Source organism: Zootoca vivipara, chromosome Z1 (genome assembly GCF_965207765.1).
Source record: "Zootoca vivipara chromosome Z1, rZooViv2.hap1.1, whole genome shotgun sequence".
In the NCBI taxonomy this organism is placed as follows: domain Eukaryota; kingdom Metazoa; phylum Chordata; class Lepidosauria; order Squamata; family Lacertidae; genus Zootoca; species Zootoca vivipara.
Window position 1 is genome coordinate 44,997,856 of NC_142583.1, and position 72,089 is coordinate 45,069,944.

The 72,089-nt window shown below is 40.7% G+C and overlaps 1 long non-coding RNA gene across 1 annotated transcript; it reads left to right on the plus strand.

The window, feature by feature from the left end:
* The first annotated feature begins 21,261 nt into the window (after window positions 1–21,261).
* On the plus strand, window positions 21,262–55,098 carry LOC148687360 (uncharacterized). Its single transcript, XR_015947909.1, has 3 exons — window positions 21,262–21,352; window positions 54,364–54,503; window positions 54,586–55,098. It is a non-coding gene; the product is annotated as an uncharacterized LOC148687360 (long non-coding RNA).
* Window positions 55,099–72,089: the final 16,991 nt, after the last annotated feature.

A 72,089-nucleotide genomic window follows, 5' to 3' on the forward strand; every position in this document is an offset into this window, starting at 1 on the left:
TGTAATGATGGGTGCTGGTCTGTACAGGAAAGTGAGGGGCAGGTAGGGGTTGTCAACCTGGGAATGTAGCCCGACCAGGAGAAGGAAAACTCTGATCCTAAGACTCCACTGCCTTCTGGGACATCTTCCAGAGAAGAAAAGGCCAAGGAGTGAACCCTACACCAATCCAGAGTAGAGTCCCTAAGATGGTTGGATGGTGCCTTATAACCTCTTCCTGGCAATTCCTGCAGCCAAGCTGGTGCAAAATACATTGCTCTGCTTTCCTTTGGACCATATCAGCAAGGCCAAGAGGGGGTCTTGTCATGTGGGCAGCCCAGGCTTGGGCCCTGGGGAAGTCACATTGGTGCGGCTAATACAGTGGTTTGCCTTCATGCCCAGAGGCGCATTCAGTTGTCTCTCGAGACAGACAGATGGCAAAAACAACATGTGCACTGGACACACATGTGGATTCAGACATATATCTCACAATATTATTTTCCTTTAAGATACATGGGTGCCTGCTCACAATTATAACTGATCACAAGCTTCTTGAATTCATATTCTAAAAAAACCCTCCACAACCCCATCATTTCAACTCCCAATTCACATTGAATAACATATGCCCAAATTGTGGGCTGATTGGTACAGCCATCTATCAACTAGGTAGACCATCTATCTGGCCGCTTTCCCAAGCTCCCCATATCTATAACAGTCACCAATCATATAGTTACAAACAAAGCAGAGGGGCTTGTCAACTTCCTTGTTTTGCATGCCATTTACAGAAAATAGAGACTGCTATATGAGCTGCCATATGTCCTCAGATAATCTCCAAGAGAGTCTGCAGTGGAATATTCTAGAACATCTGTCCTCCAAAGCCCAACCAGTCATGTGGTCTTTGGCTAACATAAAGATGGAACTTACTGTAGCTTATGGCACTTAATTCTTTTGGGCACTGAATGTGTCTAAGACACCTGCAGAAAATTAAAGCCGTTGCTCCTCTCGTATGCAAAATTCTCATGAGGTAATTACTCTCAGTGTCAAACATAATAAGGTTCCCATTAGGCAGAATACATTGGGGGAAGATTGAATAGAGATTCTGTCAGGAGTTCTTCTACAGATTAATAGAACTGCCTCAAGCGGTAATTGGAGGCTTTTTGTTTTGTTTTGTTTTGTTTCCTTTTCAGGCAGCGCTCCTTGGTAAGGTCTTTTGGGGTTTATGATTATGCTGTTGCAGTTCTCCACAAGAGACAGGCACAAGCCTCTTCCTTGTCACTCTCTTTTGCCAGCTGCTTTGTCTATGCAGATTTGGCTGCAGTCTCTAACAGCTTCCCCTTTTGTTCCTGGGCTGACCGACTCTCTTTCTTTCAATGTGTGCTCCTCATGCCAAGGGTTGGCACGGAAGTCTGCTTCCCTCTGTGTATTGCTAAGATGAAAGTGACAAAGCAGGACTGAGAATCAGTTAAGCATCCCACTTTGTTAAAGTGCTCTTGTCCCCTTCAAGGTACTTCCTCAGTGGTGATGGAGCTGAAAGTTAAACATCTCCCTCCCTTTTCCTTTTTAGTTTGGTCTGACATCTGAGCCACAAATATCTAGTTTCCTTTTTAAAAAAAAATCCTTCGGCATGTTGTTTATGTCTCTCTGTTACTGAAGTAGCACAAAATGTCTTTTGTGTCCATTTTTGTGCTGGCCTTCAACTCTTGAATGATGATAAGACTCCACAGTAGAAAACATCATTTTATTTCCTTTCTTCATGCTGATAACTGCCCAAGCTATTTTCTTTCTTATATATTTATTCTGTCTGCTTTCTTTCTTTTATGTCCTACCTTTCTTTCATCATTGAGCCCAACAAGATGTCCATGTGATTCCCTGGTGAACTCCCATCCAGCTGCTGCCCCAACCCAGATGTGGGTGACAGGGTGCAAAGATCCACCCCCGCCCCTCCAGGTTGCCCATAATTGTTGACCTTTGTTGGGGGGGGGGAGTCCCAAAGTTGTAGACCTTTTCTAGGGTGGGCTGGCAAGGCGCACACAGCAGAGCTGGCCTGGCCTGCCGCCTCAGCGGCAACAGAAGGTGCCTGGGGGGTGGTTTGGCAAGCAGAGCCCAGTGCAACAACAGTTGAGCTCGAGGCTCATTTGAGCAGCGTGCGCTGGGAGGGCCTCTCGATGGCCCTCCAATCCCAGGTGCATAGGAGGGTGGAGCCGGCCAGCTGCCTCAGCGCCTTGCTTGCCTGCAGCAAAAGAGCTGCGGTGCTGCGACGGGCTCTGCTTCATTCAGCAGTGGCTGCCGGCTCTTCCCAATCCTCAGACTCCAAATCTCAGCCCTCGACTCTGGGCCTGGGACCCCTGAGAGCCTGGCACCCAGGTGCCCCACCTCTAGCACCTATTGGTAAGACGGCCCTGGTGCTCAGCTTCAGCACCAGGCCTCATATGACCTCAGACCATACCTGCACCTCCTAATGAATGGCAATGGGTGTGCTGGTGGTTGACATGCAGGTTCTCTTTTCCACTCACCTTATGGCTCATACCCTCTCATCAGTGGTTTATGTGAAATGCTGATGCAAACTGATAGAGTCAAGTGCTACATCAACACAAGAATCTAGGGTGTTTCCAGATAGGGTTATTATATCACAAACAAACTGTTCAGATCTAGGTATTCTCTCTATCTCTCTTTGACAGATTAGTTCCCACATATTCCCATGATTACTCTTCTGCTACTTGCCATCCACATCAGTGGGTGGAGCTTGACAGAACATATATGGAGAGGTGTTTTTGCTGCTGCTGCTGTTGTTCCATTCCCTCAATCACTCCTTGCTCACCCTTCACTATCTTTTTCTGTTCAGGGCATGCAGTCGGATATTTCTTTATCTTTGTGTATTTGTGTACCTTTACTGAAAGAGCAAATGTCACTAGCTATACAATTAGCATGTTTCCGTTCCTCCCGCCTCAAGTGCTGAATATTTGCACAAGAGTGATATTTATCTGGACTAGATAAAGCTTGGACTTGAATGATAAACTGATATTGTGCAAGACCTCCACATTATTTTTATTATTTTAAGAACGATGTATGTTCTTTGCTAAGAGATACCCCCTACACATATGTAACATGTAGAGATCTTGAAAGAACAGTTCCTTCAGCATGCAGCACTCACCTCTAAAGGTGGGACACTACACATGACAAATCACACACACACACAAAGGTGCTGAGCTTCTACACCAGCAGTGACTGCAAATGCATAATGGGTTATTTTCACTCACTGGATTTTCTGCAGCATCAATTTCACAATAAACTCAATTATACTGAATAATTGCACTGTGCAAAATATGGCTGCCTCCAATTACTTATGGAAGAAGTCATTCTTCTCCTCATACAATGTCCCTGTAAGACTATCAAGGAAATTGCACCAAAAAATGGCTGCATCATAGGTACATAGGAAGTATTGTTTAATCAGCTGTTAAATGCTAAAGAAAGAATAAGGCAGGTCATAGACAACCTTGTAAGTACAATGGGGATCTATGTGCACATCGATTCACATATTATGTGGCTTAATCCACAGAACTATATTCTCATCTGAAAATGGGTCTCAGGGGGACAAAATGGGTTGGTTCAATCCAAATCATGGAGTAAGCAGGAATACTCCATAAGTGAGACATGGCAGACCATTTTTAAACTGAGGTACAGTTTCCAAAGAAGCAAAGAGTGATATGGTACTGGGGAGTGGGGCAGGAGCAGAGATTATGTTGGATCTGCTCTTCAGAGGGAAAAAGAATCCCACTGAATTTGCACAATATTTTAGGGCGGGGAGAGGGAACCGTGGCCCTCCAGGTGGTGTTAGGATTCCAACACTCATCAGCCCTCATCAGAAAGATCAGTGGTCAGGGATGATGGAAGTAGTAGGTCCACAACACATGAAAGGCTACAGGTTCCCCAGCCCGACTTCAGCTTCATCTAGAGTAGATCTTTGGCTCCTGGTTGCTGGTTCTAAGAAATCATGATGGTAGCCATAGGATTTTCGCATGGCATTCCTAGGTGGCAATAAGCCAAAGCATTTTGGAAATGTGAAGATAGCAGTTTAGGGTTTTACAAGCATGCAAACTGTGGTTAGCTGGCAACAGGCTTTATAATAAAAAAGACATTCAGAATGAATTGTGCTTTCTTCCTTCAGACTTCAGTTATAATTACTTAGTTGTAATTGAAAGTTCAGCATTCAAAGGGGTTTTGAACTCTCACTGCTAGGTTTTAAGTTAACTTGTAATAAAGATCTGAGCAGAATTTTTTAGAACCTGAAAGTATTTCTTCACTGTGCATATTTGTGTTTCCTCAAATATGTGCTTCATTTTTTTATAGTGCATATTGTTTACTGCTTGCATGGGGTGATTCAGTGCTGAGATTTTTACCAATTTTTAGAAAGGTTTTCTTTCAGTTCTGCTTAGGCTGCAGTCCTATGTACACACGTACCTATGAATAAGCCACATTAAACTCAGTAGGGTTATCTTGTGACTTCTGGATCTCTTCTGAGTTAGGTGAGCTGAGTCAGTGGGTCTATTTTAGGAAATAACTTTTTATTTAACCATTCATATTTTATTCTCTTGCTAGTCAATTGTGTTTTTAAAAAAGTATTCCACTGCACTTCCCAGACATTTAAAGTTTTCCAAATGAAGTTGATTTTGTCTTTTAAAAAATCATTTCAAGAGGACCTTCCTAATTTCTATCTGATTCTAAACTGAATGTAATAATTTTCTTATTGGAGGTCAATCTCTTGGAGATGGAAATTTGTGATAGAAATCTACCACATATTGCTAATAGCAAATACTTAATGATATCATGGCTCCAGTTTTCCTAATTAAGGAGGACAGCCATACTTAGCTATTAAAGAAAAGATTTGGGGCCATAATTCTGGCATTCCCGTGAGGACAAAAAAGGCACTGTTTCAAAACCTGTGCATTATGTTTGATCATGCTACAGGATGGGAGGGAAAGGCTAGTGCAGCTACTTGATATACAATATATAACCCTGGCTAAAATACTGCCAAAGAAGAATGCTGTAGTGTGTGGTGGCCACAATTCAGGAAGAGTCAAATGATGCAGCTGTGATGTGAATTAGAAATTTGTTTCATGAATCATTTGCAAAAATAACCCCAAAACTTGTGTTTGTCTGGTCCAAGTGGAAGTGTACTGATTCTACTCACTTGTAATTTTGTAAATATTTGTACTATTTGCATAAATCGGATCCTCTTCATAGAGGGTACGTGTTGCGCTCAGACCACTGAGCATCCCTACTACCCGGTGTGGGTGGGGCTAAGCCCTGCTCCACTCTGGTTGGTCATTTTGTGATTGCTTGGACCCTAAAGCCAATGGCTTGGCTTGGGGGTGTGTGTGCCGCGAAATCCCATTTAAACCCCACACATAGTTTGCTCGACCTCTGTGCTTTCACGCAGCGGATCACCCTCCCACCCCCCCCTTTAGTCGGTGAATTTGGCCTTGTTATGGACTTTGTTAGTAGCCTGTTTTGCAACGGGGGCTTGGTAGGAATTTTTCCATCTGGCAAATTGGCAGGGCCATTCGGTTTTTGCCTACCACATAGCAATTGTCACAACTTTGTAAGGTTTTGGTGGTTAGGCATTGGATCAGCGTGGTGTGGGGAGGGGAGGTGCGGCCATCACCTGCCCTTCCAAGGTCATTGGTATTCCGTTAAAGGAATCTAGGGGTTGGACTGGTTCTTGTCTGAAACCCCGTAGTAGCGGCTAGAAAAAGAAACCATTGTATCACTAGTGCAGGGCCAGACCAACCATTGAGCAGCATGAGTTAACTTCCTTGGGCAGCTGGGGACAGGAAGTGGTGTTGAATTGTTGGAGGATAAAGCTGTACGCACCTGCTAAGTTAGGTGGGTGCCCTCAGGTACAATGGAAGACATAGTCCTATTGTTAGTATTGAAGTAAGGCTGTATATGCACTATACCTTTAATCACATATGAAGCACATACTTTTCATCAAAGAATTATGGCCTCACAGAGTTACATTTCACAGCAATCCTTAACTAACTACGGTGACCAGAATTCTTTGGGGGAAATAATGTGCTTTAAGGTGTTGGTGTGTTACTAATTGTGTATTGAAAGGATTTTCAGATATCTTCCAATAGCAGACTGACACTCTCTATTTCCATGCTACAACTGATGAAATATTCTCCAGGTCCTCTCTTTATGCTTATCTCCACGACTCCCTGCTAGCATAACCAAAGTGGTTAAAAGATGCATTTGTCTCATCACACCAGCAGATGTTTGACTCTATGCAAGCCCTGATCTGCTGGTGAGTGCTTTTTGCCATGTTGTGTGTGCAAAGGGCAGTTCCTGGGAAGCGCACTCCTTCCATCCAGACCCCCAACTTCTATGTAGGGAGGCCTACACCTTTAGATATATCTGCAGCTCTAATCCTATGCCTTCTTTCCTAGGAATATATTCCCCTAAACTCAATGAGATTTGCTTTTGAATTAACATACATAAGATTATGCTGTACATTACTATGCAGGTTACCCCCCCCCCCAACACCCCGCTGGCAAAAGAAGCTGCTTTATTGCATTACATGCATTGCCTTGAGCAAAATATGCATAGTTTTTTTAAAAAAAAACATTTTTATTGCTTATGATATTTCTTTTTCTTTGCGTATGTATGTGCATGCTTGATTTGCAGTGCAATTTTTAGTGCAGAACATCTGGAAAATGGTGGCAGACCCATGTGCTTTAATTTAACTGATTTTGGAAAATAACTGGAAATTCATGCACCTTTCTCAAAACACTGGGTCTCTTAAAAACCCAGGTGTTGTTCGACACGATAGCTTGGACATGGGGGTGGGGTGGGGAAATGAGTTTCTTGGACTCCCCCTTGTTTGTCTTCACTTGAAGGGAAACGAACGTTTGATGAACTCCATGAAATAATACGTCTGTTTCTGGTTGGACGGAGATAATTCTTGAAACTCAGCCAGACCAAAATGTTTATATTTTGCTCTTTATTTACTCATATAAAACAGAGGGGATTAGTGAGTTAATCTATAAATAATTTATGACTGCACAGACTTGGGGCAATAATGGTGGCATATGCCAAACATCACCAAATATGTCACTTAGAGTGGCTACATTGGTGAGGAGAAAGGATGTGGTACTCAATCCAAGTTATAATAACATTGTGAAAGCTGGTGCCTTGAACGGGGATTTTCACCATCACAGTTCCTTGAGGGTTAGCAATCCCCCCCCCCCAATAATCACTTTTGTCTGAACTTTAGATAATGCTAAGTATTCTGTTAACAGGGGAGGTGCAGGGCCAATATAGTCAAGATTCTATGCATGCTTTATAGCTATTTTATTTGTTGGCTTTCTCATTCAGAAATGAAATAGAGATAATGGCATGGACTGGGCAGAGGAGGAATGGTGGAGACCGCCCCCCCAGCCTAACCCTTCCAGAGAGGAAGAAGACAGTTCAGAATTACAACAGGGGGTTTGAGGGAGGTCACAGTTCAGAGGCAGATGAGGGGGAAAGCTGGGAAATAATGGGACAGAAGGGGGAGAACGAAAAAAACACCAGGGGAGTGACAGCTGATGGACTCAGTGTCTTTAGAAAGCATTCCAGACCCTCCCTCTCCCAGAACACGGTAGGCCTTGAAAGTAGGAGAGCAAAGAGCTCAAAGGCAGAGGGCACTTTTCAGCACCTGTGGTGATGATTCATGAGGGAGTGGAAGAGATGGAGGGGGTGGAGATTCACTCGAGGCAACATCATTATTCCGAGAGGCTGCATATATTGAATAAAAGCATATGGCAAGGACTTTTCCTTGTCTTGTCTGCGCCTGGAAACCTCCCGTGGGAGTTGGTTCCTCTGCCTCCTGACAGATAACTGCATCATCCAGAACATATTCTAGATGATGTACCTAAGACTGAACCAATATGCACTCAAACCTTGGGAGAAAGGCGTGCGATGATCCTGTAAAATTACTTGACCTGTGCACATTAAGTAGATTTGGAACGTATAAGGCTTCTGAGCAACAATTTTTACATCCTTCCTGAAACTTGTGGTGGAAGAATGGGCAAGTACCTAGACATAACACATCTTCTGAATCATCTCCTGCCTTCTCCTTTCAAGAACACACTTGCCTTTTCCAGACTCCATGGTTTCTCCTTGCCCCAGAGCTCTGACTAGGGAGGGGAGAGAAGAGGAGGGATGGGAAACAGAATGTATAATAGTCAGAAGCAGTGCTTTGGAATATGAGGAATCTTATTTATGAGGAGACAGATTCATGGAGGATGAAACAGTTTGTTGATGTCTAATAGTCATGATGGCTCTATGCAACCTCCAGTTCAGGGACAGCATGTCCCTGAACAACAGTGGGTGAGAACCTGCTATAAGGGAAAAGGATGCTGGACTAGATTGGCCTTGGTCTGATCCACCAATGCTCTTCTTGTGCTCTTTGGAGTATCATTTAAATCTTTCCATATGGCTGGAAAGAAGACAGCAATGATTCAGAATGCTTTAAATGACTGAAGCTTTGATATTGTACTGTCAACTCTACAAATGGCAAAAGGCAAGAGGTCCGATGCTTTTGGAATATTTGCAATGTAAAAGAAGCTCTGGGACCATTCCTTCCCATATTCTAATTAAATTAAAATGGGGGAAGTCCTCTGCTGTCTGAAGTTGAGTAGACTTCATTAGCAAATATATTTATTTTTAGCTATAGATGTCATATGGGAGAAATTCCAGATTGGCAGTTTAAACCCCTATAGTAGGCTCCCATAGGGCTTGGGTTATGTTCTAGGGACTGCAGGTGTCTGTCCTGATTGACAGAAACTGGGGCTTCAGAGTACATGATGCTTCTTGACCACAGCATAGGTGAAAGCATATGAACTGGTTAAGCCTTATTGATATTTAATATATAGCAAAGTTTTGATGGTTTTGGATTACATAGGTTATATTATAAATTTAGGACTCTCTTTTCTTGAAACGAGTAACTCAATTTGTTTTTCTTTTACTTCTCTATAAATGTCTGTTTAAAAAAAGCAGAAGCTACCCTGAGGCAGGGAAGAATTAATATTATTCTAGCTGTGTATGGTGAGACATGAAAAGTTGGAATACTATTAATGTTATTTTCTGCTATGAAATGTTGCACGGATAATCCTCGCATGTTTAAATGGAAAAAAGACATTCAAAGATATAGTGGAGTATTAAAGGTAGAAGCTGTGGAACTTCTTTGAGCTGGGTCCTCCTTTGAGCTAATCCTGGACTAGCAATGGGATGGTGCAGCTCTTCCACAGCCAACAGCTAGTATCCTGAGGCTCCCTAGTTCAATCAAGTAGGAGATGATGTGTGCAGAACTAGGTATACAAACAATGGAATATTGGGTGTGGGCTAGCACTGTAAAATACTGGTTGTGTTGCCATTTTCATTGCCAACCTTCGAATCTGCTCTCCGACTTACTTAAAGACTCTTGTAAATCCAGATGGTTCCAACTCTTACATAGCAAAATCAGATCTATTTGTATTGACTTAGAACTCTTGTGAGCAATATATTTATCGCAATATTCAAACCAGATTAAGGGACATTGAAAAACAAAACATTGAGTCAGCTTTAAATAAAATTTGCTCCCCCAAGTTCTATGGTTTAAATACAATAGGTAACAGGGTCACATATCTCACAATTAATAATTCCAGTCCTTTATGTTAGCCCAATTGAACGTTTTCCCCTCAGCTTTTGTCAAGGGCAGATATTTAAACATCCCCAGAAATGATAGACATTGCGGATGTTCTTTGAATGTGCTGGACACTGTAGAACAATGAAAATATCAAATTCTATTTGTCTGACATTAACCCGGAAGTAACTGCAAGGGTGGCTGAGTTTTTGCTAATAGTATCTCTTAGAGTGGTGAATGGCACTATTTAGTGGGAAATCCCAATGAAAATCCTTATTATTATATATTATTATATATCTTACATGGCTGTTTATTTGTATACAGTATATTTTTAAATTTTATATATGGATGTTTTATGATGGCCCATACTTGTAATATTTAATAAAGGTTTGGCAAAGTAGAAGCAACAGCTAGTATGCTTTGTTGATCCAGGTCCTTTGAGCAATATCCACCAATGCATATGTGGTCCTCGCTGTAGATCACACTGCATATCAGCTGAAGCTGGGGAGCTTCCATAGACTTGTTCTTTTAAGGCTGCACATGAATTCTACAACATGTTTAACAGCCTGCAGTATTTCTCCAAGGATGTCCCTTTACAGCTTGCCTCAAAAGCTCCAAGGCTGGGAAGCTTATCCCCTTGAAAGTGCCTGTAATGTGTGGCTTTGGGGCATATTCTGCCTACATTTTGACATAAAGCTGTACCTTGTTGAAAGGGAAACTATGTGTGAAGTCAAACTGACAAATATTTAGCTCGGTCCTAATGGATATGTTTGTACTTAATTTTTTTGCTTCAGTTCCATCATTTCTTCTACCTCAGCATCTAAAAATAGACTCTGCCTTAGTCTTTTAGTGTCAGTGACTTGCTAAGTTATTGGCTTCCTTGTTCTATCAAGAGGGGGGTCTATAGCTGCAGGATTTATACTCCCAGTGGACCAATTAAGAAGTCATATACGCTATGCATTGTACTGCACAAAGGTATGTGCTCTTCCTTCTGTTAAGAAGGCCTATATTGTTTTCCTTCTATCTTTTGGAAAATAGGAATTTATTTTAGCTTAATTTTTCCCTGGTCATAACATTCCATAGCTGCCAAGTTATCCCTTTTTTTAAGGGAAATTCCCTTATGCTGAATAGGCTTCCACGTGAGAAAATGGAAAACTTGGCAGCTATATCATTCCCCTCTCTTATCCCCCCACCTTTTAGAATAAAGGTTCTTTCTTTGAATGAATTGCATTAAAATGGACTAATTTTTAATTTTAATGTATCTGTATACGTTGACATCCACAGATAAATTCATTTCTCTTTTTAACCAGACAATATTTACTGACGTTTTATTGATGCTTCAGTGAGTTTTTAATGACTGTCCATTAACTTATTAATTAATTTGTTAATTAATTATTTGTGGATGCTCTTATGATTTGTATGTTGTATACTGTACTGTCTTGATGTACTTTCATGAATGTTTGGATTATAAATACTTGCGTAATTAAATAAAGAAATGGCTGTGCTGATCATTTTCTCCCAAATTTGGAAGATTGTATAGATACAACAGCAGGTTCTGAGAAGAGAAAGGTTTTTTGAGATGGCATAGACAGGTGAAGTGACTTGCTTTTTGTCTTGCTACATGGGGGCCTATGAAGCTGCATTGTATTTGTAATTGTTGGATTCTGCCTGTCTGACATTGATCATAAGGTGACTGCGGGAGTAGCTGAGTTTTTGGCAGCAGTGTCTCAAGGAGTAGTTTAATAGGAAGAAATCTCAGATTATATATATATATATATATATATATATATATATATATATATATATACACATACAATTAGTATATGCAGTTTACTGTTGCCTCTTTGTATGCATTTTAAATACTTTTGTATGTGATTCTTTTTCTTTCGATTCTGTTTGTAAAATGCCTAATAAAGGTTTGATAGTATTTGTAATTCTCTTTGACAATTAGAGACTATGAAAATCTGATTACCCAATTCTTGCACATATAGTAAGCCCACAATTTATGCAGGGTTTACATTTTGGGGATCGCGTCTAAAGGCAGAATTGTGTATAGTCAAAACCCATTGGAATCAATGACAGGCAGGATTGCCAAAGTCATTTTCTCTGGAACCTTGCCCCTTTTCTCTATCTATCTATCTATCTATCTATCTATCTATCTATCTATCTATCTATACACACACACACACACACACACACACACACACACACACAATTTTTATTTTGGTAAAAGGCATGTCTGTGACAGATCATTCACCAACTTAGTCTTCAGAATAGAAATATGCAAGCATGAGCCCCCTTAAGTTATCACTTTATCAAAATGGTTTAATACAATTCTTGTTAAGGAAGATGATTTAAGATTTCTAAGAAACACTCTGGATTTGGTGTTTGTGAAAAAGGAAAATATTTGCTCAGTGAGCAGGTCAAAGCCGCCAATCTGGTTATGTATAAATCTCAACTTTATAGTATTATAGTAAATGCCTCTCTAATCTTGGAGGGAGTGGAAATTCAGCAGGACACACAAGTTTTTTGACCCTTGAATATTATGCTACAATAATTTTCTTTTAACCTGAAGCAATATGTATGTAAAGTACTGTATGTCCAGGAAGGTAATCTAGCTGTTAGCAAGTATCCAAAGCTAAAATATGCCTGTGGGAATTCTCTCCATCACCTGTATCTTACTCCCATCCATGAGTTTTGTTCAGGAATTGATCAAAAGCAATGCCATGCTTGCATCTCTACTGAAGCATTCTTATAAGATCTTTCTAGGTCACATTATACTTTGACAAGTGCCTGGTGCAGACACTGAGACAGAACAGTGTACATTTTGGCTTCCTCTACTGAAATTGTTTCAGCATCAGATTACAGCATTGCAAATGAACAGCATTTTTTGCTGTGGTCTTGTGGTCTAATATTAATACATTTTCAAAATGGAAACCCGATGGATTAGATCATTTTCCCTTGGTTTGCATCCCAAGGGACATCCAACCTATGTTACTTGTTTTAATTAAATTACCACATTTTCCATATGATTAAATGCCAGAATAATGAAGACTTATGGGGCTGAATTTTAATTCATAGTACATGAATATGAGCAAATTTGGGGAAGGGGAATAACATATGATTTTACTTCATGTGAATGTCTTTAGTAGCAAATTTTATCTTCCCTTTTAAGAGCGACTGAAAGTTGCAGAATGGTTGAGCAAGAAAGTGGATATGAAATGGGTGAAAATAAATATGTTAGAAGGAAATGTATAAATCAATGGCAGAAATATGGAATATTGTAGTATTTAGATGGTTTTACTCAGATGTGTATAAATTTTGAGGGGATGTGCAGTCTGGATGTTTGAGGGGAAAGTCACATTCTGTTCTTACACAGCCAGACATTTCTTGGAACAGTTACATCTTTTGATTTCTTTGAAGCGACATGGGATCTACACGTGTACACTATATATAAGAGGAGGTAATAAATTTAAAACAACCAAACTCTCTGAGATGTTAAAAAGAGAATTATTGCTCCAGGCACATTTTTAGATAAATTGATTCCACTGCTCAAAAGGACTGATAAGCTATCTCACTATATGTCTATCTGCAGTCTGGATCTTTATAACAATAATGCCCAGCCATTAATTAAGAAAATTGACTCAAAGTTAAAATCATTTAGCTGAAACTTATCCCTTTCAAGTAAAATAAACATCATTAAAAATGTCTATCCTACCAAAACTGAATTTTCTATTTTTTTTAATTGCCAAATTTACTTTCTGAGGAATTCTTGAAAGAGTATTAACAAAAGCTTAACAATTTTAAATAGGTTGGTAATAAAAATAACCTAGAGTAAACTTATAAATGTCCTAATGGAATATGTAGAGTTCCCAATTTACTTCTATATTAGCATACAGTATAGACCCTGCTACCTGCATCCCTTCCAAGGCAAATAGTCTTGGCTGGTGCTCATTGGGATTGGTAGAGCAGAAGGCACAGAGACCTGGGTTCTTTTAGGAGAAACAGCAGGATATATATTTCATTCAATCATTCATAAATAAATAGTAGATGGAACCAGAGCCAATGAGAGGCAGAATCAGCCTCTGACATTTTGTAAGCCAGAAGGCAGGCACGGGCAGTCTAAGGTTCCCTTTTTGCCCTAGTGGACCAGTCACCAGTGGATCAGGGAGAGAAATGGGGAAAAAGCATCATTCATAAGGGCAGTTAGAATGGTCTTCGGCACTACAATCACAGAGTGGAATAGCACCAATATGACAAGTGTAGAAAAGCATTCACAAACTCCTCCAGACACCCACAGTAGAAAGTAGTCACACCTATATCTAGACCTGGAATGTGTGTTCTCTAGCTGAGGGCTGCTGGAAATAGTTGCTGGATCTGGGGCTTGAGCAGGAAGGCTGGATATGTAATAGAGGGGCCACATGTAGAATTTTTATAGAGGACAGTTTTCTATTTGAAGGACTGTCCAGTACAAGATTCGTTTAAAGATAACCAGAACAAGTAAGAGCAGAGGCTTTAAAGTTGTCCATCAACACTTCACATCTGGACAGCAGACTAAGCAAGCACATAGGTCAACTGGGCACAAACCTCCTCCCTATGGTGAAATGTCTTGTATTTCTATTAAAATTGTAGTATTTCCCCCTCTCTATTGGCATATATAGAAACACATTAGCTTATGCAAATCTGTGCCCTTTTTTGATCCCCCTCCCCCCACTTTTGGGGATGAAGTGTAAATGGCCAACAAGGGAAGCTGGGGCCTGGGACTGAAGAAAAAGGAAATGCTCTGTTGACTTAGCAAGGGCAGTAGGCTACACTCCTAGCATTTTTACACTAGGCCTGCCTAAAATCCAGAGGTGTTATGCTGTCTGCTGAGTGCAGATGTTACCTTTCACAAGAAGACTCTGATATCTGAACATACTCCAAGGCAGCCCATCTGCCTAGGTCCCAACCTCAGGCCCTCAGCTTTGCAGTCCATGACAAATGTTGGGCAATGAATAAAATACTGGAACTGTAAATAAATGCCAAGCAAGTGGTAAGAATCCTGCAGAAAACCTACAGGATGCCTACATTCCCCTTCCTTGTTCAATTAGCTGATTGAGAGAGGCGGGGGAGAGCCAAAAGCAAATTTCTAGTTTGCTTTGTGCATAGCTAGCCAATTATTTTTCTGCTTGGACTACTGTTGAAGTTAAACCAGAACAAATGTAGTCATTGCTTTCTCTCTGTGTATTTATTTTTATTTTTTATTTGGTCAATAACCAAATAAAAAAGTTGGCAAGCATTTAGAAGCTGATAGCATGAACAAGCACATACATAAGCCAGTCATTTCCAGCTGTGTTTTTTGTTTTTGCTGAAACTAGGTCCCCTTGAAATGTTAGTCATGCTTTGATTTCTGAGCTCAGCAGCAATGGCAGAATATTCACTGCAACCCCCTGTTATAACTCCCTTGAAAGGATGCTTGATATTAAAGCCATTAAAAGACATATACCAATGTGAACAACACAAGGGTTCCACCAGTTTCCTAATATGTTAGAAAAAAATCTGCTCCAATTCCCTTAGGCAAGTCGTTGACGCACTAAAAGGGGCCATTAGGAGATTATTAAATTTACCTTTCTGAGAAGCCACAAATTAGGATATCATCCTTATTAAGAAAAGCATAGTTGAAAGCTTTTGATATATATACTGCTCAAGTCAAAGGGTTTGCTCCAGACTAACTAGTTTCAGATTTAAGCATAATATCCATTTTGAGTGCATTTTAAAAACTCAGGATTAATAAAGTATATCTGGATACAATATTGTTTGTGCTAAATATGATAAAACTATGATAGCTTTACAGTTTTAAAGTAATAATACTTATAGTTGTTCTTATCCAGGGAATAGTTGCTCCTACTATTTTTATTTTGATTGTTGTCAGAGCCATTCTGCAAGTTCCTGTTACACTGATAAAGTATTTTCTCTTGATCTTATTGTGCTGCTGCTAATTATTATTATTATTATTTGGCAAGGTAGACTGCCAACTAGAAACCTTAGTGAAACCGCTTTCTTTCTTTTTTGTACCACTTCTTAAGGTTTCTGTGAGCTATTTTTAGTTATTATACAACCCACCTTGGTTGAGAACCATTAAAAGTTTCCATACTAAGTTTCGAAGCCACCGGAGACCTAAACTAAAATAATATTATCTGTTGAGAGCAATATTAGAAGGCATGTTCGGCAGTCTGGGTGTTAGCACTCAATGGTCTACTTTCAAGTGGTTTGTCCAGTCCTTGCAAAGCAGAAAACCTAATAAAATGTTGAACCTGGTTGAAAACCATATTTTATTTTAGAGTGCTTCTATGTTGCTTGGTCTTTGTGACACTAGGACATAATTTCTCCCAAACAATGAATAAATCTTGACAAAGACCAGATGCAGACGGTCCATAGTTGAACATAAGAATCTGTGAAAGTTAGGTTAACCTCCTTAACCATAGAACATATGGATGTTACATTAAGCTCACTTGATTTTTGTGCAGGCTAAGCAATTTATAGAAAATTTAAGAGCAGAAATAAAGGGTTGACCTTCATTGCAGAACCTTTCCCCTTTTCTCACCTTGGTGATAGGAGAACAACAGTATGCGCTCACTCGCAGGGCTACGGTTTTATATTCAGAATATTTTTGTTTCGCCTCAGATTTCCTCCTTTGTTTTATGCTCAGCAGTTGTGGAAGAACACTCTGTATGACCTCTGTGTGCCTTCATGTGTCTTAATAGTTACCACCACACACAGGGTATTTGCCATAGGCAGTGGTCTACCCTGGGATGATATTAGCCCTCTTCAGTTGTTTGCCTTATTGGATGATGAAGGTTAACAAGGTGCAGAGGGACAGGGCAGGGGCGTAGGAAGGGGGGACGGAGGGGGCAGGCCGACCTAGGTCCCTCTCTGGGAGGGGTGACAAGATGGCCCCTGCCTTCCCCAAGCTGTAGAGTAGTCGAGGGCGCACACAGTCCGTATGGGCTGCTTGTCGCATGGTGACCGTACGGGCTGCCACACATGCGCAGTCCGTACGAGATGCCGCTTGCGCGGCAGCCTGTACGGTCACTGTGCAACTGGCAGCCCGTATGAACACCGAGCACGAGTGGCAGCCCATATGGACACTGTGCAAGCAGCAGCCCATACGGAGTGCGCATGTGCAGCATTCCGTACGGAGTGCACACACACACGGGATGCCGCATATGCGCAGTCCGTACAGGCTGCACCGTCCCGGGTGCCAGAGAGGGTTGCTCCACCACTGGGACAGGGATGCACACACAGAAGTGTGCGGAATGTAGAGATCATTCCCCTAGCAGCTCATGGTATTCAAGAGATGCAGTGTAAAAATATCTTCCCAAACTGAAGCAGGCTTGTTAAAAATATAAAATCACGCTGCACTTTCATGCAACCCATTTTTTAAAAACCTAAACTGCTTGCAGTGCCTGGACACATGTATCCTCAGCAGTGACCAGAGCACACCCTCCAATATTTTTTCACCCAAATCTTTCCTCATGTCATCCTCAGATCATGTAATTCTCCATCAAGTGGTAATGCAGCATCATTTTCCAGGGGGCACGGAAAAGAAGAAATTGCCTGCTCAGTTTTCTTCTTGAGGACAGTCTCATGGCTTTACAATACAAAATACTATTCTCGGTGACATTATCTTTATGTACTTCTTGCACTAGGGGCTGTGTGTGTGTGTGTGTGTGTGTGTGTGTGTGTGTGTGTGTGTGTGTGTAATCCTCAATCTACCCAAGGTTGCAATCACATTCTGGCCTTCCATTATGGCAATTTGTGAGCAAAAAAGTTTCTCTTGAAGGGCAAGTATCACATGTAGTTTTGACCTAAAATGGCCTCCTTTTGAAACCAATCAGATTGAAAAGTAGTTTAAATTTAACTGGATAGTGCCCTAAGTTATCGTAAAGGAGATACCTTTCAGAAATGGTTTTTATTATAGGGATGCAGTTAAACACTTTAAAATATGAGCTTTCAAATATTATTTACTCATGCTAGCATCTGCTGACAACCAGCAATTCTGATGACCAGCAACTCTCTTGAGGGTCTTTTTTTTGGAGGCAAAAAACATGCTAAATGCTTCCATTACCCCTAGCCCTAAAGCAACATCCTGTAACCAGATGAAGCATTAGAAACTGGCTTCCCAGAAGCACTCTACCTAGGCCTAAGCAAAAGGCATGGTTTTAATCTCAGCTGTTTTCCTAGCAAGCATCTGTTTTGAGCTGCTCATAAGTCAGCAAAATGTCATGTTGCAAAAAGCGTAAAGTGTCTTAAAACAATTAGGAAAGAAGGAGTAAAAAATAAATCAAGAAAGTAACAAAGAGAAGGCTGTCTGCTAGAATGTTAGGAATGTGTTAGTGGGAACAGTGGAGAAGAACTGATTATGGCTGATGCCTACCAACACCCAAACTGACCCTAATGAGAAGAAACTAGCATGTGGTCTATTGTTACATTGGCTGTGTTTACATACTGTATCTGTTTCACAGGTGACACATTTTTGTTTTTGCTAAGCAGCTAGCACAGGCATCCCCAAACTTCGGCCCTCCAGATGTTTTGGACTACAATTCCCATCTTCCCCAACCACTGGTCCTGTTAGCTAGGGATCATGGGAGTTGTAGGCCAAAACATCTGGAGGGCCGCAGTTTGGGGATGCCTGAGCTAGCATGAATCATTTTTGGAGTAGGTTAGAAGGTAAGGGAGGAGGTTCTCTTATAACCTGCAGGGACCAGAAAGAATCAATGAGCTGTTACGTAAAGCAGCATCCCCCAAACCTGGTGCTCTCCAGATGTTTTGGACTACAGTTCCCATCAGACCCAATCAGCATGGCCAATGGTCAAGTATGAGATGAGTTAACAGTCCAGAACATCTGGAGGGCACCGGATTGGGGAAGGCTGATATAATGCATATTTGAAAGCTCATTGTAACGGTTATAACACAAGGTTTTGCGATAACTAGAAAGGGTTGACTTAAGTTGAGTAAAATGGGTAAAGGGTAAAGGTGGACTCCTCTTCACAGTTTCCTTTAAAGATACTATCCTGCAAAAATGTGTGTATGGAGTGCCCTGTCCAGGCGTCATGGATATACTGCACATGTGCAGGAGTTTCCAGGTCCTACCCTCCCAAGTTTGTGTCTCTCTCTGCTGTCCTAACATTTTTTAGTAAGTATTTACAAGTAGGGGGTGGAGAGAATCCCACCCAGGTTACCAGGTTAGGAAGGCTTCAGAATGAGTCACAGGCCACAGTGAAGTATTACCATGCTTCCTGAGACACAAATGTTGGGGACAAAATGTCTTGTGGTATCTTAAAGACAAACAAATATCTTAAGATGAATGGCTGCTTGGGGGAATTAGTGGAACTGCTTCCTTTTGGAACATCTGGCTTAATTCTTACCAAGGGAAAAGGCAGCTACTGATCTAGCAGAACTGATGCAGAAAACTAGTGCCCTGATCAAATTAACATGGATAAATTAAGTTAAAGAATTGCATGTAACAAAGCTTGTGTGCCTTAGAGCCCTTGATCTAGATCAGGTATGAGGAGCCTCATGTTCGGGCCCTGAATGTGGCCCTCCAGGTCTCTCTACCTGGCACTCAGGACTCTGCCCAGTCCAGACCACACTCTTCCAGGCCACATCCTTCACTGGTCCTGCTCTGCAGGGGCATAGCAAGGGGGGGCGATGGGAGTGGTCCGCCCTGGGTGCCACCCTGGGGGGGTGCCACTCAGTGTGCCCCACCCTGGCCCACCCCTCGCCTATGCCCACGCGCACCGAGCAGGTGAGCAAGCAAGCTGCGGAGCGAGAATTTTTACCGGGCGGCAGGGCAATGGCATCACCCAAGCCACCCAGTAAAAAAACCTCGCTCCACGGCTTGCCGGCGCCGCAACTCCAGCGCCGTACGGACAGTGCCAGAATCGGAGCTGGAGCGCCGCTGCCGGCAACCTGCAATGTAGCATGCATGCGCAGCATCGCACGTAGTGACAGTGTGCATGCGCGCTACATGCAATGCTATGCATGGGTGCTGCAATTCAGGTTGCCGCTCTAGGTGCTGGAGCGGCTTCCTCCGCTGCTGCTGCTCTGTGCCCTCTTCTGGTGTTTTGGAATGTGTTCTTGAACTGTGATAATACCTCTTTCTTGTCTGAATGGAGAATGGAGAGTGTGTGTCAGACCACTCCCACTTTGGTCACACCCACTATTTGCATGTGGCCTCCAGAAGGGTGGTCATAAGGGAATGTGGCTCTCAAGCTGAAAAGTGTTCTCCACCTCGATCTAGATAGAGAAGCATTTCCATGCGTTTTCTGGTAAGGACGGAACTGAGATTCAAGAAAGTTGAGCTTGTTGACAGAAAGCAAAGGTTACATCAAATTATCAACTCCTGAGACAAAAGTTTAAAAGCTATCCTAAAAGAGGACACAAAGTGATTGAGGAGGGTGGGGAGAAGTGCAATAATCAAGTTGTCTAGGTGCTACCTTACTTATGGTTTCCTGAATCTATAGCATGGAACTGAAAATCTTAACCTTTAGGCTCTTAGCAGCTGGAAAGCATTTGTGAATAGGGAGATGGATAACGTATGCATTTATGAATGTGATAGGGAAACCAGAACAATTGAACACATCAGGTCCCAGTTTAAGCTGCAACACAGAGCTATACACATCTAATAGTGATGGTTTAATTATGGATGAAAAATTGAATTATTGCTCTATTGCTGCATTCTCTTAGGAGTCCTTACTCATCATGTTGGATGTTGAATAGCTGATTCTGTGCCAGCTGGATCCCCCCCCAAAAAAAATCTGTACCTAGGGCGTCAATGCTCCACCTTCTTTGGTTAAAACTCACCCTCATACCCTGCAAGGAATTTCTAATCATAAATCAATTTTGTTAATTTCAGCATTATTGAACCATAAAATGGCAACTATCTTTGCAAGACTCTGCAGGACAGGTCTCTCTGTTCAGCCTTTATTCCTACATTTGTTTAGATCTTTAGCTTGGGCTGTCCCCAATGGCAACAGTGTAGAAAACAGCAATTATGCATTCTGAAAATGTGGAATACATTAAAAAGTATGCATGGAGCTAAAATTGCTCATGTTTACTACTCCTGACCACTGAAGGATTGCCCAAATAAAAAGTTCTTATATGCTTCTGGTTGTAGTTTGGCAAACCTCTGCAAGAAGGGAGATGAAAACGATCTCCAAAATGCATAATTTTGCATGTCCTCACTGTTCATACTTGATGCCTAGAGGGTCATCATGGAGATGCTGATAGAAGCATTATAGAGAATACTGCTTTGAAGGTATATATGGCCCAATGCATTTATGTAGTGGGACAGAGGTGAAATAGACTGCGTCACCCATTATCAGGTCATCCATCATGAAAATGGAGAAGGCAAAACTCATATCTCACATTACATTCTTACATAAACATGCCTAGAAGGGATACTTTTGAATTGCCTCCAAACCCACTTCTCTAGGATATAAAAAATTGTCTGGATGAGACTGTGAAATATGTGTGCACAGAGTCATATGTTTTTGTTGATTGCTTCTTCATTTTCCCATTGCAAGTAAACAGAACCATTTCACAAAACTCAAAAGTTATCCAATCTTATGTTTCTAATTAGAGAGATGAGCCAAAATCTTAAGCTCACATGGATAGAAAATGAAGGACCTACAAAACCAATCAATGTCAGGAGACACTGAAAAGTGCATGGTATGTATCTCTGAATAACAACATATTGGTTTGGGTATCCATAGTATGTATTTTGTAAGTTCTATAAGGGTACAAGGGTAAAAGTATTGACTTTCATGACTAATAAATGAGGATAAACCAGCCAGCCTCATGTCAAAATGGGCCTTCTCTCTCTCTCTCTCTCTCTCTCTCTCTCTCTCTCTCTCTCTCTCTCTCTCTCTCTCTCACACACACACACACACACACACAGCAATTTACTTATGGTGCAGGATGTTGTTGCTGATTGACTTGATTTCATTTATTTAGTGACTTAGTACATTGCATTCACATGAGAATGCACTTCTTAGAAAAGAACAACTTGCACCATGATTCATTGAGACTGAGACGGGGATGGGGATAGGGTTGCCAGACTCAATAGAGGACAGGACTTCTGTGCCTTTAATTGCCCTGCTCTCCTTTGAGTCTGGAAACCTTAAAGAGAAACCAGCAGACCCTTTGCTTGGAAATTAAACAAAGGGTCTGCTGGTTTCTCTTTAAGGTTTCCAGACTCAAAAGAGAGCAGGGCAATTAAAGGCACAGAAGTCCTGTCCTCTATTGAGTCTGGCAACCCTAGATGGGGAATGAGGAGAAAATAAGAAAAATCTTTTCTAGAGGGAGGTACCGGTAAATCTAAAAGAAATGTGGGCCCAAGCTTACAATATCAGTAAGCCAATTCCACCTGATAGTAAATTATAAAAATACAAGATACAGTACAGCTAAACAAGAAACCAGCAGAAAACACGAAGTACACAAATAGAATATAAAACACAATGCAACCATAAGCAGTGTTAAAACGTAAAAATTCAACAATAATTAAAACTGCAGGGGGTATAGAAAGAGGCTTGGAAAATAAGTGAAGTTTTCATCAAGTGTTAAAAACTTAACAATGTTGGGCTTTGTCACTTTAATGGGTACAAAATTCCAGGGAACTGGTGCTATAACCCTGAAAGTATGCTGCTTTCACTACAAGGATGTGTGGCATCACCAGCAGATGAATTTATTTGTTGTATCTACAATTCAATTCAATTCAACACCTTTATTGACATATATAAGACAATAAAAACCATATAGACTGTCCATATGTGTTATAATTCCAAAACATACAGTAAATAGGGAATCCTCGGCAGTATCTACAATGTGTGGGGTTTTTTTCTACATTTTTCATGCAATATGATGGTTTACCAAGGGCATGTGCACACACTTTAAAAAAGAAAGAAAAGACTACTGAAATTTTCATTTCTGGTATATTTTCTCATTTCTTTTCCCCAGAGAGATTGTTTGAAAGAGGATGGTTATGTAGCTAATATCTTAAGTAATAATATTTCTCTTACTGCAGAGATGAAAAACATGTTTCCCCTCCCCCACAGAGATGTTGCTGGACTACAACTCCCATCATTTTGTTGGTTTGGACTCCAACAACTTTTGGAGGGCCACAGGTTCCCAATCCATGTTCTAGTGAAACTACATTTTCTTCCCCCCGGTGGTGTAATCAATGCTATCGATGACATAGTGCATCATCAGAGCCATCTCATGTAGAATTAAGTGATTTGCTGCAGAAGATATTGCAAGGGTGGGCAGAGTCAGGAAGACCCAAAACAAAAGAAAACAAAACAAACCCTCAACAAAACTGTGAGGTGCATAAAATGCTGTGCAGCTGTTACATAATGGCAGGGAAATTCGATATAAAGTATAAACCTTTTAACTCCTCCCAAGTAACCCAAATCACCTCATGGTAAGTCCTGGATTTATTTCCCCATATTTAGTCTACTCATGCCTGATGTTAAAGTAGAGAAAATAAGTAAAGCTACGGGGAAAATACCATGGAATTGAATTTATTAAAGAATAAATAACCTCGAAAACATTGATACCTCAGAGATTTGCACAATGTATAACTTTCCTCTCTTTCCAGTTTTCATATAACATGTTCTAAATCAACTCAGTGTCAAAAACTTTTAGTGATAATCTCCTCTCCACCCAGTGCATGTACCATATGCTAGAGATTCTTTTACTTCAAGAGTAAACATCTTAATTGAGGTTACTTCTGTGTATTGACACAGCAAAGTCTTGAAACCATATGACAGACATTGATTCTGTTGTTTCTTTTCAGAACAAACAACGTTGCTAATGATTGATATTGAGTGAGCTCTGTCCACAACTGTCTATACTTGATGCTACAGATCAGAATCATTCATTGCACATGTTCATTGCATATGTTGTCATGTAATGTGCTCAATATTATATGCGACATGAGAGAGCCTTGGCTGCTGCTTGGAGCAAAAGCTTATCATGGGTCATGGCTCAATGTTTTGCATGCAAAAGGACCCAGGCTCAAATGTCTTCAGGTAGGAATGGGAAAGACCTGGAACCCTGGAGAACCAATGCTAGTCAGTGTTTCCCAACCTTGGGTCTCCAGTTGTCTTTGGACTACAGCTCCCATCATCCCCAGCTAGCAGGACCAGTGGTCAGGGATGATGGGAATTGTAGTCCATAAACAGCTGGAGACCCAAGGTTGGAAACTGGTGCAGAATATATTCAGCTAGATGGCCAGTGGTGTATGTGGCAGTCTCCTATGTTCTTATGGGTTGGGAATTTCTTGTTGAGAATACATAACATTGAGGCAATTAAACCTCAAGGTAATTAGAAGCTAGAGCTACTAAAGCTATTAAGAGCCCTTGATGCAGTTTTCTCATAGGGGCATACACTTTTAGAAAGATGTGTAGCAGAAAGTCTATGTCCAGAGGCACTTATTTTATGAACTTTTGCCCACCTTTGGAGGAGGGAGCACAAAACATGTACAGATAGAAAAGGGCACGAATACCTCTCTGTTAATATATGATATGATTCTCGGGAGCCAGTACTGGGAAAGAGGCTACCTTTAGGGCAGGTATGGGGAACCTGTGGCATTGCAGAAGTTGTTGCACTCCATCAATCACCGTCTGCCTAGACAGGAGTCACGGATGATGGAAGCTACAGCCCAAGTATATTGGAAGGTCTACATGTCTCCCAGTCCAGCTGTAGGGCCTAACTACACGTGATGTTAACTGTATCATTTCCATTTTTAAAAGAAGTAAAAGCAATCACCCTTCCAAATCTAGATCAGGAGAACAACATGTGGGGAAGTGAGGTTAGCCTTTTCATACCATGAATCACCCCTGCCCTGCAAACAGCAATAGGTAAAAAGAAATGATCTAATTGGTACTAATGGCAGCTTTCATCCTATCACTCATTGCATCATGGGGATGTTGTTGTTGTTTAGTCGTTTAGTCGTGTCCGACTCTTCATGACCCCATGGACCATAGCACACCAGGCACTCCTGTCTTGCACTGCCTCCCGCAGTTTGGTCAAACTCATGTTCGTAGCTTCGAGAACACTGTCCAACCATCTCATCCTCTGTCGTCCCCTTCTCCTAGTGCCCTCAATCTTTCCCAATATCAGGGTCTTTTCCAGGGAGTCTTCTCTTCTCATGAGGTGGCCAAAGTATTGGAGCCTCAGCTTCACGATCTGTCCTTCCAGCACTCAGGGCTGATTTCCTTAAGAATTGATAGGTTTGATCTTCTTGCAGTCAAAAGCATCCAATTGGATCTGTGGTTTCAGGATGCGCACACTTGGTTTCTTTTCTTTTTTCTTTAAAAAAAAGAAAGAATCCCTGATGTTCCTGCAAATGACACATTTGACATTAATGGATGTGCCATGATGATTGCAAGTTCCAGCTCCATCCATTTGCATGGCCTTTCCAACCTCTGCATTGCTCATGGAGACAATTGAGGAAGCTCTATGAGAGTCTGCCCTCTATATGTGTTCCTGTTTACTTACAGAACTATAGGGCATTTCCACTGGTACAAAGAGATTGATCACTATGTCAAGATTCCCTGTGATTGTTTGGATTCAAAGCCCCAAACCTGGACCATTGAAGATTTGTCCTTTGTGCCATCATTAGTGCTCTTTATCAAAGCAGGGAACTCTAGCAAAATGATCTACTTGACCTGAAATAGAACAGGCCATATAGCAAGTTGCAACTCCATAGAGGAGCTTCCAGGTTAAGACTGCATTTTTTTTAACCTGAACTTATTATAGTCTTTAACACCACTTGATCTCAACCAGACCTTGTCTCGCCACAGACATTGCCCTTTATCTCAAGATAGCATTTATCATGCACAGTGCTTCACAAAGTATGAATATGAACACAATGTAGCTCACTCTATAATTTCTTAAGAAATGACGGACATATGAATACCCTTATCACATCACAGAAATTTTTAAGTCCCTCCCCCTTTTGAGATATGAGTCTAAGCTTGGTGTAGGTTACAGCATTAATTTACCTTTGAGAGCTTGAAGAAACAACACCAGAAATGTTTGTTTCAACTTTTAAATAGTTTAATGAAGGATTATTGGATTGTCCAATAAGCATGAAGTAGAATATGAGAATATATATTTTCCCTTATGTATGATAGTCACTCTCAAAATTGTACTCTGAACAATGGCTTACTTTCTCCTGCCAATGCTCTAATACAAATATTGGAACTTGGCAGCCAGCAGGTCTCAGATTTCCACCACATGTATTTCAAAAAAAGCAAACGATCCTTCTATGGCGCTTCAGTCACATATCTTTAAAAGCAGTGTTTGTGCGTCATATTTAAAAATAATTGAAACCAGGAGGTGCAAAAACTGAACTTTTCTTCCAGGATGTTTCAGCTTCACTTGATTCCAAAAAACACTGAAGGCAACAGAATGGAAACCTCATGTATTAAACGGTGCTGGCAAGGTGCATAGACTCACTCATTGCAGTATACACAAATACAATAGCAGATCAACGGAATCATATGCCTGTCTGCCCAAACATACTCATTTTCTTTTCGTTTTTTTAAAAAACTTTCATACGAAAAACATATTGACTCTTTCAAAAGTATTTTATAAACAAAATTTCAGTACAGAGCGAGAGTGTAGCCCCCTAAAAATGAAAAGTGTGGGAAAATATGATCCTTTAAACATGCATAACAGCTCTGCAAAAGAGAACTGTGACTATGGGGAGAGGTCTTTGACATGATTTATAACGAACCGTCCAAGACCATTTCCTGAGATCATTTCAGCCTTGTGGAAAACAACAGGAGGTCACCCCAAATGATTCTATGCTAGAATCTGTAGTATATGTGCTGAGGTTGCCCTCTGTCTGGAGAAGGTGCCCTAGGGAACATTTCATTAGATGAGAAAAGCTCCAGGGACCATCCTAAAGCTGAGATACAAACATCAGGAAAGATAAGAAGAATGATGAATCCTTGTACCAGGTAGAATGCCAGAGAAACTGAGCTTTTTCCAGGTAAGTGGGAGAGGTAGGGTAAGAAATAATCCAGTAACCCATAAGCAGCATCCTTGAAATAACTGGTGCCTGGTGGCTTGAGGAGCATTAACCATGGAGCTGGATGACCCATGAGATTTGCTTGAGCATATGTTACTGTAGAATTGTGGAGTCCATGTTTAGTGCAGCTATATCAAACTGTGAAAACCAGGCCTCAACTATAACTGGTTAGCAATCATGTAGTGAGCCTTAAGAACGTCTTCTGGGGTATGTATGTTAAGGCAAAGGGGTGCGAAATGGGGCTTAGTACTGTAAAGATGGCAAGCATATATTGCCAAAGCAGTTTCCAAAATCCCCTGAGGTAGACTTTGCAAGCGAAAACAGCCATGATGTCTTCCAAGCTAAATCCAAGTAAACAACTTCCTTTTGCCAAGTGTAATAATCTATCTTTCATCATCAAAGCAAAATTTCACTAAAAAAAAAAGCAACGAGGCCTATAATAAAAATACAAAACACATACAACAAATATATTGTGGTAAACCTCTTTGGATGGAGATTGATAAAAGCAACCCAATACTAGCTGTTAACCTCAGTCCCAGATTCCTTTTAGAACTTGATATGTTCCTGCCTTCTGTTCCAGCCTTGGCCCATTCCAACACGCAGATGGTAATACTATGATTTGATGCCTGAAAATAACCTTAGCGCAGGCCATCTCAAAAAGAGCACCAAAAGATGTTTCTAGATGCCAAACTACTATTTAAAAAGGTCGAATAGGGTGGAATTGGAGTTCAAAACAACTTGTCCTGCTTTCAAGAGGTAAATGTTGCATTTCTGAATGTGGGATAACATAACACCCAGATAAAATATTTGATGCGGGCGGAAGGGATACTTTTTCATAAAGACTTGAAAAATCTGATATAGTATCAGAATTTTTATGAAGGATACCTTGTTTACACCACAGACGTTACAAAATATATAAGAATGTGGCAAATATCAGGCTTGTATGAATTCAAAGGTTTTGACAGTCGGACATGTAATATCAATTGAAAAATGACAGAAGCTATAGGAGGAGTACTTTTTTTTGTCATGCTTTCTCAGGAGACAATGGAAGAGTAAGCCTTTAAGGGTAAAGTCAAACACTATGGAGAGTTACAGTGCCTGCTGTGGCTGTAGAGACTAATACAGGATAAGCATGTTTGGTTGCAGGTGGGGGAGATGAAGGCATCCACTTTTGCTGTTACGAGTCAAATCACTTTCCCCGACTTACTTCCTCATTCTGCCTGCGTTCCTCTCAGCAGTAACCACTACTGTATATTATAATCTAATTACTTCTGTTGCTCATAGCTCAAATCCTACTCGTGAGTTCATCATTCTATAGTATTTTTTTAAGTAGGAGGGCACCCATTCTTCCACAAAACACTGATCATTAGATTCTCTTAATTTTGCCAGTTATGCGCAGTCCATTATCTTGCTTATCCATTCTTCTTTAGTGGGAACAACTTCTCCCTTCCATTTCTGTACATAAAGAATCCTAGCTGTTGTTGTTACATGCATAAACAATTTTAACATTTTCTTTGGGATTTCTGCCCCTATAATCCCTAACATAAATGCTTCAGGCTTTTTTGGTCCTCTGTTTATGAGTCCTATTCACAAGCTCCTGGTCATGAGCTTCCAGAAGCTGCAACGTTGCCAACCTTCATATCACGTTTGAAGACATCTTTGTAATTCAGAGTTGGTCTGTCAATAGGCCTAGTGCCTGAAGCCAGCTCCCCATAGGCCACGTCCTTAGGGATACTGCCACCTTCCGTTCTGTGTACATGACCAAGCCAGTGTAGACATCACTGAGACAGAAGTGCAAACATGCTAGGAATGTGGGCTGGGAGGACACAGGTTTGTTTTGAGACTCTGTCCTGCATATGATGCCCCAAATCTTCCTGATACATATGGAAAGTTGAGGCATCACTCCTGGTGGATGTCAGTTACCCACCACTCATTTCCATAAAGCAGTGTGTTCAACACTCAAGCCTTGTTGATCTTCATCTTGGTATCAGTCATTAGCACCACATTCCCTCCTTTTGGAGAGGTGTGCCATTGCAGCAACTGCCTCGCCAATATGCTTGTCCACCTCAGGTTGCTGGTTATGGTGGAACCCAGTTAGACAAAATTGTCTACCATCTCAAGTGTGTGATCTCCAGTGCTGAAACATGTCGTGTTGGTGATGTCCTGGCCTAGGATGTTGGCCTTCTTCAGGCTGATGGTAAGGCCAAGCTCCATGCAAGCTGGGGCAAAATGGTTGATGAGCCTCTGTAGAGCTTCCTTGGAGTGCATTGTCAAGGCTGCATTACCTGCAAACAACATCTCTAAGATACGTATGCACCACACTTTTCTCTTGGTCTGGAGACGTGTCAGGCTGATGATGAGCATTAAATATTAGAGCAGTGGTGGGTGAAGACACCAAGTCCAAGTGGACTTCAGGCCATGTCTTCTACATAATAAAGTTTGCATGTGGCCAGAACCTGTGAAACTGCCCTTTACAATGCCATTCCTGCCTTTGGCAGGGGCAGATTCGCTTCATCCCTCCTCCCCATTTATGATACTGGTTTGGGTTGACTCTGTGCTTATAATAAGTGAGATCCAGCAAACAGGACAGGGGAAATAACAGGGTCCCACCAGGTCAAAGTAAATAACTTAATATGTTTCTTATTCATGAACACACAATCCCTCTAAGTCCCACTTAGCAGAAGTGCTTATATAGAATTGCTGCCTTAGAGGGGTTCAGCTATATACTTCTTCTCCATTAGTATAATATAATAAAGCAAGAGAGCAAACAGGGACAATGCAAAACAAAATTTGAACAGCAATTCCTGATTAAACACCAGCAAAACCAGCCCTTCATGTGGAGAACTGGCATTGTTTGTTCATGGGTTTAGGCGTTTCCTCTAAATTAGAAATGAAAGATGGAATACAGAAATTTTGCTGAAGTACATAGCTGAAACATGCCCAATATTAAAGAACAAATTGGCATATGGCATTTTAGGGTTTGATTGTATGCCAGCTACTGGCCTGAAAAAATTCCTTTAAGCATGCATTTGTTTTTACTGAAATTATTTGCAAGAAAGAAAAATTAAAGCAATTGCAACTTCAGTTACAATTGAAAGCAGAATATGAAAATGAGAGACATATTTATTTTGTCAAACTATATTAATTTTAAACTAGGTACACTATAATATTCCTGTTTTCTAATTAGTCTATTGGCAATCTTCACTGAACGTGATAAATATAGCTATAGTTGGCACTTAAAAATAATCTTATACCAGTTGGCATTGTTTTAAGCTAAACTATGTGAGGGCGCCATTCCTAAAAACATATTTTTCCCATCATAAGACAATGCCGGCCATGATTACTGGAATGGATTCCCATGAAAATGCATTGTCAGAATGGTGCCAAGAAGAAAATTCCAAGCCAACAATTTCAAGAATGGAAACCTTTTTCTTTCTGTAGAGGGAATTAAAGCTCTCTGGGTTACACAAAGGGCTGCATATTTTGAATTACAGATTTAGAAGGCAAAGAAAATACCTTCATGAAGCACAAAGTTGGTGCAGCAAATTTAAGGGTTAATTTCTTAACTGAAAAGCAAATGGTCTTCACGGAAATCATACTCTCTATGCTAGGATTTCTGTGTACAACCAGATTGCTATTGCTCGAAAATAATGGCTGTGCTCTTTAGCCCCCCACTCTGTGTGCGATTTTGCCTCCGCCCATCAGAAGAATGGTGGATGGGGAGCAGGTTGGGCCAGGTGTACTGCCTCAGAGAGTCTGGCCAGTGAGGGACATTCATAACCACACCAGCTTAAGGCAACCATGCCACCCTTAAACTGCAAATAGTTGTCGCAGTAGCACTCTGCTCCCAGAGGTAGTTTTAGGGTAGCGCTACCGGTTCATCTGCACTGGGCATCACAACAATGCTGTAGAATGGAGCACAAGAGGCAGGTGGGGGGCACTGAATTTTAGTGCCACACTGGGCACCATTTAAATTTGAGAGGCCAGGAGTCTGCCACTGCTGCTCCCCAACTCAAATAATGACAATGCCGGATCAGCCCGTTGTGTCAGTGGGATCTGAGTAAGAATTTTCATTCCTAAATTGGAAGGTGGTGTTGCTGCTGCTGCTGCTGCTGCTGCTGTTGTATTATTTGTGTTGACTAAGACTGGTGGGAGTTGAAACAAAACAAAACATATGGAGACCACCAGTTCCCTGTCCTTGCACTATATGGCATGTTGAACAAGGAGGGCATGTGAAATCCCACTTGTCCACAATGCAAGCAATAATGTTGAGCCCGATGACTGTATGAACTAGGCATTAGTTTTGCAGGACTAGCTTCTAGCCATATTTTTTTAAAAAAAACTAAGGGGAAAAGGACAACTTTAACAAGAGAGCAAAAAATGGGTGTTCAAGACATATGCCACTCTTTGGTTTTTTGTGAATGGAAGCTCCTGATGAAAGCTATAAGCAGCATATACTTTGTGCCCTATCACTTCTAGGGGGTGGTTGATATTGTCTCTCAGAATGACTAAGCAAAGCCTCAACCAGAAGATATGGTCAACTTTGTTCATGGCAAAGCTCAGGCTATAGAGATGGTCTTCAGTTACCATGATGATGGGAAAAATGTGCAACTGTATCAAGACTGTTTTTCAGAACTAATTTACATTACTCTCTTCTTATTCCACTGCATTATTTTCTGCACAATGTTTTCAAGAATATGGCTATTGGCAATGACAGTTTTATGTATTATGCTATAGCTAAAATACAAAATAAAACACAAACGTTGCTCTGAAGAGATTATATAATGTGATTAACAAATCAGGTCATCTGAAGTATGATAGGTCTGGAAGGCAGATATGAACCTGAAACTTGTGACTAGGGTGCAATTAACAGGAGAAATAGGTTGCATTGTTTTAAAAAAGCTTCTTCTTTGATATTCATCTGAGGAATAATATGATCCAAATCTAGAAGATGAAGGAATGATGTAAGAGGATTATGATCCACACCTATTTGGATGCTTTTAGTTTATTGGCATGACTCTGCAATGCTCAAATGGGTCATTAACATCAAGGGACTAGGGTATCTTGATGAAATGTGTTTCTTATACTTCTTAATGTTATTTACATTAAGATAAAGGGGGAAAGGTATCTTCATTTTTTATTTTCTTACATTTTCTTTGCTGGAGCAGCTGTTTCCTGAAGCTTTGGCCAGGATGAAACCTTTGTTTTCACATTAGAGAAGACAAACATAAATGTGACTAAATCCAAACATTTGTGGATTTAGTTTCTTTTGGAAAGTACGGAGGTATGAAGGGCATGTTTAAGTGAAATATTTGAGAGTTCCTATCCTTTTGAGTTGCAGTTTATAATGTCAATGTAGAAGTCATTCATAACACGTTTTCTCCAATTATATATTTCATTTTCATTATGGTATACCTGACATATTCCTGCCCTATTAATATAATTTATTATTTCAATGGCAAGAAATAACAAAGCCCAACAGCAACTAGCAGTTGATAGCAACAAAACAGAACTGCATGCTTAAAATGAAACTTCATAATAAAAATCATCCTGTTCTGTTCATTGAAATGTACTCCTGATAATAATTAGTTAAGATGCCAGTTAAAGACAGATAAAACAAAAGAAAAATCAGTTTTCTTATTTTTTATACTCACCTTAAGAATAGGAACATTCCCAAGCTCCTCTAAGGATCTCATCTCCCGGACTCTATGAACTGAATTTCTTTCATGAAGGGTTGTGATTGGTAACAAAATTGTTACCATCAGCACCAAACTCCAATGCCAAGGATTCTTTTGAAGAACCTGTGACATGTTTTATAAGTCAGATATGCATTTGTAGTATCTGTACAGCCAGACACAGAGAAACAACAAAAGTGATTTTGTTCCTCTTGTTGTGTTGTATGTCGGTACACAATTTGGATCAGTACTTTCATGTTCAATTTAGCTGTGACAGACTAAATATATTCCAGTGGCTTTACAGCAGCTCATTGTTTTTGTTTTCCTTGTCACATTGCTTCGTTTCCAAGTTTTGTTTTTATTTTGCTGGGTCTGAAATTAGGTACAGTGATCCATCAAAACCTTGAAAGAATGTTGCTTTTTAGAGCAAATTGCTGTTGCAAGGATTTGTAGATTATTTGCACCATGAGATATTTGCATGACATCTAACATTAATGCATGTGTATACAGGCTGTTTGAATTACAAAATGGACTGGGGTTCTTATCTCACAGCAGGTCACAACATCCCAAACGGAAAATTATAGGAGGAGTGTAGCTGAACTTTCCTTTTGGCCCCAAAGACAACAATTCAAGGCTGGCTTGTCGGCTTGCTGATTAGTAGCTGGCCATATGTTGACTTTGTGGACACGTTTCATAAAAAAGGGCAACAAAATGAAGGATGGACTTGGAGAATAATGTATTTGTGCTATGAGGTTAACCACAAGCATTCCAGAAATCACAGCATTCCCTGCTTCTGCATATGAGCTGGGAACGTAGTCTGTGACTAGATTGTTTTCCTCTGTTATGTATTGTCAAGCACACACACCTATGCTGTTGCCAAAACTCTCAATAAAAAATTACTTTGCTGTTTCCAGAGTCTTTATCAACTTTCCAGTTATTCAGATTTGCCAAAGTCAAAGCAATAAACTCATGGATCATGTAACTATAGTCAGTGCAGATGACTGATTCCTGCCTGCAGGATCTTTTCAGGCTAGGGAAATGGTTCCAAGTGATGTGTCTAGGATAGCTCCTAGGAGAGTGTTGTTAAAATGTTATCTCCTCACATAATACGGAAAATGGGGCTAATTTCCTTGTCTCCAGTGGTGCTGCCCAACTGTCTCTATCTTGGAGTATATATACTTTATCAGAAATTTCAAAGATTATTTCTAGTCCCCCCCCCAAATACTAATTATTGTGATGAGTATATTTATCCTCTGCTCATACATAAGCACAGTGAAGCAAATTTATGTTTTCAGCAAAAGTTCTTTAAATATATATATTAACCACTTGATATAATTTCCTGACCAGCACTTCTAGCAGATATGATCCAGGTAGGTTCATTTGATTGCTTCTTTGAATTAGATCATATTGGAGTTTTAAAAATAATAATGGGAGAGACATTCACACTATAGATATTCACTATTCTTTTGGAGGACTGTAGATCCCATGTGAGCAGTGTTCATGAACCTAGTAATACTTCAACACTATTCTAATTTTTGTTTCTTTATTAGTAGAGGTACTGCATCTGCCATTGGGGTTTCTGTAAAAAAATAATAATGAATATTCATTCAGGATCTGCTCACAACTGTTTAATGTCTAGAATGCTGTGTGAATGACCTGCCTGGAGCCAACGTCAGTTAAAGAACAATATACTTTTTATTGTCACAAATTTGAGGTGAAGCTTGTGCTTTTGTGATTTTAGTCTGTGTTTTATTCTGCTGTTATAATATACACTGTCTCAATGGCTTTATGGTATGAAGTGGCACATAAAATTATTTAATGAATAAAATAAAATAATATACTACTTTATATCTTTCAAGGCCGGTGTTATGTGGTCTCAGAGGCCGCTCCCAGTCACCAATCTAGCTGCTGCATTCTGGATTAGTTGTAGTTTCTGGGTCACCTTCAAAGGTAGCCACACATAGAGCGCATCACAAGACATCTGAAGCAACTGATGGTTGCTGCTTCACTTATGGCAGAGGGAAGGGCATTCCATAATGTACGGGCAATATCAGAAACTGTCCTTTTTTGGGTCACCACCCTATGATATTCTGTAGGGTGTCATGGCCTGAGTAGAATTTCACCTGATGATCTAATTGATCTCACAAATCTATACAGGGCAGGAGCTCTTTCAGGTAACCTGATTTCAAGTTGTTCAGGGCTTTAAATGTTTACAGCAAGAGCTTGAATATGGCCCAATAGCTGATCGGCAGCCAGAGCAGTTCTCACAGTACAGATGGAATATGTGTATGCTGAGGTGCTGAATGCCCCCTCCTCAACAGCATTTGATGTTTGAGGGTTCTGCTTAAGGGCCCCCAAGGGGCTGAACACTCTGCATTTTGCCTTCCTTATTTATCAATATGAACATGTAAATGACAGAGAAGAGAGCTGTGCTCATGTGATGTATGATTGAATATGTCGGACTAGGACTGAGAACCAGGACTGAGAAACAGTTTAAAATCCTTTGAAGCTCAGTGGGTGATCGTAGGCTATCTCTCAGCCCAATCTATCTTCCAGAGTTGTGGTGAGGGTAACATGAGAACCCTTAAAGATGCCTTAGGCAATACTAAATAAAAAATTTCCTTCAGTAGCATCTTAAAAACCAACTAAGTTTTTATTTTGGTACCAAAATAAAAACTTAGTTGGTCTTTAAGGTGCTACTGAAGGAAATTTTTTTATTTTGTTTCGACTCAGACCAACACGACTACCTACCTGTAATTAGGCAATACTGATAATAATAAACCTAGGGGCAGACTGGATTCTGAGTAGCTAAGGGCATCGGAAGCAGGTTTAGTGACTCCCAAATGGTGTCCTTACTTACACTGCTTTGCAGTGGATAGGTTTTCCCCCACTGCTATGGGGAAAATGCCATCTGCAGAGAACAATTTTGCAGGAACAGGGATCTCACAAGTGGGTGCCATGTACAGAGTAGATAGTGTCGCACCTGTCAGATTCCTCGCAACACAGAGCCTTCCCATAACAATACCGGTTATTTTGCATGTCTTATATAAATATTAAATTAAACTTGCCAGCAGCTGATCCATAATATTTTGACTCCTCTTTACCCTATTCCTGCACTTGATTTTCTTCTATCTCACATGCATTTGTTTAGAGCAAAAGTACTTTCTCTGGGTCTTCTTTCCATTATTTCAACATGTCTTTCATTCTGAGTCAAAGCACAGCTCTTTGCATTTTTAGTTCTTATGGTTAAGTGCTTCACTGACTTTGTAGGTCACATGTGACATTTCACAAGGAATATCTGCAAGTTGGAGATGATTCAGCTCCTCTCTGTTTAGGTTAACTCCCTTTTAATTTCATGCAAATGTCTGGAAGATGTTATCTAGGTTAACCATATTGAAGAGATGATGTTCCTTGATCCTCGTTCATTTCACATCGTTTGGCAAGGCAATGCTACTTGGCACATGACATTGGTCTCATTTCCATCGAAATTTATCAGGAGCAGAAGTATAATTTTGAAACAAAATGCTGGCTAGTCAGAAAATACTAGTTCAGTTTTTATACGAGAGCATCTGACACTGCTTGTGTCACTGAGTGGTCTTTTAACACAGTTTAACACTCACTTTCATCATAGCGATCTCTGCTAGGATCTTATACACAAAATGAGGACTGCTTTCTTTAAAGGGCAGGAGAAGATCCATAGTGAGTCACTTTGTGGTTAAGGCAATCTTGCCTTGCATGTGATGAGTTCTGAAGTATTTGAGATGGTCATGACCCCAAATATTTCCTTAAAAATATTCCATTGAAAACCTCATGTGTTCAAAATTCTGGTAGGTTGCTGTTGTTTTTTTAACCCCCCATATAAGCTGATGTGGATGGTATCATTTTGCCTTTCTAGCTAGCAACCCACTTTTCCAGCTCTCTCAACACTCCTCAGCCTATTCTGAGGATCAGCAATTTGCACACATACATGTTCCAGAAGTGTGCATGCACACAAAAGCTTATAGCAAGAACAAACTCTTAAGGTGCTACTGGACAATTTATTTTTATTTTTTATATGTCCCAGATTGTAAGAGCCTTTTGGACAGGGAAGTGACTGTCGTCTCCCCCCCCCCCTGTTTATGAAAAACCGTAAAGTGCTCCCTCGCTACGAGAAGCCAAGTTACAGGGAACCAGGCAGGGGGCCTTCTCGGTAGTGGCACCCACCCTGTGGAATGCCCTCCCACCAGAGGTCAAAGAGAACAACAATTACCAGACCTTTAGAAGGCATCTCAAGGCAGCCCTGTTTAGGGAAGCTTTTAATGTTTGATTTCTGTATTTTAATGTTTTGTTGGAAGCCGCCCAGAGTGACTGGGGGAACCCGGCCAGATGGGCGGGGTATAATAAATTATTATTATTATTATTATTATTATTATTCGTTGATGCTGTTGTAAAATGATGATGATGAGACAGACTCCCCTCCTCTTTTATTCTATTGAGTATAAGATCCATAATGCTGTATAGTGTATAGAGAAGTGTAGAAGTGTAATCTTTTTTTCAATATCTATTGAATGCATCAAGTGGTTAGTGATAACCCCTTTTTCTTCACTCATCCCCCCCCCAATGAAGTTTGTTTTAAAGTAATTTGCTGTACTAGGGTGACAGAGTGCTCTAATCTACTTAAATTGCATAAATGTATATTTCTGGCACACACTTGGATCTCTCCTATGAAAAAACTGACAGCCTGGGGATCAACAACAGTAACAACAACAATGCAGGTAGCATTCTGAGTCACTTGTAATCCTCAGTGTATGCTGATGTATTCATTCAACTCCATTCAGTTCTTTTGGTTTTGTTTCTCCTGTTTGCACAAGAAAGAAAGAAAATCTGTTCACAAAGGTTGAAAGGGGAAGGTATGGTGCTTCAAAGCAGGAGTCTAGCTGATGTGAAAATGGTAGCTGCATCTGAATGGTAATGACAGCTGTGTCTTAGGAGGAAGGAAATAATTAAAAGTAAAGCTACCTGGACAACAGAGAGATGAACAAGCCAAAGAAGAATGGGTCATTGTTTCCAATGCCGTTATTTCCTACCCCAGCCAGTGCAGCTGATTACTTTCTCATGAACAGGACTTAGGGCTCATCCAAAGTCACTTGAATGTTTGCTCACATGGATACAATACCACCTCCATTTTCTCATGGGTAGTCCTCTTTTTCACAGTACTCTGATGCGAAGCCCATGTTCCCCAATGAAACTTGCCATATCAGAAAGCAGGCTAGGAATGTTCAGGAACATGCAAATGCTCACAGTGTGGTCACGGATTGGTGTGTTCAGGCAAGCCCCCCCCCCCGGTATCCTCATATGTGCATGGGGAGCATAAGGCTTTTGGTGTAGAAAGGGGCAGTCCTTCAAGAGACTCTGTCACAGGGAGTGTTGTCTATGCCAGTCTAAGTCCAGCTTTTTCTAGCTCAAGGGCCTCCTTGTTGACACATCTGGTTCAGGCTTGTTACCAGGTCATGAGTCTGGGTCGAGCGCCACTGTTGCTTACATCCCTGCTCCTTCTAGTCCAGCTCCTCCATTCCAGAATCCTGGCTGCTGCTCCGAGTCAGGATCATGATAGGATTGTAGGATGATGAAAGGGTAATTTTTGAGCTTTTAAAAAAATCCTCAAAAAAGCCCCACACAACTTTCTCCGTGTTGTAACCTACCATATCAGGAAGAATGATTCAGTGAGCCATTAGAAAGGAATGCAAATACTTATTCATGATTGCATATTTTCCATGTCAAGATGCTGTTGGACAGATTGGAAAGGGCACTGAATGCAGTATGCACTATTTACAACTTCACTCCAGCAACCAATATGCATGTTCTCAGTCTTATTTATGTTTTCCTGCTCACAGAAGCCAAGTTTGTCTGAATGAAGAACTGCATGGTTCCATAAGGTGATGTAATGTAAGTCAGCTATCAGTGTTAAAGTAAAGGTTGCTCTAGTATGGCCATCAATAGCAATGGCTCAGATGGAAAAAAACACTGAAACTCCCAGCATTGGAAAAAAAAATTACAGTCCACACAGAACTGAAAAATATAGTCTATAAACTGCAAAAGTACAGTCAAAAGTGCACATTGCAATGAAACTAATATGCACAACAGATAAGTTTAAAATGACAAAAAGTACAAAATGTAATGTGGATTATAACCAGTTCCAAACCCACCCTGGTAGTGATTTTACAACATTTTAGTAAGTAAAATCACATAAGGTTAATGCTATATTAATACAAGTCAGCTATGTAGTTCAAAGTGAAGAGCGCTGAAGACTTTGGTAAAGACAGATGTCAATTGCCCATGCAACTCAATATGAATCTATAATTTTATATGTGACACTAAAATTTACCAGTTGAAGTAAAATCCTCACAATTGGAAATGCACCTGGTTTCACCAACTAATAAATATGAGCTCATAAAAAGTCAAGGTGAATGTTCAGTAAAAAGTCACCATCTTTCATAAATCTTAACAACTTCTGTTTTTATGTCCTTGAATACTGGCAGATGTGAACAAATGTTCCTTTAAAATAGCTTTAAAGCATGGTGTGAAACGATTTTCTGAGGGTCTCAAGGATTTCTCCCAGTAAAGTGGTCCAGATTGCAGGAAATCCCCAGAAGTGGCTTCTGAAGAAGGATAATATGAAAACCTAATACTATCCTATTTGAAGGGGTTTAGCAAATGATAATTTAATTAGATTTTGTCCTTCTGAGAGGGGTACCAATCTCTGACCCTGCAAAATAGGAGTGGGGAACTGGTGACCTTCCAGAAGCTGCTGGACTACAACTCCCATCATGCCTGACAATTTGTTGTGCTAGCTGTGGCAGATGGGAGTTGAAATCCTCTAATATCTACAGAGCCCCAAGTTCTCCACCTCCTCTGGAGAATGTTATCAAGCCTGAAATCTGATTATTACTCTGTTTGGAACACAGGAACTACCCCTTAATCTTTCAGCCTTGTGTATTCCTTGGTTAGGGACTTCCCATGCATGCAAAAACCAGCTCTAGCAGATTGAATGGACAAGACCAATAGTGGGACCAACAGTCATGAAGGCGGTTTCTGCACATGCTGTAGAGGGATATGAGGGACTCATCCACCTGGGGAGGTAGCTTATCTAGGAGAAGGAAAATGCTGGTCGTAAGCTCGCATTGCCTTGTGGGATATATTTGGGAGAAGAAAAGTCTAAGGAGTAAACCCTACACAAATCCAGAGTGGAGTCCCTAAGACAGTTGAGTGCTGCTTTGTACGCTTCCTTCTAACAACTCTGGCAGCAAGCTGGTGCCAAATGTATTGCTCTGCTTTCTTTTGGACTACATCAGTGAGGCCAAAAGTGTGTGTGTGTGTGTGGGGGGGGGTGTCTTGTCATCTGGGCAGCCCAGGACCTACATGCACACTGCCCAGACTTGTGACCTGGGGAGCTAATTTCAGTAGGCAGCATTTTTATGTTCTTAAAAAAAATGCCTGGTGTAAAAATAATAATAATAATAATCAAGCTGTAAGGAAATAGGCTGGGGGAAAGTTCTATGGGTATCTGAAGAAGTGTGCATGCACACGAAAGCTCATACCAAAATATAAACTTAGTTGGTCTTTAAGGTGCTACTGAAGGAATTTTTTTATTTTGCTTCGACTCAGACCAACACGGCTATCTACCTGTAACGGGTTTTACATAATTAGCCATAATATACGGTAACATTGGCAGCAGAATAGTTAATAATGATGACTCATGAACATTCTGCACACTATTTTTTCTCAGATTCATGAAATGTTTATCAAGATTTTGAACAGCTGAAATCATTTTGGGTGCCACTGATAGATTAAATAGGGCACAACTTCATTTCCAATAATGAATTCCAGAACAACGGGGATGTAACCATTACTTTTAAAAATAATAGAGTTTAGCTGGAAAGGTTTGCTTAGACACCCATCTTGTACACATGACAGATCAATGATTAGTAACTCCATGGATATTAGGTAAGAACAGGAATAATACTCTTTTGATACTTTTTCTTTTCATAAAATTTAAATCATGCAACAACGATACAGACTAATACAATGTCCCATAATGAAAAAAGAGATAATTAGTAGAGGACAACAGTAGAGAAGAATAAACAAAAATCTAACCAGATCATTGTATTTGGATTCTTCAGAGTTCACTTTGGATAAGAAAGATAAGAATAGATAAGAAAAAATGACTTTTCCAAAATAATAATAATTATATTTTGTGTTGGATACTGTATTGCTTTCAATTACTGTATGTGCATTTATATCCTTCCTTCCTTCCTTCCTTCCTTCCTTCCTTCCTTCCTTCCTTCCTTCCGGGAATCCTAAGAAACATACATCTAGTTCCTTAAAAAGTCACTAATCTAGACACAACCTCAACTGGGCCTGCTTCGCTTTATATATATTCAGATATACACAGTTAAAGGACTCTCTTCCAGATGCATGAAAAATGTATTGAAGGAGGTCTTAACAGAATTGTGGAAAATTACTGTAGGAAGAAAGAAAACTCTTGCAAAGGTGTAAACCTTTTGTTTCTGATTAAATGCTCAAGATTGTGAAATCTTATCATATTTTCCTGTGACGCCATTAAGCCTGAGTCCATAGTTGCTAAGGGTAAATTCAGTCTCCTCCCTCCACTACATGCACGACATTTCAATTCATGGAGAAAACTAAGGAGTATGTATGCGACCACCCACTTGGTTGTACAAAATTGCAATATGTGAAAATATCTTGTTTCTGAATGCCTAGAGGTTTCATATAGCCCATCACACATGGCGTCAATAACACAAGGACCCTCCATCAACTCCTTCCCAACCAATCAGCATGCCCTTTTAAAATTAATTGCACACACTAGTTCTGGTTCAGGTTTCAAGAACAAGTGGCTGAAAAAGAAGCGTGCTGAGAGATTTGGAAACAAACTGCATTGTCAACAAAGGGAGATGCCTGCTGCTTTGAGATCTGCAGAGAAAGTATCCCAGCCTTCTGGAGGGTTTCATGACAATAACTTCAGAAAAGGTTGATGTTTATTTGTGCTATACACTAGCAATTTCCAGAGCACAGCAGGGAGAAGACAGAGTATAAAAGTACACATGGAAAATACTGGAGTTTAGGTCATTTGTATTAGGATGGTGTCTGGGATATGAAATTGATGTTTGTCTTCTGAGCCCACATGCTGATATATATATATTTATATATATATAAAATGACTCATAGTTCTGTTTTTCCTCATTCCTGCATGTAGTTGGGAATGGATATGTACAAGGACTACACATAGTTAGCTGTGATCCACCAGACAACATAAAATAAATGACCTTAATTGCTTTACATTATGCAGAACGGATTGTCACTAACTGCCCTTTGGTTTTCAGCCACTCCTGAACAGGACTAGACAACGGTATCGTGTGTGTGTGTGTGTGTAGCTTTCCTTTTAATAATAAAAATAACAAAACACATGGGAAGCCCTATGCTAGATACTATTAAATGTTTATGCACTGCATACTGCCATTCTGGTTTGCTAGTTCTTTGTGATCTATTACATTTTCTGTAGACAACAGCTGGGAAACTGCTTGAAAACCTTCCATTATTATATTTCTGTTTCTTCCCCACTCTCTTGAAACTGTTAGGAAACACAATAAGCTCAGTGGTAGAACGTCTGCTTCGTATGCAGAAAGCCCCAGGTTCGGTCCTCAGCATCTCCAGGTATGGTTGGGAGAGTCTTCCTATCTGGAACCTTGGAGGGTCTCTGTCAATCAATGTAAGCAAATACTGAGCTAGATGGACCATTGGTCTGACAGCAGCTTCCTATCCACTGCCACCATCATAGGACAAGAATGCTACATTTTGGCTTGCACCAGGCTTCTCCAAAACAACCTTCCAGAAACTTAGGACTCAAAGGATTCAATAACTTTTTTAAAAAGGGGTCGATATTTCTCTACTTCTCCCCCCAGCCCCCATAGGTTCTGGGAAATGCAGATCAATTCATATCATAGCTGCCTTCCCTGGTGTGCTAAGTCTCCCTGCCTTCACAGCCGCCCTGCTCTAGTTGACAGTGCTGCTGCCCTGTATCATCTCAGAACTTGCATAGGCTAAATCCCTTGAACATCCCTAATTTAGGTTCCAATTTGTGCCCGATAGGCTGCCATTATTGCCTTAAAACAAACCCCTAAGGCAAGTTATTTTGCTTTACTTCTGCAACTTGCAATTCAGTGAAATGTCCTTGGCAACCTCATTCCCATTTTTGTCAGACGGCAAAAATAAATGCCAACCTGATCTGAAACAGGCACGCTTTTGCAATAGATTATATATAGACTCATACTCTCTGTCCTTAGAAACCATCTTGGCATTCCCTGTGTGCTCCACTGCAGTGCAGAACTGAATGAATGGGTTATAGCCTACATGAACTGTTATGTTCATGGAGGCATTTGATCAAGTTTATGCAATCCCAGTAGCTGCTGCTTATCAATTACTATGTTCACCTGGTTTTATACACGACGGTTGTATACAGGAGCACATATTCAGGAACAGCTTGGACAGATTGTGTGCACGTGAAGTGTAATGCCTAAATTGGCACAAAGACAAAAAATACAGTGTGGTAAAAATCTTAGCATCAGTGTTTATAGTAACACACACTAGCAGAAAAAAGAGAGCTTTTGATTGCTTAGTATCCCATATCTTCATGCCTTTGTTTCTGCCAACTACTTGTATCCAAGTTTTCATTTAAGGAGAATTTAAATAAATGATACGCAGAACAAATCAAATAAGTTACACATGACCCAGTCAAGCTTCAGAGCTGGAGCACATTAAACTCTAAATTTCTAAAAATGAAAGTCTAAGACTTTAGGAGCTTCTCATCCTTTACTTTTGAGTCCCCTTTTGCTGCATAGGAATAATTGTGACAATAAAAAAATGGATGGGACAATAAGGGGGAAGCAGTAAATTAAATGAAGCAGTTACTATAGAGCAATTTAACAAAAAGCTTCGATAATTTATAAAATGCTGCCTGAAATTTGGACTGTCTATTCTATTATTGATTTAGCAGTCCATGGTTCTTAAAATTTTTGTAGATGGTGTAGCCACCAATCAGGACTACTATGCAATCTCTATATATTCAGCAAGAGCTCAGTATGGTGTAGCTTTGTGTGTGTGTGACATCATAAACCCCTTGTTATTGTTTCGTTTTTGTTCTTATTTTTATTATGTACTCTGTGTTTTTTATATTGTAATTTTATGTTGTGAACCGCCCTGAGATCTACGGGTATGGGGCTGTATACAAATTTTAATAATAATAATAATAACAATAACAATAATAATAATAATAATAATGGGAATGTCAACATCAACATCACTTGTTGAATTTGCAAGGGACTTCAGACTAAAATCATACTCATATTATTTCAAACACATACAAGATAGGATTTCGATGTGTTTTCGATGACCAATAGGAATAAAGCCACCTCTCAAAGTAGGTATTTAGCATAGCTGCCAAGTTTTCCCTTTTCTCGCGAGGAAGCCTATTCAGCATAAGGGAAAATCCCTTAAAAAAAGGGATAACTTGGCAGCTATGGTATTTAGCAACAAACTCCACAGTGACAATTATCCTAATTATACACCCGAGATTAAATTGGTGCCACCCACCCTGCCAAAGCCTCATTTACAGTGATTGGGCTTCAGCGCAGCTTCCAGCAAGATCCCACAAGATCTCATGGGAGCAACAGTATGGCTGGATTGTGAAAAATACAAACAATGTGTTCATCTACTTCTATGTCATAATACAAAATGTTGATATGATTAACACTCTTACTGTGGTGTCAAGAACTGATGTATCGCTGACATCTGGCAACTGGCAATATTTTTACCCAACTGGAAACACTGAATGAAGTTTTTGGGAAAGTATTTAACACAAACGTGGCAAATCCGTGGCCCAGATCAAACTGCCAAGCTATTGCCAGTGGCCCACCAGCTCCCTGCTTACCAGGCAAACAGTGAATGCATCCCTCAGACCAAAAAAAGTTTAATCAACTTGCTTTAAGAGAAGATTAGAAATCAAATCTAACACATCTTAATTCACGAGGTACACATCTCATTGTAAATACGTTATTATTTCTTCTTGCCTTTTGATTTCTAGTGCATGAACTGAAAAGTAATCTAGGGCAATCAGCATCACCATTGTATGATCCTTAATTCCATTTGTTTGCTAATTTTCTAGTTTGGCTGGTGGTAGGGTAGAAGGAACTGTTAATTTTGGTTCTCTTAGTTTCTCATCCCCCCCCCCCCCGCAATCATAAATTCATTTCTCCACATTTCTGAAGCAATTTTTGAACCAATATATTCTTTTTTAATGCGGATCCCCCCCTAACGTATATACTATTGTAAACATTGCTTGGTTGGAGGACTGCCTCACAAAATTCGGATAATGTTAGCTTTGAAGGATGGCTGCATTTTGGTCTTCATCCTGTTTCAGAAAGCCAAATTTAATATATTTGGCTTTGAATGCAAACTGAATCACATTTCTTCCCCATCCTTAGTTGTTGGGTAGCATTAAAGAATTAAGCCTCAGTTTTGGGGCCATGTCACACTGGTAACATCATTATATTTCATCATGTGGCATTCTGCATGCCAAATAGTTTGCACATTTTTGTGCATATTTTGATCTAATCAAGAGATTGAAAAAGCAGAAGCAAATGTATATCTCCATTTTTTAAAAACAATCTCTACAATAATAATGATAGCAGCAATGTGAATGGAATAGGTAATGTTCTGTGAAATGGTTTCTGTGTCTTCCATATCATGCGTCAGAAGCAATCAGTGTCCTGCATATGACTCTGGAATGTTAAAGATGTTGATACTGCACTTATTTGAAATAGTTCCTGTGGTAGTTAAATTCCACATCTGGATTTTGGTGTCACATGCTGTTTTGCAGTAGACATTTACAGTTAGAATAGTATGCGACTGAATAAGCAATGTGGTTGCTGTGACATTTTTTCCATAAAAAATTAATTGAAAACATTGTCTCCATGATATATAGGTTTCCTTAAGCTATAGGTTATGGGAATGGTTTATGACTTTACAAGCAGCAGGGAAAGTTATCGGAGAGACTAAAAACTCTTGAATAGGTAAATAATGAGTCACAATACTTAAATGTATGATAATGCAAACCACAGAAGATTGGGTGCATTGAGGAAGCTCATCACATAAGGAAGAAAAATGTGGAAAAAGACTGGCTGAGGATGGGGGTGGGGAACCTTCTTTGTTAGCTTTTTATTCCTGCAAGAAACCTATTGATGGCAGAAAACTTAAAGCCATTCAGGAATTTAATTTGGGATTGATTTGGAAATTGTAGCCTAAAGAGTGATTACTTCCACTCCTAGTCTTTGAGCAGCTGTGATGCCTTGGAATGTTTAGGGAATCTGAACAATCAAGAATGGTCAGGTCATATAGTGTTGACAAGCTAGATAGATATGACGGTATGGAATATGAAAGGTTAAGGAGAAATATCCTAGGGATCTATGTGGCCATGTGCTGTTCTCAGAAAGACAAGGAGCACAACCAGGGGTACTGAGGAGGTAGAGTAGAAAAAAGGGCCAAAAGGGCAAAACAGGAGAGTCAGAAGGCAAGACATCTACAGTCAGAGCCCTCTAGGCTTTTTCACATGCTACACCAGGCACCCCCAAACTTCGGCCCTCCAGATGTTTTGGACTACAATTCCCATCATCCCTGACCACTGGTCCTCTTAGCTAGGGATTATGGGAGTTGTAGGCCAAAACATCTGGAGGGCCACAGTTTGGGGATGCCTGTGCTACACTGAACACAGGTGGAGTACAAGTGTTTGTGTGAAAGCGTGCATATTTGTTGATTTTCACAGCTCAACTCTTATGTATACAGGTACGTGGGCTTTACACTCCTTGAACATTACATATGGATGGGTGTGCAGCTCAGCAGATACCATTAAATATCAGACAGGTGCTATCTTCATTGACTTTGCAGCGCCAACAAGCCTTTTAAGTAAATAACTTTCCCACTCTGTATCTGTATTGGAATTGTTTTTAGATTTTTCATTGTTTCGTTGCTAGTGTGTTTTGTCACGCTGGCTGGCTGGGATATAAATTTAGTATCAGCATCAGTATTTGTGTACATAAGTACCCAGACTATGCACTCATTGAAGATAACATGTCAACATGTCGACCACAAGCAGAGAAGCAAATGAGCAGCCGCTGAGATGGAAGGAAGATAGAAGAGACAAAGAGCTGAAATAATGATGGGCAAAAGAGGAGGAAAGTTGAGGGAAAGGGCAAGCAAGGATAACAAATAGTCAAAATATGACAAAGGCATCCAGAAAGGGTGAATGCTTTGAACTGATTTGGGCAGATGGGCAAGAGTGCTGTAGTTCAGAGAAAGCAAGGGGATGGGTGGCACATGACTGAGAGTGGGGTGGGGTGCTAAATGTCTTTATTAGAGACCCTAATTCTTTACTTCTTCAAATGAACAGGGAACTTTAGCTTTAGCTTTAGTCAAAGGTGTGACATATGCTGCAGAGTGTTTTCTAAACTGCATGTGTATCTAGTACCCACTAAAGCTGTATGTATATAGCCCTGACTGTTTTCCCCTTTGAGTCTGAGGGGACTCTTGTTCTGCCCATCTGACACCCCCCTGCTTTCAACCATGAAGTGGTTCATGACCGTTTTTGTTTTCAATCAGAGCTGGTGTCACACTCCTTTCTAGTCGAAGGAGTAAAGGACTTGGGTACTCAGTCCCACCCCCAGAAGTCAATTTCAGAGGAATTCTAAATTCTATCAACAATTAATCACACATGGACTCCCTACATCACAAACAAACCAGTCCTCAAAGTGCTCCGGTTCAAGCCCCATTGAAAGGAAGCTGTAAGAATGCTTTTAAAGATCAGAGCCATATGGCTTTTGAAAATTGTACCAAATGGGACAAGGCATATGATTAAAGTTGATTATGTTCTTAAGTGCTTTTCTGGAACAAGATCATAGCTTCCAGCACTGGGCAGGATCCCTTATGTTGCATGATATAATATTCAGGGGAATTGTCCCTTTCTTGCTTGCTTCCTCTGCTATTTTTCCTAGTTGCTGCTTTTGGTGCCTTCATTTACATTGCCTTTCCAAATACCCTTAAGACGCTTCCTCACCGTAACTGCAAAGCATGTGCTCAGATAATTTGGAGCATGCATAAACACTTTCAATTCTCTCTCAGCTGCAGAGAAAACCAAAAAACTCAGCTTAATTTGAAGTTGCTTTTCTGAAACGGCTGTTCAATTAAACAGTTCATTAAAACGAACTAACAGAAAAAAACACTCCTGACTTTTCTAGTGGAACTCTAACTTTTTTTCCACAGAAGACTCCAACAGATATATTGTTTCCCTAGAATACAGATAGGCTTCTTGGTGATTAGTGTGATCATGCTGGTCTACATTTTGCAAAGGTTTGTAACAAAGATCCAGGAACAGATAAACATGACAATAGGTTTCCATCTGCTTGGCCAGCCAGTCAAAAAGCAAGAATATAAAAAAAACAACACAGTTACAGCATGTTTTTGCAATAAAGTATCCTGGACAACTGGACTTTGGCTCTTCTTGGTCTGTAGTTAATTTTGAACAGGGAAGGCCCAAAGAATTTGGCTTGCTTGTGAGATGGAACGCTGGGATCAATTATTATTCAACAATGAGATTTCTTGTAGAAGAGTTGCAAGGGGGGGGGGCTATTACACTGTCATGTTGTTTTAAAAAGAAAAAGGGTTTTATTTGGAAGATGCAGCTAAGCAGCTTTTGCTCATCCTTGTCCAATGAGTCAAATTTAATGCTATTGGGAAATCTTGCTCACTCTCTTTGCCATAACCCCTTGTCTCATCATCTGGGAAGGTGTGACTGCAAAGCATGATTTTATAATAAGTCTTAGCTGGCACATGCAATGAAAACAATAAATGTTGCATCTTTTTCTTTTTTTCTTTTCATGCAAACATGGAGTTATAGGACCTGAGGAGCTTCCAATACATACCTATGTACTGAGGCATGATCTTCTATATTCAGCTCTTGTTAGCGTATAGTTGGTAAAGATTCCTGCCTGCCATAATTCAGAAGCATGAGGGAGCAAAATGCCCATTTGGTCAAGCTGATATAAGTGAACTGATCCTACCTCCTGATAGCTTGTGTTTCTTCTTGGCTCATGCTCATGTCTTTATACCTTAAATGCTTTTTTTTAATGCATTTTTTAAAATGCCACTGAAAGCTAAGAAAAACTAGAATTTTATGTAAGATATCAGCTCGTCTTCATCTTAAGGCAACTGTTCGACAAAAGCTGCAGTGTAAGATTAGAATGTGTAAACCAACACATTTTAAATCTATTGTTCAGCTTTACATTGTGTGGAGTTGTAGATTATGTACATGCAGTGCTTTCATCCCCGTGGGCAAAGAAAAATATGGTTGTGCCAAACTCAGAGATTGCTCTGACACAAAGGTCCATATTTTCTTATTCATTCATTTTAGAACATAAGAAGATCATGCTGGATCAAGCCAACGACCCATCTGGGTCATTCTCACAGTGGCCAATTGGATATCTGTGGGAAACCTTCAGGAAACACCAAAGCACAAAGAGCAGTCTCCGCTCCTGTAGCTTCCAGCAGTGAGTGCTTTATCTATATGAAAAAGGGGCCAGTATGCATTCCCGTCCATCCTGCCATCCTACCACCATTTGCTTGCTCACACCCCCTGCCACTGCCACTTGCCCACCCACCACTTCACTCCTCGCTCTCTTTCACCTTTGCCTACCACCTCCTTCCCCTTGTCTGCTGTTCTTTTCCACAGTGGTAGACACAGCCTCCCGGAGAAGCTTTGGCGTGACCCTTTTACGATCGCCAAAACATCTTCCAGCAACTTTCCTGACGATTGTAAATAGTTCATGCCAAATCACCTCTGCTCTGGCGTGACCTTTTTATGATTGGCAGGCACCTTCCTGGAAGGTGTTTTGGTGATCGTAAAAGGGTTCTGCCAAAGTGCCTCCAGGAGGCTGTGCCTGCTGCTGTAGGAATTGGTGGCAGCAAGGAAAGAAAGAAGAGGTGGTGATACAGCCGGCACATACCGCTTCCAGAAAAGGACTGCCAGCAACCAATATTCAGAAGCATTGCTGCCTCCAACCATTCATAATGCCAGTATGCAGCAGCCAGACTGGTGACTGGGAGTGGCCACCGAGACCACATAACACCGGTCCTGAAAGACCCTCATTGGCTCCCAGTATGTTTCCGAGCAGAATTCAAAGTGTTTGTGATAAGCTTTAAAGCCCTAAACTGCCCCGGCCCAGTATACCTGAAGGAGTGTCTCCAATTCGAATATATATATATATATATATATATATATATATATATATATATATATATGAAAACTGGGCATTGAAACCTGCTTAATCTAAATCATATATCCCAGTTTCCAGTGGCCCTTTACGCTTCACGCAGAGTATATGCAGTCAGAAGTTGACCTGGCTAAGAAAACACCACCAAGAGCGTAGGGAATTATCTCCCTTATATGAAACCCCTTACTAGCTGCACACTTGTAAAAGTATACAGATGAAAATACAAACGATTGGGTTTCTTTAACTGAAAAACAAACTGACTCTAAAGAGACTTTAAACTAAAGATAAATGCTTTCTCTCTTAGCAACTTTATCTACCCACATTCTATCCTTCAAACCATTCTAAACCTCCCACAAACTCCCACATAACTCCCATTAAACTACCCAAGAATTAACAGAAAACTAGCTTTATAACTAAGCAACTCTCATACTAAGATTCAACTAAGGAATCTCTTAAACTGAGTCTCTCTTATTAAGATTCAACTAGGAATCTCTTAAATTGAGAATTAAATCACACTGAGAGATATTTAACTGAAAGAGTGATCTACTAAGAGATCTAACTAAGAGATGCAGAAGGCTTTCTGGCAGAGCCTTATATACAAGGAGCAGAGCCCACGCCTGTGAGCAATTAACAGAAATCACTGGCACCTGTTTCTCTTAAACAGACAGTCTTTACATTAGACCGGCTCTAAAGTAACTTGAGTATTCAAAAAATCCAACATCTCCACCCCCATCGTCTGGCCCAGACACTGAGGTCCAGCACCAAGGGCCTTCTAGTGGTTCCCTCCCTGTGAGAAGTGGGGTTACAGGGAACCAGGCAGAGGGCCTTCTCAGCAATGGCGCCCACCCTGTGGAACGCCCTCCCATCAGATGTCAAGGAAATAAACAACTATCTGACTTTTAGAAGACATCTGAAGGCAGCCCTGTTTAGGGAAGTTTTAATGTTTGGTGTTCTGTTGGGAGCTGCTCAGAGTGGCTGGGGAAACCCAGCCAGATGGTTGGGGTATAAAAAATTATATTATCATAACAACAACAACAATAACAACAACAACTTCTACTGTTGTTTATGAATGGAGTGCTTTCAGCATGGTTGCATTACTGTGGCTAGATTCTGAAGAGCTGACAATGGGTGAAAATGGGAATTGACACATTCTGAAAAGCTGGAGTCATGTCCAATGATCAGAAATACCTGCACACTGCTATACAATCATCTTGGGAATGAGATGGCTTTCTCTACCAAGAATGGCCAGGTTTAGTCAACAAGTTAGAAAAAAGATATCAAGTGTCTAGGTAGCAAAAGGTGGCAGTGACATTCCTGGTGTTAATCTATTGAGATATTTGTTTGTTTGGGAAGTGCTAATGTTTCGTTATGTTAATAAACTTGGCTATATTTGCTGAATGGCTTGGTGTTACAAGATATCCTCAATTCCGTGGGGGAAAATGTTGTCAATTTCAGTGGTTTCAGCATTTGGTAGCTAAACAAATGTTTTCTTTATGAGCTCCAGATTTATGAAGAATTCTGGGTAGTAGTTATATATGCAGAGTCAACAGTCTCTGACAGTCACTTGGTCATGATTTCCCCTATTCAAAGAGTGTGGGGTTGTTGCTTTCAAAACACAAAGCAGCTGCAGAAAGCTGCAAATCACATTGCGGCGGGTGGGGGAGAATAGGGGGGCTACCTCATCCCTTTCTCCAAAAGTTTTCCAGGTTTAAATTGCTTCCTCCTATGTGGCAAAAGCTATAGTAGCTGAAGCTTCGCAGGACAAAAGCAGGTTGAGAGGCAATTTTGATAAGGAAAACTAACTTGGAGACCTCTGAACTACAGGGCTAATTAGGTCCACCAAAATTACCCCTTGCCCCTGTGTGGTGCTCTAAAGTGCCTGAGGCTTCTGGCTTTCTCAAAGCCTGATTCCTGTGGGGAACTCGCTCATTTAGGAGAACTCACACTTTAAGAGAGCCAGTGTGGCGTAGTGGTTAAGAGCAGTAGACTCGTCTCCGCTCCTCCACAGGCAGCTGCTGGGTATCTTTGGGCTAGTCACACTTCTTTGAAGTCTCTCAGAGTGTTTGTTGTGGGGGAAGAAGGGAAAGGAGAATGTTAGCCGCTTTGAGTCTCCTTAGAGTAGTGATAAAGCGGGATATCAAATCCAAACTCTTCTTCTTCTTCATGCAGTTGATCCCACTGGCTTTGACTCTACCATTCTCAGCTGAAGGGCAGTAGAGCTGAAGCCTGCTTTCTGTTGCCAGTGCACAACTGGCAGCACACTTTAAGATTCCCAGCTGTGAGTTGCTAGCTGTGTCTCTATTTGCGTCACACCTGACATCCTATCATATAGGGTGAAGTGGTTAGAGCAGTGTTTCCCAACCAGTGTGCCTCCAGATGTTTTGAGACTACAACTCCCATCATCCCTAGCTAGCAAGACCAGTGGTCAGGAATGATGGGAGTTGTAGTCCCAAAACATCTGGAGGGCTGAGTTTGGGGAAGCCTGGAATAGGACCTGGGGGACCAGGGGTCAAGTCCCCATGCAGCCCTGATACTCACTGGGTGACTTTGGGCCAATCACTGCCTCTCAGCCTAACCTCTACCCCACAACATAAATGTAAGGCAAGTGAGTGTAGTTTGGGCGGGACAAATTTGAATCCCTGGAGGGCCAAATTTGGTCTTGTGCCTGAGGTTCCCCAGCCCTGTTCTAAATAACCCAGCAGTCACTAAAAAGAAACCTGGAGCTTTTAGAAATGGCACAACTTTTGTAAGATGCTTCCATAACCAAACCACCCAAAAGTCACAACTGTTTTTCCCCCTTTCTTTTTGTTTGGTTTTCTCTCACCTTTGCATTATTAATTGGGTTGAAACAAGCCCATGCTGGCTTATAAAGTGTCTGGTAAGTTTAAAAAGAAATCTATTAAAAGACGCCTGTTCATGAGGAGATTTTCTTGGAAGTGCTCCCATCTTATTCTAAGATTTAACTTCAGCAAAAAAATAATAATCCTCTATTATGGCATATATATTGTAAAACAGCACTTGCAGATATCATGCACCATATTAATATAAAGCATGCACCAAAAGCTCATGTGGACATAAAGCAACAGTAATGATAAGATCTGCGCATTGTAGTATATTTTAAGTAACATGCTTGCTTTTTAATAGAATTCCAACACAATCAGGTCAAATAAATGAGAAACGGGTGAATTTGAAAGCAGTTTATAGACATATGGCAGTCTGGTATGAAGGAAAATAAGAGAACCGCACCATAATGTTTATATCACAGACAATGGGAACTGACCTTGAGTGATCTGAAAATTCTGAACAGCACAGCACATTATGCACTTGACTCTTAATTCTCTGCCTGCACACCGTGCCCCAATGATCAGTACTTGGCTTATCTTGTGAAACGGGCAAAGTGCGGTTTAATAAAACTCATTGCTCTAATATTGACAAGCCCTCCCCCCCTGAAGATTCTAAATGTCCTCCAGCAAACTGACTGATAGATGGATTGTGGGGCAGGCGGGGCTTCTCCTTAAGGGCAAAACAGCCAGAACCACCACAGACATTGGTTATAACTTTAACACAGGTTTGGTGAAGCTTTTTGGCTCCTTGAGCCAAATTTGACAGGTGGATGTGGCTGCCAACCTGACATCCTAATGACATCAGGTGCAATTTGGGGCTTGAAAGCACTTTGCAAGGCACCATTAAACTGATGTTTCCCACCATCATTTTCAGAATTTTATTCTGATGCAAACCCTGCTAAAATGAAGGTCACTTCTCATTTGCTTTAGCAGAGGGTTCTGATGCAAATCTCCTTCTGTTTTAGGAAGAGGTTTGCATGGAACACCAGCAATGAATCCCCTGCTAAAATGAAAGCCCCCCCACCCCCAAATCAGAAAGGGGTTTTCATGCCATCCTGCAGTTGGGCAGTGTGCCTCTGTTCTCTGCTGGGAACAGGAACACTCAGCCAGGGCAAGATTTAACCCTGCTGATCTGTCCAGCAGATGATGTCACAAGTGGGCATGATTTTGGGAAAATGTTCTTGAGGGCCAAAATTAACCCATGAGCTGGATTGAGACCTTGAATTAGAGTTTGCTTTCCCCTCCTCTGTCCTATTCCTTTTTCCTTGTTAAAATCTTTCATTCAGTTGTGGGAATCATGCACATTATTAAAGCTGCTTGCTGGTTATTTCCTCTGTTAGGCAGCTACAGCAATTTCATCCCACTGCCGTCAGTGGGGTAGGGTGGAATAAGGTAAGGAATGGAAGAGGAACACCAAAGCAGAATTTTGGATGTAGTGGTTGCTGTCCCAAACAATAAGGTTGCTCTGCCCTTCTGTTGATAGCCAAGATGCATAGGGGGACTCATGTTTGAGAACATATAATATGTTAATTCATAGAAAATAACCTGGATTGCTGCCTAAGTCACTTTGTTTTAAGCTTGCCTAATGACTCTTTACTTACATTCAACTATCTCACCTGTTGGTTGTGAGAGTATGAAAACATCCCCTTAGTTATGTGTGAAAAGAGAGCAGTTAAAGAAATCAAGGGGAAACCTGTGAGTATAGTTTGAAGTTTATCTCAGAAGAGAGTTTTCTTTGTCTCCTTTCCAGATGCTTTTTTTGGCTCCAAAGCACCATGAATCCAAAAGAGAACTTCCTATCAGACTGCTCTCCCTGTTATGTGGTTTTCTTCTACAGCTCCCTACCTTTCAGCCACACATCCTGCAATCTTCAGGGGGATTTCCACAGAGGTAATAATCACTGGATAGTTGGGGAAAGGATGTCGTTTGAATTCTATTATTGAAATTAATCTTCATTCCATTCATTTGGCAGGACAGCCGATCCATCAAGAACAGCTTGTGAAAGACAAGTTGGTAACTTTCTTTGGCTGCCAGAAATCCATATTGTGTCTCAAGTGGGTCAAGAAGAAGATGGCTTATTCCAAATAAAATAGCAAAACAATTTTAGACTTAAACACAAAAAGTATGTAGGATAAGTAAGAGTGTGGGTTGAGGGAAGCTACTTTCCTTCAGGAAGTGGGTTAGCTGACGCATGGGGTGTGAAGGTAACACACACTATTAAGGAAATCTCATCTTAATGGAGAAAGACAATTCCAAGTTGGACAGAGATGTTAAATACTAGTGGTTTTGTGAGCTTTCCATGGACAATCTATTTATTTCAGATATCCCTGCCTGCTGTGCTTCAAAATATGCTGTGATTTCCGTGAACTAGTTTTCACTTACACCCTTTTACTTTTTCATTAAATTTAATGTTATTTTGTTCCACTCAATCTCCCTTCTCTGTTGTCCACAAGTTCTGGGGAATAAAGTTATTCTCTTTGTGCTGAATGCCTATAATTTTAATGCCAAATGGTGGGTGAGCAATTAATTTCTATAACAAGCATTGCCAACAACTATCAACATCTACAAGTATCAACATCTTCTAGATCAGTGGTAGCCAATGTCAGTGCCCTCTAGATGTTTGGGACAACTACCATCAAACCGAGTCACCATGAGGTAACGGGATTTGCAGTCCAAACCATGCAGAAGACAATACATTGTCATGAACTGGCAGGATGATGGGGAAGAGAAAGGGAATCCTGGCGAGGGATGTAGCTGGGCCTGGGACACACCTGAGCAAGCTGAGGGTGGAGGAAAGATTGATGTAGGACGTACTCATGGGGTGACAAAGGATGGCGAGGGGATGGCAGTCAGTGCACAGGAACCAGAGCAGCAGGACCCATCAGCTGAGCTGTCTCTACAAACATGGCAGGCTCTGAGGCATAGGGAACAGCAGGAGGGGCGCTACATGAGGCTGAAGGTGGCAAGGGCACGCAGCTCAGCTCCCTAGCTGACCAGGTGGGGTTCACTAACTCTGGGAGGAGGTGTGTGATTCCTCAGCTGGAGTAGGCTTGGAGCAGGTGATGGTCCCATGCCTCATCAAGCCCAGATGCTGCAATCAGCAGGCAAAGAACAAAAGGTAAGCAGAGCTGAGGTCTGCTTAACTGCCCGTGTTGATGAATCTTGACTTGGATGCTCCTGGACCTCCACAGGACTGTGTTTCAGGTTTGACTCTGGACCGTATCCTGATTGCTGGACTTTGGACTAGGCTACTTGGATTGACCCTGAACCCCGTTTCCCGAACTTCAGACTTTGGACTTCACTTGAGGGTGCATCGACCCTCAGGCTTGGAACTTTGGGCCGTCTTGCTGACAGGTAGGTCAGGAGTTCAGGACACACATTGACTACCCCTGTTCTTGATGGATTGACACAATATTTTTTAAATGCCCAAATCCCGATAAAGTTATTTGTGCTTTATTCCAATTGAAATCAATAGGACACATTACTGAGAAACCAATGACCATTATCCAACTAAATCATTCTCAGAGTAGACTTATTTGGCTTACATTAAATCCATTGATTTCAATGAATCTCCTCTGGGTTATGACTAATGATAGATGCCACCTATTGCAATTAGTGCCCCATTTACTTTCTTCAAAATGGGCCAAAATAAATGCAAATTATTATGATGGTTATTGTTTGTAGTTCTACATATACAATTACAAAACTTCTCAGGATATACCAGCAAATAGAATCTACTAAAATGTTTGAGTTCAATACCAGTGGTTTAAACTGGTATTTTGAGTAAACTTGATGTTTTGACAAAATAAAAAAATTCCTTCAGTAGCTCCTTAAAGACCAACTAAGTTTTTGATGTTTTGAGATTCTATAATTTTTAAAATTGATTTGAATTTTCAGCTGTATTTTAACCACAAAGTGCAATTCAGCCAAAGTAAACCACACTTTAGTCTTACTGTGCCCTTGAAATCAGCAGGACTTAATAATGCTAAACTTTGGCTGAACCATGCTGGTATTTTTTTTAAAGCTCTACTGTAGCTATTTCCTCCCTGTGCTTTTTTATTTTTTATTTAAGAAATCACAAAACACCCTTTCACATATTTATCCATAAATAACACTGGCCAAAATAAAAATCTTTTAACATACAAGGGCCCACATTTAAACAAAATTAGTTATGCTTAAGTCCTACCAAAATCAGTGGGACGAATTAGTCACAAGTCAACTAATTTATTTCTGTTGATTTCATTGCCCTTCAGTGTTTCCCCACAACTGTTCTCCTCTCCAAGTCCAGGCTCCAAACCACAGAACAAAGCTGGTTGGAGCCTCCTTTAACTTTCAGAATTGGAAGTGGGATTGGGGAAGTTTGATTCAAAAGAGAATTCAAAAGCCACACACTAGTCATGCTGAGTTCAATCCAGTTTTCTGGCTGGTGGCCATATGATATTTGACTAAGTGACCTCACCATGCAGAAATGTCCAAATTTACTTTAATTTGTATGACGTTGAATTAGATACACACAAACACATGTGCATATTTATGTACTCTGACTAACACATCGTATTGCAACAGTGACACACAAATGAGATGTCACAAGTGGAACCTTCCACTAACTATTGCAGTGTGGATTGTTCCTGTTGAGAGTTCCAGCCAGCCAACTTTACCATCTTCCATGATTCTCCATTCTCTTCCCTATTCCATTTTTCTGTGTCCCCCCCCCCAACATTCAGGTAACATTCTATGGCCCCTGAGCATACTCAGCCCTCAAGGAGTTGTTTTTGGATTCCTTTCTTTAGGGTTAACCCTCCCCCTCCCCCAGGGTCCTTTGTACTTCTGCAAACCTTGGAGATCCCTCAAGCCTGCTGAAACTTTCCTCTTGTGCATTGATGACACCATTTGGGCTGCAAAAAGCATTGACCTCAGAGAATACGTTGGGTATATTTGGAATTGACTTTAAATTTACTGGAGCCAGTTGAGAAGCAGTTGGATGGCTTCCTGTCTGTGCACATAGCAATTTATTAAAAGGGCTGGTCCTTATTCATCATCTCATCGAAAGTAGTAAGAAGAAATTATTAGGTCATCTAGTCACTCTCGCTGCCAATACCAGATTACTCCCCATACTCCTCACAGTAAATTTTCTAGTGCTGGAGTAAGATTGCTTAGAGATCTCAGAAGGCTTATGGTTTTGGCCACTTGATGGTGCGTTTAATACTGAGAATATTTCAGAGGTACAAAAATGTATTAAACAAAACCTATAATGGAAAAGGGCTAAAACTTAACAGAAACTCAGTAGCAATAGCTACTTTGAATTATAATTCTGTAAAATTCTGCTAAATTATGTGGAGACAATTTGTGATAAAGAAAATAACCTAGAACTGGCCTTTTTAAAAACAACACAGCAGTTTAAAGTCAATACAGTAATGGTGTTTCTCAGGCTCAGCTGGCAATAAGTGGAATGGAGAGGACATTAAAAAAATGAAAATAAAATCCACCCCCTCCTGTCCACCAATCATCTAGAGAAGATTTGGATACAACTGAATATAGTTTTTGACTTTTTAACACATTGTTCAATACATGTTTTTTTTAAAAAACATATTATATATTATGTTCTGCTTTTAACTTTTTTTTTGCCAGCTACCTTGTGAGGGCTTGCACAATTCACAATAATTAAAATTCATAGAACTTGCCACCTCCAGCTTTTCTTCCCTTTTCTGTTTCTGCATTCCTGATTCTCTATTTGCTCTGTTGGTATCCACCTTTTTGCTAAACCACATTTCCCATCTCTTATTTCCCATCTCAGATCAATTTCTATTGTGGCTCCTGGCATCTGATTTCCTTTTGCCCTATACCCCACATTGCTTCCTCTATAAACACCTTCAACAATTCCTCAGAATGAGTGGGGTTTTTTTCGGGGGGGGGGGGAATCATTGGCTAAACTACAACACCCATTAGCCCCAGCCTCAACATTAATGGTGGTTAATGGTTAGGTTGATGGGAGTTGAAGTTCAACCACATAGATAGAGCCAAACGTCCCCCATTCTTGTCTTAAGATGTTTATTTTTGTCTGACACACCTTCCATTTACCTTTTTCCTTTTCCAGTACCTTCCTGGCAGTGAACTATTTTCTGGCTCTGGACTGGCCCTGCCCACTCATGGTGGTTTTTGGAATCTCCTCCAGAGGCAGGGCTATAAAATAATTCCTGTTTCAGCAGAGATTTTCCTAGGCAGCAATGGACTTTGTAGCTCTGGTCTGGCCTTCATTTCTGACTCTTGGCACGACCACTGGCTCCCCTCTGAGAGCTACCTATGGGGGGAGCACTTTCAGTTAAGAATAGGGTGATAATGCCCTACCTCACTCAGAAAAAAACCCTCTGCATCACTTGGTGTGAAGAATTAACCAGGTAAGTTAAACCTACCATGAATCTGGTCACAAAGCATCACTAACTGACCCCCTTAAGGCCTCCAATGCAAAAGAAATAAGCACCTAAACTAATTAAAGCCATAAATTATTTTATTGTAGATGCTTCTTACAAAGAGGCAATCGTGCTGCTGAATTACTACTCTGAGCAAATGTAAAACTGGGAACCACATGATGGTTTGGCAGGCATGGCCCTTGTTCCTGAGGAAAGTGCCATTTATAGAAGGTTTTATTACCTCAGGTTAATGACATTTCACATGACGAAGGCTGTGCTAGGGTGACAATGCAGCCTTTATGTTCACAAAGTGGCCATTTCCTTTCATAACAAATGTGGCATCAGTTGTTAGATTTTCATTTGCCAAAGATACATAAACCAAAGTGGATTTTAATGGTGTGAGTGGGTGGAGGTTGTTTGGATTAAAAAAAGGAGACGGGCAATGAAGTTCAAAGCACTGCTGAGAAGTACAATTTAGCTTTCATGCAACTATAAAGGCAAATAATCCCTTTCACCTTTTAGATTTCACTTCTGAGTATTTTGACGCTTTGAATCACTGCTGTAGTGAAACCTAGCACATTTTTGAATTTCAAAGATGCACAATTCAGTTTGCACATACAACGGTATCTTTACAGTTACAGACACTTCAGGTTACAGGCGCTTCAGGTTAGACTCTGGTAACGCAGAAATAGTACCTCAGGTTAAGAACTTTACCTCAGGATGAGAACAGAAATTGTGTGCCGGCGGCACAGCAGCAGCGGGAGGCCCCATTAGCAGCGGGAGGCCCCATTAGCTAAAATAGTACATCAGGTTAAGAACGGTTTCAGGTTAAGAACGGACCTCCAGAACAAATTAACTTTGTAACCAGAGGTACCATTGTACAATGCAGAACAGGCTGATTCTGCACTGCAGTGGATTCTATGGGATAAGATTAGGGCCTGCAACAATAAGAGGCTGGGTGCCACAGAAAATGTCTGAGTAATTTCAACAGAATCCAAGCACCATTAGTTTTCTGTGGATTGAGGCCAAGCTGGTAGGTAGTATGAACTGTGCAAAGCCCTTTACTCTGTTTTGCTGATGGGTTTTGCAAATTGTCAAGAGTTCAGTTAACTTAGCCTTTTGGATTTGGGAGGATATATTGTCCTAGGCTATTTGTCTTCCGTAGCAAATGGCTGGATGAGCTATTTTGTTCCCTGGTTAGCTTTGTGCATTCCATCTGAGCCCAGCTTGGGACTTGGTGGGTTATAGCAGCTAGGGTGTGAACTGAAGAATGTGATTTGAGATATACCAATCTATGAAACGTAGTTTTCTTTATCAAGGTTCAGGTGGTTGAACTGGCACACTTAATATTTGGATAAACATGGAAAGCTGTTTTGTATTCATCTGTGGAATGTGTGTGAGTCTGGGGTGCGGGGCAGGGGCTAGAGATTTAATGAATTAGTTCAAGAACTAATTGGTAAAATAATACTTTTGCATACACATTTCATTTCTTTTCCTAAAGGAAATAAGCATGGGATAAAGGTCAAAATGGAGGATATAGCAAAGCAAGATAGATTTTGTCTGACTAGAATTGCATGTTAACAGCACAAAACGTGAATTTGTGGTCAGGCTATTTTGCAACAGATCATAATATTGTCTATTCCAGTGCATGGAAACAGTGCTTTAAAAAGTCATGCTAAATGGCAACAAGGGGTTTACATGGAACTTGAAAACAAAGGAAATTGGAAGTTTCGTTGATGATATTGTTGGCTGAGGAATAAAGCTTTATGGCTATCCTAAGTTTGTGTAGGGTTTTTCTTTCTGTTTGGAAGTATAATATCAAGTGGCGCGCTAGGCCTGGAAATGTAACAGAAAATAAATAGTAAAATTTCCTCTGTGTATAGCAATATTGGGGTTTTAATGTCTGGGACATTATTCTGTGCATTCTTTTTAATTGAGTTGATAAATGTTTTTCTTCTTGGAAGTAGCTGGATACTGAAATGAGTTTCAGTGCCTCTGCAAACCTGGTCCTCAGATCATGCATCATTTTCTAAAGATGAACACACCAGTGTCTATCTGGCAAGCTGGAAAAACAAACCAACCTTAACTCAGTGACGGCTTTTAAGGATTTGGAGGGAGAATATATTAATACCCACAACAAGGTCTTACATTATTTTTTTTGAGCGAATAAGTATATGGGTATGTGATAGTTAATGTTTCAATTCCACACAGCATTATGCCTCTCAAGTCTTCACTTTTCCATTAAGCTATGGGGCTAACCTATGGAAACTGACAAGCATACAATAAATTTCATTTACTCTTGGTTTCAGGTCAAATTCCCGGGAAGCAGCCGACGGCTCCAGAGATTTCCCACCCTCCACACACAAAATTAATGCTTGCATTACAGGTTAACCTTTCTTTTTCCTCTTCCACAGGCGTACACACATGCAGGCGCTGCTATGACAAGGCCGTTGTTGAAGGGCTGGAAAGGAATTTCCCTGTATTGGCAGGTTTCCCCTTTCCCGTAGCAATTCGTCACAACTTTGGCGGTTGCAGGCCTTGGGCGGAATCCTTTAGTCATCTACATAAATGGGGTGTGTGGGGGCCCCCGCCCCATTGCGGCGGCGATACCAGGGTTCCTGAAAATGGGTCTAAGGGGGAGAAATTGACCATACACCCAGAGGCCGTCATTGCCCTCCCCCTCCAGCGGCGTCGAAAAGGGGCAGGTGGGCTATCTGCTTGAGCATATGTTCTCCAGAGCTAGCCCAACCCCCACACATGCTGGATAACCCCGAAATTACCCAGACCACCGGTTGGGGGCTGGGAAGGATAAACGCCCGATGCCTGAGCCAAGGTCTCGTACATCTGAATCGTAATAAAGTTGTGGCCAATTTTTAATCCCATAGAATGTTGTCCTGTGTTGTTATTCTGCTCAGGGGCTGCCTGGGTTTTTGGGGGACTCTGCCTGGCCGCGCAAATCAAGTTATACATGATGCATTTTATGTTCTTAAAGTAACAAAGCGACTTTCGATATGTAAAAGCACTTAAAAAGCAACTTTAAAATCTGTGTTTTTTTCCTAGAAACCCCCCCCCCAGAAAAATCCATCTTTCCCCCCAGTGGGTTGTCTCAATATACACCAGCTTCCTGTTGAGAATTTGCCCCACAGAAGACAGAAAGGTTGGTTGTAATAAGATAAGAAGCATAGCATTTTTGTATCCTGTGGTATGTTGGTAGAAACACAAACTCTAAGCCTGGTGCTGCAAGCCTAATATTTGCATATAAAAAATAAACTGGTTAAATTGTTACACTTCACGCAGATAATCCTGAAAATTGTAGTTTTATAAGAGAATGAAACTCCCTCCCTTACCTTCCTCCCTAACTTCCCATTCTTCCCATTCTCTTTGCACCATTTAAACATTTGGAGTAGAGGACATGCTTTGTTATCTAAGCTGATGAAAGACTTAAGATACGCTGAATGAATATGAATTTCTTCCTCAAAAAAGCTGAAACTGAGACAGTCTCATTGCCTTCTTATTCCATTTAATAATAAGAAGCCTTGGTGGTTTCCTCTGGAGTGTGTATATTGGCTCTCAGATCTGTCAGGCTTATTTCACAGAGCATTGTGGGATAAAGTGGACTCTTAGGTCACTTCTGGATTAAAGGGAAGATGTCTTGGCTGTATTTATGTGATACCACAAGCTTGTTGGAAGAATATTGTCAGGCTGCTTTGTGAATGGCTAATGCTACTTTACTTTCATGGCATTCCAAAGTAATGAAAAGTTTCTTGATGCTTGTTTTGCTGCAATAAATAAATAAATAAATATTGATATTTCAATGAAACATACTAGTAAATGGATATAATAGCAGAAAATCTGAATGTGATCTTGAAACGTGTCAAATACTGTAATGTAATATTAGAATGTTGTTACATGGATGTTTCAACAGGCATTTCCAGTTATGTTTACAGTTCATGTGGTTGCTTGCCTTTTTAACACTTGGGGCAAAAGAAGCAAAATGTAATTTAAAACTAAACCTTAACAAAATCTGGTTTGGGGTGTGTTGCGTGAAGAAACAGAATCACAGAGTTGGAAGGGACTCCAATGGCCATCTAGTCCAAATCCCTGCAATGCAGGAATCTCAACTAAAGCATCCATGTCAATTTTGCTTTTAACTGTGCTCTTTACACATGCCTCCTTCTTACACTTAAAAATTCTTCATCAGTCCATCTTTGCAATATCTTATTTCCTTCTCCTATATCTACATATTGGTTGTAGTGGAAGTGTTTGTCCTGATTCATATGAAAGCATCTTGGGGAGGTCACCAGGACTAAAGTGGGGGAAGGTTTTAACTGTCATGCTTCCCATGAACCAGAGTCCTGATCCTGAACAGCCCATCATCCACTGTTGTTATATAGCAGTGGGCAGGGACTAGGCACATGAGGCAGCTCATGGGTTCACCACGACATGGTAAAACCATATAAGCTTCTGGGGAACATGAAATTAGGCTTTGTATGGGCAGAAACATCCATGATCTATACATAACTCTTTGTCCTCGGCTTGTTGGTCCCAGGGATGCATACTTCCTGCTCTATATCTTGTCCGCTCTCTAGGTTAGTGTACAACCTATACTTTTGGACTACAACTCCCACTGTCCCTGAACATTCGCTTCACTGAAAGTGAATGATGGGAGCTGCAGTCCAACATCTGGGAACCTAAGGTTGAAAAACAGGACTCAAGGATGTCTACGGTCCACCATAATAGCATGCTGGGCTTTTTAGTCTGATCCTTTTGATTCAGCAGAAACCCTAGAATAATTGTTAATCAGTTATGCAACCCACTGACTACTATCTCGTAGTAGACTGTTTGGCTCCTAAACAACAATATTACGCATGGATTTAGCATCAAGTGTTTTTGCTCTTAAAGGCTCAACATTTGAAAGTTGTGTGGCATTTCTGCTCAGATTAAGTCAGGACAAATGTGTGCCTCATTGTAATGAATCAGTGCTCAAACTTCTGTGTGAAAGGTTCACATGATTTTTTTTGTGCACAGCCAAGATTGTTCCCAGACCCACTCATTTTGATTATGACTCTATACCCACCTTTCAACATGAATGATTTATAATATAAGAACTCCAGCCATGTTGCCTTTAAACCAGAGAGGCCCTGCATGATTGATTTCCATTTGCTCTTAAGGCCCCACAACCAAGCATGCTGAAGTGAACTATGCCACTAGGAAGCTGAAATTTTATGCATGCAACATCAGAATGGTTATGGGAATAAAAAGGTAGGAGATAAACATTTTTTATTAACTAGCTGGAGGGCCACAGACTTCCAAGTCTTGGTTGAAAGAAAAAGGAAATTCTCTCCTGACTGCTTATTCAACTTCCAAGCATCAACAAAAAGTGCCTTGTAATTTTTATTATACTTCATTACAGACATGGCAGGACATTAAAATGTCCTAACCGCTACAGTTCTGGACAACCAGTATAGTTCAACATGTTGAAAACTTTAAAGCATGAACAATTAGCTTTAAATTATTTGAAAAATTCAAAATAAGAGCATGCCATTCGTAATTAAATTAGGGGCACAATTCAGATGAAGCTGAGCTCTTGCAAATTCCATGGATTTAATTCTGAGGGTTAAGTGTGTGTACTTAAAACATCCTTTAGTGAAGTCAATGGCCATGCAACCTGACCCTATCCAGGGTTAAGCACGCAAAAGCCCATTGAAATTAATGGGCTTAAGCATCCCTAACTCTGAACAGAATTTACCCTTTAAAATGCTTAACTTGGGTTGGGTCATGTCCTAGGCATTTAAGTACATTGATCATTTGCCTTGGTAGCATATATATTGGATAGTTCAGCAAGCCAAGTTGAGTACTTTGTAGAGACTTGAACACATTTTCTTTCCAAACATGTCAGCTTTTTTAGGGCCAAACTAGACATGGTGCTAGACTGGCTGGGTATGTTTTATTGTCATTAATAGTCAGCTATTTTCAGGTTATGGACAGATTGCATCTGGATTCCAAATTTGTCCTCATAGAAATCCAGTGTTCCAGATGAACATTGTTCATGTCCTAGTGATTTGCATGGGGTTTTGGCTCTTTGTTGTTTTTGGTGGAGAAAGACAGGAGAATGGCAGGAGTGCCCCATTGGGTCTGGTTAGAGAGAGGAGAATGGAAGAGGAAAAAAGAGGACAAATGGTTTCATAGTGTGGAAGTAACATCTCACTACACATTTCAAGTTAATAAGCATGTGGATCAGGCTAATATGGCAGACTTTTTACTTGTATTTTAGTGGCGCTATTTTTATTGGGACCGTGGGAGAAAGAAGAAAACTTAGCCTTCCCTTCTACACCTATATGCCCCTGCATATAGACTCCACTTTGCAGCCAGCAATACAACAAAATAGGTACATCAATTTCCTTCAAGCAGTCAGTGTCAGTGCTGTTTTGTCCCGAGTGTCTCAGCTTTGATGTCTGGATGCCACTAGTGGGTTCCCCCTCCTCCGTTTTTATCCCCAAAGAGCCACTAGCCGAGTAGACCATACTGGTCTGTTTCAGTGTAAAGCAGACTCCTGTCCTCCTAAATCATCTGTATCTTTCCTCAAAAGACAGCCCATTCCCCCTGGCATGCCTTGCTCTTGATAAGCTCCTCTGGTGGCAGAAAGAATAAGTGGCTCTGCCTTGGATGTAAAATTGTAGGAATTGGCCCTCTAATGCCATCAACTCCTTATGTGTAACCTCTGGTGTGAAATAAAGAATAAATTGCTTGTAAAATGTGCCCTTGAGTCACAAGCTTGTCGACTCATTGCCTATACTAGAGTGATTGTCTTCTTATTTTGACTACACAGCATCTCCATCTGACAAGGATTATGAAGAAAAAAACAGAAATTTCAAGGTTACCGGCCAATGTCTCCTGCTAAAATGAATCTTTAATAAAAAGACTTTGGCTGGATTATTATTTTTTTAAAAAAAACAAGCCTGATTAGGTAGCAATTTTGGTGGAAAACAGCTGGCAAGTAAATGGAGAATCCTTGAGATCAATATCAACTTGGAAATGGAGGATGCCATCAATTTTACTGAATGGTGGGAGTCTTGGAACCTCCAAGAAAAGAAAGATTAATTATGGTGAAAATAAACCAACTTGGGGGGAAATCATAAAAGTGTCAAGAGCAGGGCTTGATCAAAAACATACTGAGAGAGTACTGGCAAAGGAAAGGCATAACAAGAGATTCAGTGTCTAACAACCATTCCACATAGGGAACATTTAGGGTTTCCACAGACAGTGAGGAATTGCAACAAATTACTGACATCACATAGAAACAGAGGGAAAGCAATCTAAAGTTGAGTGAGTTAGTTCATGCTGACCAGTGCAGAAAGTCCTCAGCTCCATGCCTGCTCCAGGCTAGTGTTTGTTACCACGGGTGAGAAAATAATCAGCAGCTGCTTTCTGTCATGCAACCCCCATATACACACCAGCGATGCTTCTCTTTGCCAGCAAAGGCCTCCAGTGAGGCATCTATTTGCCACCTTAATCACACATACACATGGACCTATGTGTATGCATGCTAGGATGTTCAACTTTGTGGAGGATAAGTCAATCAGTGGTTACTAGTCATGATAGCTATGCAGTTGTTGGGGAGTGGGATACTGTCCTGAGAGATCTGTTTGGCTGCTCTGTGAAGTGGATGCTGTGCTTAGTTGGACCTTTGGTACAATTCACTAAGACTCTTATAAGGTTCTTACCTGTGGGTATGATGGACTGATCACCTGGACAATCAACAGGAGATGCATAGACACGATCCAGCTGCATTCCTGCTCCCTCAACCCTCCCCCCATAGACTCTATGAGAGTTCTGGTGCAAATAGCATTTCCTTACCCTGACAATGCAATGGAATGTATTGAAGCTAGTGGCTGGAGGAAAGGTAGTTTGCTTAGTTTTTTTGCATTCACTGCAGCACAGTTAATGAAGAAAGCATGCTTCCATGCATGGATTGTTGTCTGTGAATTGAAAAGAAAATGTGAAAGTACAATTGAGCAAATTCATAAATTTCAACTCTGCAGAAGCTAAGCAGGGGAAAGATATGAAACAGAAAAGGGAGATGAATGCATAGGATGACAAAGGGAAAACCATCCTGTGATGATTGATACATTGAATTAAATATCAAATGTTTAAAAGACAATACAGTGGAACCTCGGTTTATGAACACCTCGGTTTATGAATTTTCGGTTTATGAACGCCGCGGACCCATCTGGAACAGATTAATTCACTTTCCATTACTTTTAATGGGAAAGTTCGCTTCCGTTTATGAACGCTTCAGTTTATGAACAGACTTCCGGAACCAATTACACCCATGTTTCAGTTTATGAACGCTTCAGTTTAAGTACTTCGTGGACCCGTCTGGAACGGATTAATCCACTTTCCATTACTTTCAATGGAAAAGTTCGCTTCAGTTTATGAACGGTTACTCCGCGGACCGTCTGGAACGGATTAATCCACTTTCCATTACTTTCAATGGGAAAGTTCGCTTCAGTTTATGAACGCTTCAGTTTATGAACAGACTTCCGGAACCAATTGTGTTCATAAACCGAGGTACCACTGTACTGGGATACAGCTTTACTGTTGTAGTGAAACACACATGATCCCTTTAAAAATAGCTTATTTCCCCCCTTAGTTATTGAATTTATATTGTGTGTGGCTTCATCAAACCCTCAATTCTCTAACACCAAAGAGAACTGGAATTTGAAACTGGATCTAAATCTTTCATCTGTCCTGTCTGCAGTGAGAGTTGCACCAAAATACCAAACCCAGGCATGCTGAAGAACAATGATGTTCAAAATTCAGAAACTGTATTTTCCCAGGGTTATGGGTATGATCTGATATCTTGTGCATGATCTGATATCTTGTGTTGGCTCTGTCAAGGTGAATAATTAGGGATGCCTGCATTTTATATGCCACTCAAACATTTTGTCTCTCCCTTTAAATCAGATGCAGTCTTCTAATGTTTCAGATTTATTTTTGAGCAATGAATCAATTTTCCTCAATATTCTGCATTGAGATTCTTCTCTAACTTCACATTTGTTTAATGTTGTTAATTAAAAATGAATTTTCCATGCTTATATTAACTTGAAGTACTATGCCTTTTTGTAATTATTAGATTTTGTGTAGGAGTATTAGAGCTTTAACAGATACCGTCTTTCCCACATTTTAAGACACCGTCTTATAACTTTTTTTCCTCAAAAAAACACTGGGTGGCTTATTTTCAGGGAATGTCTTACCGGTATTTTTATTACATCAGGAGCAGTGCCCCTCTTGCTCACTGGCTCCCTGCGGGGCAGGACTCTTGACTGAAAGAAAATGACGGGCAACAGCCACCACCAAGCTCCATGAGAGGGAGTCTGAGGGAAGGGAGGTGTGTGCATCGCTGGCCCAGCCCTCTCTCCCCGGCCCTGGGATGATCGTGAGGGAGGGAGGGAGCTCCTCCGAAGGGCTGCTCTCTCTCTCTCTCCTCCCAGGTGGGGACTCACTTAATAGCAATCTGCTACACTGGAGCTTCTTAAATTTAAACCAGTACAGTATAATGGAATCTATCTGTGTGATGCAGTCGTAGCAGTAGCCTATACGTAACGCAAATAAGGATTTCTACCAGCCAGCCAACTGCCCAAGACTTAAGAGCGAAAGTTCCAACAATGTAGCACTTTGTAGCACTGATAGCAAAGAGGCTACCGGCTGAGATACTGTAGAAAACAAAGAAGCCAGCTGAGCAGCAATTAAGATGGTAAATGGTAGCAATTAAGTAGCAATTGAGCCAGTAGGAAAGCGGGGTGAGATAATCTGCTGGTCCTAACAACCCGTCCGTGTTTCTCTTACCCACAAAATGTTAACTTTTGTGTAGGGTTTAGGGCAGTGTTTAGCAGCTCCTAAACAGCAAGAAGGGGGAAGTCCTTAATCCCCAAGGCAAGGACTGCGCCACCGGCAGCGATCCCGGTACTGGTACAAATCCTTAAAGGGGAAGCTCTACAGACAAGCAATAGAAAGAAAAAAGAATCCTCACTTTTTAAAAGGCTATTAAAAGGGGGAAAGCTGGGGGGAAGCGAGAGGTGGGCTGTGTGTGTGTGTGTGTGTGTGAGAGAGAGAGAGAGAGAGACAGAGAGAGAGAGAGAGAGAGAGGCGGGGGGGGGGGGAGAGACGCGCACACAGAGTCTCTCCCTAAAGGGGAAGGCAGCGTCTTCAATCGCCCCTCTTTTTTTCCTCGTGCTTTCATCTTCTCCCCACCGCAAATGCAACTTTTCTCCTCTTCACCAAGTAGAGCTCACACAGCCTAGCTAAAAAAAATATTTTGGAATCCTTTTACAGGTATTTTAAAAAATGCTTACAGAAACGGGAGGGGAAATCACGAGGCTGCAGCAACGGCTCTACGGTGCATTTTTACAAGCTTTTAAAAGAAATACGTGTCTTTGGAGTGACAGTAACATGGGGAGAGATTTTTATGGGGGGGAGTTGGCTGGCGGGAGGGGGGAAGGGTCTATCACTATGTCTTATTTTCGGGTTATGGCTTATATCGCGCAACTGCTTAGAAATCCTGCTATGTCTTATATTATGACTACGTCTTAAAAAGGGGGAAAGACTGTATCTAAGACATAGACACAATGACCATTATTAAGTACTCTGTGTTCTTTTGACATTGTGATAGTACTCTCATTAACTTGGGTGAAATGAAGCCTGCATTTTTTAGAAGCTCAAAGGATACATTTTACATGGCTAACTTTTAGAACAAAAAACTTCAGGTGTTATAGTTCTTTCCCCCAATATGTGGTGATAGCCTCTCGCTTAGATTACTTTAAAAGACAAATTCTTGGAGGTTAAGGTTATCAAGGGCTACTAGTCCAAAAAATGATAAGAAACCTTCAGGTTCCATGTCTAATTACATACACATGAAAAAAATGGTAGGCTTGTTTTGGCAAGGTCACAGAACAATCTTTGACCAGACATCTATTAGATAACTCTCTGTGCTGCGCCCCTACGAATAACACTCAGCACAAAAGTTACATTAACTAGAACTGCCCTTTTGCAATTCAAACCTGACAAAGAAATTAAGCAGGTAAAATCATTTCATTGGAACAGGAGGTATGCAAGGTTTTACCATAAACCACAACAGAAGGAAAAATGAAGTTTATGGATTCTATGTTTTTATAGAAAACAATGAAGATTTCTTTGCAATATAAAGCTTTAGCCAGTTCTGCACTCATGCAAGTTGCATACTGAAAATGTAATGTATCTGTCATGTAACACATACATGCCTAAGAACAGGAGAAGCTATGTGAACTCAATTACCGGTATATATCAAGGTTTTCACAATAGTGGGATGGCAAGCTGAGGACTCTGGTAGTGGGGCTCAACTGCTTTCTTCTCTGTACCGCTGCTGGTCTACTCTCTGCTGTGCTTCAGTTCCACAGATTCTCTGCTTCCACCATCTGAGGCAGTAGTGCTTCTGAATATCAGTGGCTGGGTCCTGCTTGCTGTTTTCCTACTGTACTGGCATCTGGTTGGGCAGTGTGAGATCAGGATGTTGGACCAGATGGGCCATTGGACCCGAACCAATAGGCTCTTCTTATGCTCTTAAATGGGGAACATGACAGGGGGAAGCATGAGCAGGAATCGGGAAACTATCATGCATATTATAGTAAGACCTTTATCAGGCCAGCAAAATAACACAAAAAATGTGCAAGCTTTCAAGCTGTGCACTTTGTGTGTATGTGTGAATGAAGGAGGGAAAGAGAAAGAGAAAAGCAGGACCTTTCTTATAACTCTTAATTACTCAAGAAGGGTTCTCTCACAGGCTGAGTTTTCTGATTATATATATATATATATATATATATATATATATATATATATGATTTGAATATTGATGTTTGATATACAGTATTTGATGGTAGTATTTGTACACCACCCTAGGAACCTTTTGGCTGAATGGTGATTTTAAAATGTCAAAAACAATGACAGCAACAACAATAATACAGTAATGGTACCCCCAAATCTTCTGATCTTGGAATGAATAATATATAGCTTTAAGTTTGGAGCTTTTAAGCAGACGAGTTATCAATTTATGTTGACGGTTACATATGTGAAACTCAAGGTAGTCTCTCATTGTGTGCTTGACTAAAGTCTTTCAGTCATTGTTGGAAGATGCTGTAACACACATGCTGAGTTCAGGGGCTTGGATGTTTCCTGAGAAATTGCCTTTCAAAGTAAAGATGGTAAAAAGATAATCTCCATGCCCTAGTATAACTTGCTTGTGATATTCTCCGTTTCAAAATATGTTTGCCAGGACTGCTGTTCAAGAAACATAAGCCCAAAGTGCATTTGTGGTGAACAGACATAGTTGGTCAGCTCTCTGACCCAAGCAAGAGGCTCTGATCCATGTCATCCAGCAACCGCTTCATTTTAGTTCTGTTTATGGAACCAAACATCTTGTGCATTCTGCTGCATTCTGAGTGTCTGAAACAGGATGTTACATTATCATTTACAGAAACAATATGGGATGAGAAGAAATTCCAGGCTGGCTTTTTCAGTGGAAGTTTGAAATGGCTTCCAGATATGTCACTTGTAACACAAAATGACAAATTCTCTTCTTATTTATACATGCTGTTGTGAAGAAAATTTTGTCCATAGTGCACTCTTTGGAGTAGTTGGGAGTGAAACATGGAACATATCAGCTTGAACCAATCATTTATGGTTTTGGGTGGGAGGCCCTCATTGTTTCAAGAAGAGATGGATCTTCTGGTTAGAACTACTGGCAGAAGGATTTAAAGATACTGTGATCTCTGGAGAAAGGATGCCCAAAGATGAATTCCAGCTACCATAGAATAAAATGTCACCCTCTTGCTTTCACTGATCTTAATCCTGTCTGGATTCTATTGTTCTTGAAAAGGGCTGCTGATGAGGAAAGTCTCTGTTGCAGACATGCAAACAATTCTTCCAAAAGTCCTCAGAGCAAAAGGAAGAAAAAAATGGTCCAGATTATAGCATCATGAATGTTTTGGAGCATCTTTGTAGGACTACTTTAAACACCCACCCACCGTGCTCATGT